The sequence below is a fragment of the Phyllobates terribilis genome, unplaced genomic scaffold (assembly GCF_046119375.1).
Source record: "Phyllobates terribilis strain yellow unplaced genomic scaffold, ASM4611937v1 Scaffold_5__5_contigs__length_657084704, whole genome shotgun sequence".
Taxonomy (NCBI): domain Eukaryota; kingdom Metazoa; phylum Chordata; class Amphibia; order Anura; family Dendrobatidae; genus Phyllobates; species Phyllobates terribilis.
Window position 1 is genome coordinate 438,622,414 of NW_027362765.1, and position 72,089 is coordinate 438,694,502.

A 72,089-nucleotide genomic window follows, 5' to 3' on the forward strand; every position below is an offset into this window, starting at 1 on the left:
ACGCCTCCAGTCAGGAACTGGAGTAACACTTCTGGTGTAAGAAATGCCGCTACTTTCCATGAATTTGACAGGCGGGTGTAGCCTCGTCCCATTTTTCCCCAGCTACTCCCCAGCCACGCCAATTTTGGTGTGAAAATGTGACAAGTTGCAAAATTTTTGCACAATTCCGTTATGCAAAAATTTTGCTAGTATTCAAACTGGTTTTAGTCAGTTTTCTTTCATAAATACTTTGATGTATTGGCTCCATAGGGTACATCTAAGCATGTAGATTATCATGAATTATTAGGAACATACATATTTCTGCTGGCTGATCAGTGTATGATCTGTGACTAAAGTTTACAATTACACTTGACAATGTGGAGCTTTAAACGACTTTGTATCGGTCATTTAATAGCCTGTTTACACAGGCTGATTCCACTTCAGATGTGCACTGACCACTCTGTAATAAGTCATCAGTGTGCATAGGCTGCCGTTATCCTCGACAGCATGAGTCTTGTTTACACAGGACGATGCTCTACTGAGAACAACGATCTTTTTGGCAAACACTTATTTTTGTAGTATGTTTCTACAACTCTCTAGCCTTAGAAACTGAAATACAAATGGAAATGTGGTTTATCAGTATTTTTTTGGACCAGAGGATATTCTTTTATGGTATTTTTGACTTCCTGGAAGACTTCACTTATTGGCAGCCTTAAAATTACATATTTAAAATATATTTGCAGACTGGAACTTAACTTAAGGTAATTCATTGACCAGGAGGTAATTGGAGTGGTTAGTGATAGGTTGAAGGGTTGGGTTCATTTACACTAGCCGATGATGGCCGTTGAACTACCACTAGTGATGAGCGAACGTGCTCGCCACTGCTCGCATCTCACTGCTCGAGATGCTCGGCACTCTGCGAGTATTTCCTGGCTGCTCGGGCGGGAGCTCGGGTCCCCTCCTTGCACGTTTGGCTCTCTTTAGAGAGCCAATGAACATGCAGGGATTGTCTGCCACACACTGTAATGCTGTAGCCATGTTAGTTGTGGCATTACAGTGATTGGCTGGCTGCACAGCGACATCAGGTCTATGCTGAGCTAGGGAGAGATTTGCTTGTTCATTAGTTAGTGTAGGTATACCACAACATCTATATACATCCATCTGAATTAACAGTCCTTCTGAGGACTAATCCAGCTGCATCTATTCAGTGGTAACAGCAGGAGTTAGGCAGGCAGGCAGTGTATGTGGCATACTGCAGTGCATATAGCAAGAAGGTCCATTGAACGTCCTGTTAGTTAGATATTTCTAGAAATAGCCCCAGGTATCAGGGACCAGGGATCATTTTTTTTTATCTTAATCCTGATTATTTTCTTAAAATGCAATCCAGAAAACACAGTTTTCTGCCATTTCTGGCCTCCATTTAATTTTTTTTGCAGTGTGTCAGTGAAGTTATTGACACGAGATAGCTGTGAAAAATAGTAACCTACAGGCCAGCTATTTAAAACTGTGGTTTTCCATCACACTTATCACATATCACTGCGGTTCAAATCCAGCCATCTGTAATGCACGTGGAAAATATTGTCCTCCATTTAAAATGGGCAAGGTGCGTGGCAAGGGATGGGGAAGTGGACGTGATGGTGATGGTGCATGCCGAGGCCGAGGCCATGGGTAAGCTGAAATTGTGCCACAACACACGACCTTCCTGTCCCAATTAATAGGGGACCGCAGAACACCACTATTGAACACAGAGCAGTGTGAAAAGGTTATTGGTTGGATAGCAGATAATGCTTCCAGTCACTTAGCCACCGCCACCACTCTGTCTTCCACGCGGTCAAGTATCAGTAGCCGTGAGTCTGGACTGTATATTCCTCACCCTGATCCTCCTTCCTCCCACCATGCCGAGTGCCCGCAAACAACTGATCCCACACTTGGACACTCCGAAGAGCTGTTCACTTTTCCATTTATAGATTCGGGCCTCTCGCCTGGTTCACTTGAGGTGGGGAAAGAGGAGATAGCATGTAGCAATGCCCAAATATTTGAGCAGCCACGGTCACACGAAGGTGACGGTAGGAAACTGTCCCAAGAGGTGGATGATGATGAGACACAATTGCCAGAAAGTCAGGAGAAGGACCAGGGTGCGGAAGTGGAAGATTATGTGGTGGACGATGAAGTCACTGACCCAACGTGACAAGGTGACATGCAGAGCTAGGACAGCAGCACATAGGGGGAAGGAGGCATAGCACCACAACATGCAAGAACAAGCAGTGTGGTGGCCGCAGACAGAAGGCGGGCAACCATTCCCCATAACATCAACACGAAGGAAGTTGCCAGCACAACTGTTAGGTCTTCCCGAGTCTAGTTTATTAAAGACTCTGTCGATAACCCCAAAAAGGCCATTTGCACCACCTGTCAGGCCAGCATCAGCAGGGGCAGCAAAACTTGCAGCCTGACCACCACCAGCATGATCAGGCACATGGCAGCAAAGCACCCTACTAAGTGGGCCGAACCCCAGGGTCCAGCAACAGTGTCTGCAGGTGACACCACTGCTTGTTCCGCTGTTATAAGTGCACTCCAATCCCATGTCCATGGCGCATGCCAAGATGCCTCCGGCCCTGCACCTGTCATTGAATACTCTCAACTAGCACCATCAGCAAGCACGTCCACGTCCTTGTCCTAGCACAGCGTTCAGTTGTCCCTACCCCAGTCCTTGGAATGCAAGCGCAAATATGCAGCCAACGCCCCAAAGGCCACACTACTAAATACCCACATTTCGCGAATGCTTACGCTCCAAATGTTGCCTTTTAGGTTCGTGGAGACCGAAGCTTTCCGCAACCTGATGGCGGCGGCCGTCCCTCGGTACTCAGTCCCCAGCCGCCACTATTTCTCCCGGTGTGCCGTCCCCGCATTACACAAGCATGTGTCCCACAACATTAGCCGTGACCTCAACAATGCAGTTACTGGGAAAGTCCACCTAACCACGGTCACGTGGACAAGTGCTTGTGGGCAAGGACAGTACATATTGCTGACGGCACACTGGGTTAACATAGTGGAAGTCAGGACCCAGTCGGACCTTGGGACGGAACACGTCCCCCCGACGATTGTGGGCCCTAGGTCAATCAGGGTTGCCCCCATGGTCTAAAGCTCCTGCACCTCAGTCCCCAGCCGCCACTATTTCTCCCGGTGTGCCGTCCCCGCATTACTCAAGCACGTGTCCCACAACATTAGCCGTGCCCTCAACAATGCAGTTACTGGGAAAGTCCACCTAACCACGGTCACGTGGACAAGTGCTTGTGGGCAGGGACGGTACATCTTGCTGACGGCACACTGGGTTATCATAGTGGAAGTCGGGACCCAGTCGGACCTTGGGACGGAACACGTCCCCCCGACGCCGAGGATTGTGGGCCCTAGGTCAATCAGGGTTGCCCCCATGGTCTACAGCTCCTGCACCTCATCCTCCTCAGCCTCCTCCTCCTCTTCAGCCTCCATCTCCGAAATGACCACATCAGTCACAAGCTGGAAGCGCTGCAGCACTGCCTCGGCCAAGCAGCAACAGGCTGTGCTGAAGCTAATATGCTTAGGTGAAAAAACGCACAATGCTGAAGAGTTGTGGACAGCTCTGAAAGAGCAGGCAGATCTGTGGCTCACACCCCTGAACCTACAGCTAGGCATGGTCGTGTGTGACAATGGCCGGAACCTGGTGGCGGCTCTGAGGCGAGGCGAGCTCACACACGTACCATGCCTGGCCCATGTGCTTAACCTCGTGGTTCAGTGGTTTCTCAAATCCTACCCGGAGCTGCCAGATCTGCTTGTTAAACTACGCCGCCTGTGTGCCCATTTTAGAAAGTCAGCTATAGCTTCCGACGCCCTTGCAGTGTTTCAGCAGCGTTTGCAGCTTCCGGCTCACAGACTGGTGTGTGATGTCCCCATGCGTTGCAACTCTACACTGCAGATGTTGGGAAGGATTTGTGAGCAGAAGAGGGCAGTTGTTGAGTACCAGCATCAACAAGGCCGTCGGTATTCAGTTCAGACTCCACACATAAGACCTCAGGAGTGGACATGGATGTCAGACATATGTACCATCCTCCAAAACTTTGGGGACTCCACCAAGTTGGTGAGCGGTGATGACGCCATAATTAGCGTCACCATCCCACTTCTCTGTCTTCTGAAACGCTCTCTGCTCACAATAAAAGATGATGCATTGCAGGCAGAGTACGATGAGATGGAGCAAGGAACCATACAGGGTGATTACACACAGCCAAGCCTCATCTCATCCCAACGTGGATTGGGTGACAATGAGAAAGAGGAAGAGGAGGAGGAGGAAGGACAGAAGCTAGTTTCATGCACTATAGACGGTACTACCTGCACAGCTGTCATACCGTCTGTTTAGCGTGGATGGCCAGAGGACAGAGAGGAGGAGGAGGAGAGCATGGTCAGTCATCCTCTTGTTGAGGCCACGGAAGTCTTGCCTGTTAGTAGTCTGGCACGCATGGCTGGGTTTATGTTACGCTGCCTTTCCCATGACCCTCGCGTTCTCAAAATTTTGGGTGACAGCCATTACTGGTTGGTGACACTTCTAGACCCACACTACAAGGAGAACTTTATATCTCTTATTCCTGAGGCGGACAGGTCTACAAAAATGGGGCTGTACCAGAAGGCCCTTGTTGCGGAACTATTAAAAAAATTCCCATCTGAAAACGCAGGCGGCAGAGGGCACACTTTGTTGGACAACCAAGGAGTACAGGCGAGAGAGATACAACTTCAATCCAAAAGAGGCAGGGGAACACTGTCAAAGTTCTGGGAGAGTTTTCTCAGACCCTCCCATCGGACAGGCCCTGAGGCGCGGAGTACTCTCACAAGGAGTGCAAAGTTTGGGAAGTTGCTGAGGGAGTACCTTGCCAACCGTACCAAAGTCCTCCGTGATTCCGCTGTGCCTTATAATTATTGGATATCCAAGCTGGACACGTGGAATGAACTGGCTCTCTATGCCTTGGAGGTCCTGGCCTGCCCTGCCGCCAGCGTTTTATCAGAGCGGGTTTTTAGTGCCGCTGGTGGAATTATAACTGATAAGCGCATCCGCCTGTCAACTGAAAATGCTGACAGGCTGACTCTTATAAAAATGAACCAGGGCTGGATTGGGCCAGACTTCTCAACACCACCGAATGATAGCAGCGTAACAAATTCCAATCCAGTGTCTTTTCTTGAGAGGTGTATTCCCATTCACCTTTTCACACCCACACATGGGTATACGCTTCCTGATTTTGGTTATTTGCTCTTGTCCTCCTCCTTCTCATCATCCTCCACCACCATATCACCAGGGTGACCGTGGTTCGTGATGTAACACCCACCTAATTTTTTTAAAGGGTTTTTATGATGCCCGTAAAAAAATTTTTTATACACTATGTTCATGTATACCCCCCAGGGGTAAATGTTTGTCAGTCCATACAATTAGTGCATGGGCATTACAAGTATAGGATGCCCGCTCCTTTCTAATGGGAACATTTTTTTATGAGACCCTCCTCCACGTCTCTTCCAAGGGGCATTGAAGTGCTTCCAAATTTTTGGCAGCCCTTGCATTCACTGCATAGGCCAACACTATGGGAGACTCTCTCCTTTCTAATGGGAATTTGTCGTTACTGTGGCCCTGCTCTATGTGTCTTTAAATTCTTAGTGGGGTTTTTCCTAAAATTGTCAGCCGTTGGACTCACTGCATACCCTATAACTGTATAGCAGACTCTCTCCTTTCTAATGGGAACATGTCGTACTTGTTACTGTGGCCCTGCTCCATGTGTCTTTAAATTCTTAGTGGGGTTTTTCCTAAAATTGTCAGCCGTTGGACTCACTGCATACCCTATAACTGTATAGCAGACTCTCTCCTTTCTAATGGGAACATGTCGTACCTTGTTACTGTGGCCCTGCTCTATGCGTCTTTAAATTCTTAGTGAGACCCTCCTCTATGTCTCTTCAAAGGGGTATTGGGTTGCGTCCAAATTTTTGGCAGCCCTTGCAGTCACTGGATACGCAATAACAGTATAGGGGACCCACTTGTTAATAATGGGAACAACAAAGCATAGCCGGCTGATGGCTCTCTAACAATAGCTAGGGCCGACTGCTGGCCTTTTAAGAATGGTAAGGGCCATCTGATGTCCCTATAAAAATAGGCTTTCTGACTTTCAGAGTCCCTCCATCATAAATAAAACAGGAAGTGTCTGATGATGTGTGGCACACCACATTGCCAGCTAAGGTTGTAAAATGTTAAAATGACATTTCCCAGTGAATACATTTGTTTTAAAAAAAAACTTAAAAAAAACAAAACAATAGGATCTTTCTTTAGTATAAAAAACAGTGTCACCAATTTAACAACAATGTAATCACATTGTTCAGCTCATGCACCTCCTCCTCCATCTCCAAAATGACCACATCAGTCACTAGCTGAAAGCACTGCAGCACTGCCTTGGCCAAGCGGCAACAGGCTGTGCTGAAGATAACATGCTTAATGCTTAATTGACAAACCGCCCAGCGCTGCAGAGTTGTTGAAAGCTGTAACACAGCAGCCTGATCTGTGGCTTTCACCTCTGAACATACAACAAGGCATGGATGTGTGTGACAATGGGCGGAACCTGGTGACGGAGAAATGACAGCCGGGGTAGATACAGTTTCCATCTATGCCAGTCCTTTCACCGAGCTAAAGAATATGGCTGTGGTGAAATACAACTCCCACTGAGAAGCTGTTTCAGATTGAAAAACATGGTGCCCACCAGAGGATTTGATTCTGAGGGCTAACCTTTCTCCCTCACTCAAGAGCCCCATAGAAGCTGCAAAGTTAGCGCTATCATGAACTTTCCTGAGGTAGAAGCCAAGGCACACCAGAGGATTCTCTGTTGGGACCGTCCAACCCTGCCGAAAAGCAGTCCTGGCTAAGAAAAGTGTGTGGAAAGGTTCCCGGACACTCTATGGCTGCTTTTTTAATGTGGATCGGCCATGCTTATGTATGTTATTTCTCAAACCGCATTACAGATCAGGCCATTGTCCAACTCTGTATTCAAGAAATTAAATGCGCAAAGAAAGATGTGTGTGTGTCAAAGCACCACCGACAAGGGCGAGTTGATGTTGGACGGGCTGCCATTGCTTCTGCAACAAGCTGCATTACAGGACTTCCTGTGAGAAATGACATGCAGGGTAGATAGGGTTTCCCTCTATGCCAGTCCTTTCACCGAGCTAAATACAACTGTCAGCAAAAAAAAGTTGTGGTCTGGCTCCGTACTGTCCCTGGCCACATTCACTTGTCCACATGTTTGTGGTTAGGCGGTCCTTCCCAGTAAGTTCACTGGGGAGGGCACGGGTAATGTTGTGGGACCCCTGCTTGTGGAAGGCGGAGGCGATACCGGGAAATATAGTGGCGGCTGGGGACCGAGTATGGACACCCGGCCGCCGCCGGCATGAGGTTGTGAAAAGCTTCTGCCTCCATGAGCTTAAAAGGCCATATTTCAAGTGCAAAAAGCTGCCCAGAAATCTGGCAGTTTAGTGTTGCAGCCTGTGGGTGGGTGGATGGCTGGCTGCATACTTGCACTTGCATTCCAAGTAACAGAAAACTAAGCAGATGGTGGCCTCTATCATCATCATGGCCTCACCTCGGCACTATGAACTCTTCTGAAGGAGAAGCCAGGGCCCGCCGGAGGAGTCTCCGGTTCTCTGGTGGGCCCGTCCAACCCTGCCGAAAAACAGCCCTGGCTAAGAAAAGTGTGGGGGAAGGTTCCCAGATACTCTATGGCTGCTTTTTTAATGTGGATCAGCCATGCTTATGACGCGCCCCCTGGGCCGAGTGTACACGCGTGTGGGATACTTGGAGCCGGGTCTCTGGGGGTTGTAGTCTCCGTGGCGGTGACCCGGTCCCGTGACTCAGGGTGGTCAAACCAGTGGCAGTCTTTATAGGGTTTTTGGTGGTTTTAATGTCCGACTACGCCACCCGTGGATTGCGGTCAGGTTGTACCGCCGCTGCGAAGCAGTCCGCTGAGGCTGGTGTGGTGTGCGCAGCTAAAGATGGGATAACTCCCCACGGGAAGAGTATGGCCTCAGGGCAGGGATGTGGATGATGGGAGTGATGGTGCGCGGGCATCCCAGTACTTGTAGTGCTGTATGCGGTGAGAAAGCAGGAACAACTCAGAGTCTTTCAGGGTCTTTACTGATGATATTAAGGCAGACCCTCCCGGGAGTTCTGGCTAGCATAAGGGGCCTGGTCAGTCTGCGAGCAAGTAGGAGTTCCCCTGGCCAGGTGGAGTTGTAGGCCTCCCCGTCTATCTGCACTCTTCCTGGCTACCTTGCTGTAAGCGAGTGGAAGTAGCCCACGTCCCTGAGTATACCGTGTGGTGCTCACCCGTATGGCTGGTGACTTGAGGCCTTCTGATAGCCTCCGCTCCTCGATGGCGGTGCTGGTCCCTTCCTTGTGACTGAGCCTCCGGGCTTCTATGGCCAGAGGACCTGGAATCCCCTGCCGGCTGGTTTCTGCTGCTGGACTTAGAGGTTCCCACAGCCTCGGACTCCGTTGTCCGGTAGTAGTCTCTTCAGCCAGGACAAGCAATGTCTGCTTCCAGTCCCTGGCACTCAGCTCCTGCTCCTACAGAGCTCCTAGCTGTTTCTTGCCCTCTGTCTGGAACTTCACTCCAGGCTCTGTCTCACTAACCCCGCCCCAGATCCAGTTTATATAGGGCAGGTTCCTCCCCTATCTGGCCTGGGACAGGAGGTGTTGCATGTTTAAGGGCTCCTGACCAGGAAACCTCCCACCTGCTCTCAGACGTAATATTTCTATTACTGTGGTAACCAGACCACTTATGCATGTTATTTCTCAAACCGCAATACAGATCAGGCCATTGTCCAACTCTGTATTCAAGAAATTAAATGTGCAAAGAAAGATGTATGTCAAAGACTGGCTCCGTACCGTCCCTGGCCACATTCACCTGTCCATGTGTTTCTGGTTAGGCGGTCCTTCCCAGTAAGTGCACTGGGGAGGGCACGGGTAATGTTGTGGGACCCGTGCTTGTGGAAGGTGGAGGTGATACCGGGAAATATAGTGGCGGCTGGGGACCGAGTATGGACACCTGGGCGCCGCCGGCATGACGTTGTGAAAAGCTTCCGCCTCCACGAGCTTAATAGGCCACATTTCAAGTGCAATCAGCTGTCAAAATTTGGCAGTATAGTATTGCAGCCTGTGGGTGGGTGGGTGGCTGGCTGCCTGCATACTTGCGCTTGCATTCCAAGGAATGGGGTAGGGACAACTGAACGCTGCAGTGGGACAAGGACGTGGACGGTGATTGTTGCAAGTCTGCAATGACAGGTGCATGGCGGGAGGCATCTTCGCATGCGCCAAGGATCACTTATGATGGGTGACCTGGAAGTCAGAGATGCTTCCAGAGGTCTTCCCCATGCTGTTCCCATGTCTTTTCAGCACTGTATGCATGTGTCTGATGATAAGTCACACACCACATGGCCAGATAAGGTTGTAAAATGTTAAAATTAAATTTCCTGGTGAATGCATTTGTCTTGCTTGAAAGCAATGCAAAAGTGCAAAACCGCATCAAAAACGCAACGTGTGAACATAGTCCAAGGTGTGGAGGAGTATTTTTGGTTTTGGTTATTTATTTTGCCTTCTATACAAGTCATTACCCTGGAAAGGATGTTCCTTAACATATTTCCCAGGAAAATCCATTTTGGTTTCGTTTTTGTATGTTTTATTGTGAGTCCATAAAAGTGGCGTAATACTCTGACAACGTTGTTAACAGCAGTGACCTGGGAGTCAGAAATGCTTCCAGGGGTCTTCCCCATGCTGTTCCCATGTCATTTGAGCACCGTTCCCATCGATTTGGGCAATTTTTAGGCCCTCTGCAGACCGCCGGGGGGAGCCGCCTGAAAAATGCTCGAGTTTCCCATAGACTTACATTGGGCTCGTTGCTCGGGTCGAGCACCTGAGTATTCCAATTTGCTCGACCCGAGCAACGAGTACCCGAGCATTTTAGTGCTCGCTCATCACTACTGGAAATTCATCCGAAATTACTCTATAATTGTGAAACCCCTTACTGACATGACTAAGAAGATGTCGGATTTTTCCAAATGGTCGGATGTCTCCCTCCAGGCTTTTTATTCCTTATAGAATCATTTTGCCTCTGCACCTATACTCAGTCAACCCGATGTTTCCCAACCCTTTATTGTGGAGGCTGATGCACCGGATGTCGGGGTTGGGGCTGTGTTGTCTCAGAGTCCGTCCCCTGGTAAATGGCGTCCATGCGCCTTCTTTTCTACAAAATTGTCTTCGGCTGAGAGACATTAGGACGTGGGTAATAGGGAATTTTTGGCGATCAAATTGGCATTCAAAGAGTGGCGATATTGGTTGGAGGTGACTGTCCACCCTCTTACTGTTATTACTGACCATAAGAACTTGTCATATCTCCAGTCAGCTAAACGTCTCAACCCTAGGCAAGCCAGATATAAACATATGGCTGACAGAAAACGCTTGCCAGGTTAGGACCTGAATGTGATTGACTGTGTGGTTGTTGACCAGGTAGAAAAGATTGAAAGTTCCTTCTTGGAAGCTGGGACCTAGATATATTGATCCCTATAAAATAACCGCTGTCATCAACCCAGCAGTGTTTCGTCTTGAACTTCCTCAGGCTTTTAAGGTCCCACAAAGTGTTCCACTGGTCCTTACTCAAGAATTATGTGGAACCTCTTGAGCCCTCACTTCTACCACTGTCCCCAGTAATGGTTGATGGTAATCTGGAGTTCTAGATTTCGAGGATTGTAGATTCTCGTCTCCAACCTCATTCTCTACAATACTTGGTGCACTGGAAGGGTTATGGTCCAGAGGAGAGGATGTGGGTTTCAGCATCAGAGGTGAACGCTCCCAGGTTGGTTCTTTCATTCCATGCCTCTTATCCTGAGAAACCCAGTCCGGAGTGTCCGGAGGCCACTCGTAGAGGAGGGGGTACTGTCACGGGTGTGCCAGAAGCGACAGACAGTCACCCTGCAGCTGGTTGCAGGAGATCTCTACGTTTGGCATTGCAGACACCTTCTTAGAGGCTGTCTCTCTAGGACCCAGCCGCTACCTTCCTCTGGCTAATTAACACCCTGGCCTGGGTGTATAAATACCTGCTGTATCTTGGAGGGAGGTGCCGGAAATACTCACATTACCCTTTGTGAAGGCTCGGAGCAAGTGCATTACTTCATCCTCTCTGGAGCTATGAGGACAGGTGTTCATCTCTCTGAAGTCGACTTAAAGTTAAGCTAACTTCCCTGGTTTGTTCCCTCTTGTTGTCTTTAGTGGTCAGTGGGGATCGACTAACGCTCATCCCCATCCCTTCCCTAGCCAGGGCCCAACGCCAGGGAAAGACAGGGTGAGGTTCACGTGCGGCAATTGGTGAAGATAGAGCCAATACAGGGATGTTAGTGGAGACAGGGTGATATTAGATCTGCCTAGGAGATCTCCACTCCCTCCTTTCCCTACAGTCCGGGCTCCCTTTCCCTCTTCCCTTTGTGTTGCACTAAGTCTTTCCCACACCTTGCGTGACAGGTTAGTATTCTGCAGCTGCTGGACCAGATCCCTGTAAAATGCCTCCTAACTACCGACATCCCCGGTTCCTCTTTTGATTAACCAGCCTTGTGATACATCGTGTATATGTGACTCCATAAAGATGACGTACTGTGAAGCGAATCACTCATTCTGGTTGGTAACAATGTGTGTCATAAAGTGAGGCTATATTAGAGGGTGGTATAATAGACAGTGTGTGTGAATATCAAGATAATTTAGGGCATGACAGTTTCTAGTCTTGGGGTCAGGAGAAAAGAGCATATATCGTTTGTAAATTGTGGTCAGATCAAGTAGGGCTTCTCAAACTGTGTGGGGTCTCATTGCACCACACAGACCAAGATAGTGCCCAAACCTCACCAGACAGACCATGATGATGTCTGGGCCTTACCATCTGTAGGGGAAGTTCATACTGAAATTAATAATCTCTTTTAATTCCTAAATATGAACCCATTATAACATTATCATGAGTACAGAATGAACTAGGCAAGTGGACTACCAATCAGAGTAATTGTGTGATCAGCTAGGCAAGGAGTATTAATAAAATGTAACTTTTGCTTCATGTAATTAAAAAAGCTCATGGCTCGTGGTAACACAACAAACTAATAGACACACAATGGTTTAAAAATGACCATCAATTGTCTGGATAAGGTAACACTGGCAAGTGTTTGCTAATCTTGCAATATCCATCCAGGTGATACATATATTCAATATAGAAAAAGATTAGGAACAATCTCATCTTGTGATCAGGTGGTGTCCTATAGAAATAAATACGGGTCAGATTCCTTATGCCGGATAGAAGAGTTTCTGAATGCCGGATAGAAGAGAGTAGGAGGGGCATTATCATAAAGAAACCACACATTTCCCCACAATTATTCTCCCAGGGACCGAAAGAACTAAATAGATAAATGCCCCGTGGTGCACTTATGGACCATACAATTTGTTGTCCAATTTCTCCTGAGCACGCTGATACCCCATATATGGTGGAAAACTACTGTTTGGGGGAACAGCAGGGCTCGGAACGGATTATTATTATTATTTATTAATATAGCGCCATTTATTCCTTAGCGCTTTACATGTGAGAAAGGGGTATACATAGTGAAAACAATAATCTTGAACAAAACGTGACGGCGATTGGTACAGGAGAGCGGACCCTGCCCGAGAGGTCTCACAGTCTGGTCATGCAGCGGTATGGTAGAGCGAGGGTTACTGCAGGTTGTAAGCTTGTCAGAAGAGGTGGGTCTTCAGGTTCCTTTTGAAGATTTCCACGGTAGGAGAGAGTCTGATATGTTGGGGTAGAGAGTCCCAGAATAGGGGGGATGCACAGGAGAAATCTTGTATGCGATTGCGGGAAGAGGAGATAAGAGGGGAGTAGAGAAGGAGATCTTGTGAGGATCGAAGGTTGCGTGCGGGTATGTACCGGGAGACTAGGTCAGAGATATATGGAGGAGACAGGTTTTGAATGGCTCTGTATGCCATGGTTAGGGTTTTGAACTGGAGTCTCTGGGTAATGGGGAGCCAGTGAAGAGATTGACAGAGCGGAGAGGCCGGGGAATAGCGGGGGGACAGGTGGATTAGTCGGGTAGCGGAGTTTAGGATAGATTGGAGGGGTGCAAGAGTGTTGGAAGGGAGGCCACAGAGCAGGAGGTTGCAGTAGTCGAGGCGGGAAATGACGAGGGCATGCACTAGTGTTTTTGCAGATTCATGGTTGAGGAATGTGCGGATCCGGGAGATATTTTTAAGTTGGAGTCGTCAGGAAGTAGAAAGGGCTTTGATATGTGGTTTGAAGGAGAGGTCAGAGTCCAGGGTTACCCCAAGACAGCAAGCTTGGGGGACTGGGGAGAGTGGACAGCCATTGATGTTGATAGATAGGTCAGACGGGGGGGGGGGCTGAGTGAGAATGTGGAAAAATGATGAATTCTGTTTTATCCATGTTAAGTTTTAGAAATCTAGCAGAGAACAAGGATGAAATAGCGGACAGACATTGTGGGATTTTGGTTAGTAGGGAGGAGATATCGGCTCCAGAGAGTATATCTGTGTGTCATCGGCATAGAGGTGATACTGAAAGCCATGAGACTCTATAAGCTGTCCCAGGCCTAAGGTGTAGATGGAGAAGAGCAGGGGTCCTAGAACTGAACCTTGGGGAACACCGACAGATAGGAGGCGAGATGAGGAGGTGGTGTGTGAGTGGGAGACACTAAATGTCCGGTCTGTTAGGTATGAGGAGATCCAGGATAGGGCCAAATCTGTGATGCCGAGAAATAAGAGAGTCTGTAGTAAGAGGGAATGGTCCACTGTGTCGAAGGCAGAGATGACAGGTTCAGGAGGAGGAGGACAGAATAATGTCGCTTGGATTTGGCAGTTAGTAGGTCGTTGGTGACTTTAGTCAGTGCAGTTTCAGTAGAAAGGTGCGGTCGGAAACCAGATTGTAGGCAGTCGAAGAGGGAGCAGGAGGAGAGGTGGGAGGACAGTTCAGAATGGACGTGCTGTTCCAGTAGTTTTGAGGCATAGGGGAGAAGTGATATGGGCGATAGCTAGTCAGAGAGGAAGGGTCAAGGGAGGGTTTTTTGAGGATGGGTGTGATTGAGGCATGTTTGAAGCATGATAGGAAGATGCCAGTTGTTAGTGACAGGTTGAAAAGGTGGGTTAGGGTTGGGATGAAGATAGTGGTAAGGTTTGGGATGAGGTAGGACTGGATTGGGTCAAGTTTACAGGTGGTGAAGTGTGATTTGGAGAGAAAAGAGGAAAGTTGATCTTCTATAATGGTGGAGAAGGTGGTTTTAGAGAAGGAGGGTTGAGTGGATATGAGGAGGGGCGGTGGGGACTTTAGGCAAACGCTTTGTCTGATGGTGTCAATCTTCGGCTTGAAGAATGAGGCAAAGTCTTCAGCTGAAATAAGAGAAGAAGGTGGTGGCACTGGGGGATGCAGGAGAGAATTGAAAGTGTTGAATAGCTGTTTGGAGTTGTGAGACAGGGAGGATATGAGAGATGAGAAGTATGTTTGTTTTGCTGCAGTGAGTGTGGACTTGAAGGTAGTGAGGGACTGTTTGAATGTGGTGAAGTGCTCGACCTTTTCCATCTACGCTCAGTGACCCTGGAGGCCCGTCACAGTTCTTTAGTTAGGCTGGTGTGCCAGGGTTGCCTGTTGATTGTGCGAGCTTGGGTATGTGTGAGGGGGCGACCGAATTGAGAGCTACAGCTGTTGTTGTGTTGCATAAAGTGGCAGCAACGTCTGCTTCATGTAAGGAACTAATGTCTGTAAGAGGGAGAAGAGATTCAGAGAGTGAGTGTAGGTCAAGGTGTTTAAGATTTCTGTGAGGGTGTGCAAGTTTGTGGAGTGGGGATTGAGGACCTGGAGAGGAGAGAGTGGAGAATGTAAGTAGGTTGTGGTCAGAAAGAGGGAGGGGTGAGTTAGAGAGGTTAGACAACGAGCAGAGGAGGGTGAATATGAGGTGTGTGGCCATCTTTGCGGATGGCTGCGGAAGACCACTGGGTAAGACAGAAGGAGGAAGTGAGGGATAGAAGCTTAAAGGCAGCTGGGAGGGAAATGTCAATGGGGATGTTGAAGTCGCCCATGAGGATAGTGAGGATGTTAGTGGAAAGGAAATGAAGTAGCCAGGTGATGAAGTGGTCAAAGAAGGTGGTGGCTGAGCCTGGGGGACATAAATGACAGCCAGTTGGAGGTTGTAAGGGGAGTAGATGCTCACATAGTGCACCTCAAAAGAGGGGAGAGTAACGGAGGGCAGCAGTGTGATTTGGGTGAAGGAGCAGTTATGTGATAGGAGGAAGCCTACTTCTCCACCATGTTTGCCGCTGGGGCCGGGGGTGTGGAAAAGGTGGAATCCGCCGTACGAAAGTGCCGCAGGAGAGGACGTGTCGGAGGAGGTGAGCCAGGTTTCAGTGATGCCGAGGAAGGAAAGCTTGGTATTGATGAAGAGATCGTGAATGTAGGAAAGTTTGTTGCAGACGGAGCGAGCGTTCCATAGAGCTCATGTGGCACCCAGGGGATGGGGACTACTCGGCGCCCGGGCCTTAGTGCCTGGCCTTGGGGGATGTCGCGGTGGTCGGCTCCCGGGCCCGTACCCTGGGGTCTCTCTTAAAAAAAAGGGGTTAAATGGAAAATGAAAGTTCGTGACGCCACCTGTGGTGTCTGGTGAGGACCACCAGCGCTGCGGCAGTCCACTGAGGCCTGTGTTACGGCAGCTATGATGGGGTAGCTCCCCACAGGTGGAGCTAGGCCTCAGGGCAGCGGTGTTCGGTAAGGTGCACTATATGGCGGTGACCCAGCCGGGTCCAAGGAAAAAAAATGGGAGACACACTCACGTTTGGCTTCAGTACCTTTTTACTGGTGGAGTTGTGGTACCGCCCGGAGCACTGTAGGGTGAGGGGTGCACTGCAGGTCTCTCCCCAGTGAGCAGGTATAGGGCCTCCTGTATCCTTGCCGCTTGTGTAGTTTATGGCCTGTCTGAAACTAGGCCTAACTTAGTCCTTGTGTTGCGCCGGCTGACCTAGTGTTAGGGCCTTTTGCTGAAGAGCACGCTCCTGGTATGGCGGAGCCTCCGTGCCTCCTGGTCCTGTTACGTGTCAGCTCCTGGGCTATCCTGAGACCTGAAGTCTTCCAGGAAAGATCCGGTTGTTTTCCACAGAGGGTATACTGCTCTGCAGACTCGGAGCCGGTGTCCGGTATATTTCTGGGGTGAGCTTATGAAGCTCCTCGGTCCCCGATGCTACTGTTCCACTAGCCTTCGGCCTACTCTGGGCCCTCACTAGGCTATACACACTGGCAGTAAGCTGGCTGCCTCTTCTGCCGCTCTTTAGAGCGTCGGCAACGCTCCTAGCTGTCTCTCTCTGAGCTGCTTGCAGCAGACTCCAAACAACTCCTCTCAGCAGAAACCTGCTGAGTCACTAACCTTCTGTGTCTCAGCAGAGACTCCTGACTGGACTCACTCCTTAGACAACTGACTGAACTCCCCCTCTTCCTGCCTCCACCCTCCTTTATCTATTCACTCAAGGGCTCCCTCTGGTGGTTCTGAGGTAGGGTGGAGGTGTGTGTATGCTCTGAGGGCCTCTTGTGGAGAAAACCTGAAATGCACCCCCCTTTGGTCTGTGACTCCATGCACAGCAGGGCGTCACATTCCCCCCTAGTTAAAGTCAGCACTCCCGGGCTGAAGCACATTTTGTAAACAATAGAAATAACAAGCTTCCCTTTATGGGAGGTTAGAACACTTGAACGTTGCATAACAAAACATGAATAAAAATATATATATACATTGCAAAAGCAGTAGGCAGTGAGCAACCAGAAAGTCCAAGTCTCTTCCGGAGAGGTTGCTCAAAGGGGCACTCCAGGGAGCGCAAATATTTACAAAGAAAATCTTTGGGCTGCACAAAGTCCTCAGCCTCAGAGTTCATATATAAGGAATAAACAGGTTAGGGTTAAAGTGTCCATATCACTTGAATTGTCCATTCAAAGGGAAGAAATATAAGTTACACACATTAATACAATACGTAGTATAATACATAATACCTCAGGGGTAACTATGTACATTCTCAGAAATTGTACTATTTTATTCAATGTACCTAGCAGGGGGTTTACCTCTCGTGCTGCGTACTGATCTGCGTAATGCAGTGGTCTGTGGGGTATCAATGTCTATATCATCAGTTACCCTGTCTGCCCTTCGTGTGGGTAAGTTGTAAAATTGCCTTAACCTCTCTATGGGACTGGCAAGTGTACCATTGGCTGGGCCTTCTTGCTCTGCTCCAGCCGGAGATCCTTCTTGAGCTGGCTCTTCAGCAGCACTTACAGGTCCAACTTGCTGTAGAGAGTTTTCTGGTTGCTGGAAGAAGTGGAGTACTGGGACGATCACCGCTCCTCCTATTTGAGGCCAATCTGCCGGGAAGTCACCTAAGTCAGTATGGATTACTGCTTCTTCAGGTTCCTCCTGGATGATCAGGGGCACTTCTTCTTGGGGTTTTAGCAGATCCGGACACAACTTTAGATGGTCCCGAAATACTGTTGCAGTGGTTCTCCCTCCATCTTTGCTGATCAAACACGTCTTCCTATTGTCAAACCTTGAATTCAACACAGTGTAGGGTTCTCTCTCCCACTGGTCATCAAGCTTGTGGTTCCTCTGCTTCCTTTTCAATACCACTTCTCCTGGTGTGAAGGGTTCTGCTGGTGCACTTCTGTTGTATTGCGCCTCTTGTTTATCCCTCACCCGAGTGAGACTGTCTTCGACACAGGCTTGTACTCTTCTGTACTGCTCCTGTCTGGCTGTGTCCCAGTCCTCAGTAGTCGCATCAGCTTCAGGTTCTACCACACCAAGCTCCAGGTCCATGGGCAACTTCCCAGGTCTTGCCCGCATTAGATATGCCGGAGTGCAATTGGTGGAGCTTACTGGTATGTGATTATACAGATCCACTAAGTCAGGTAGTAGGTCTGGCCACTGGTTTCTCTCTTCTAGTGGTATGGTCTTCAGTAGATCGATGATGATGTTGTTCATCTTTTCACAGAGACGTGTGTGTTTGGGGGTGGTACGGTGTAGTCCTGATCTTTTTACACCCGTACAGATGGCAGAACTCTTTGAACAATTCAGCCTCAAAGGCCGGGCCCTGGTCAGTCAGTACCTGCTCAGGGTATCCATGGGGTCTGCAGAAGTACGCTTGAAACGTCTTGGCTGCTGTCTCTGCTGTCAGGTCTTTGATAGGGGCGACCACCAGGAACCTGGAGTAGTGATCCACCATGGTCAGGGCATAGGAGTATCCTGACCGACTAGGTGACAACTTGACATGGTCCAGGGCCACGATCTCCAAAGGGCGAGTCGTCTTGATGGGTTGCAGAGGTGCCTTCTGGCTGCTGTAGTCTCTTCTTCTGAGGCCACAGGGTCCACAGTCTCTGCACCACCTCTCAATGGAGCTGCGCATCCCCACCCAGTAGAATCGGCACTTCAACAGGGTCTCTAGCTTTTTCCAGTCAAAGTGCCCCGCTTGATCGTGGTAGGCCTCCAACACCATCTGGATGTCCGTCTTGGGGACCACTATCTGTCACACCATCTCGTGGGTTTTGGGATTGACGTACCTCCGGCACAACTTCTCACGGTAGATAAACAGCCGGCTTCTCTCATTCCACAGCTGCTTTGCTTGGAGAGACGCATCCTTCTTCAGGGAGGAACCTTCTTGGGTTATCAGTTCCTTGATACGGCTGACAACCGGGTCGCTGTCCTGGGTCTCTTTCCAGCTGTGGTGAGGCAAGGGGTTTAACGTCTTACCGCGTTGCCTCCTAGAGGCTCGTAGCTCGTGGGTCATCCCATTCCGGTGGAAGGCAGGTAGTTCAACCTCTTCCAGGTCATCCACTTCTTCTTCTGTGTCTGACTGGTGAGGCATCATAGACAGAGCATCGGCGTTGGCGTTCTCGCGGCCCGCACGGTACTTTATGGTGAATTGGTAGTTTGACAGCCGAGCCATCCATAGTTGTTCCATGGCTCCCAGCTTGGCTGTTTCAAGATGAGTTAAGGGGTTATTGTCAGTGTAGGCAGTGAACTTGCTGGAGGCTAGGTAGTGCTTGAACCTTTCTGTAATGGCCCAGACCAAGGCCAGAAACTCCAACTTGAAGCTGCTATAGTTCTCTGGGTTCCTCTCGGTCGGGCGGAGCTTCCTGCTTGCATACGCGATGACTTTCTCCTGGCCATTCTGCTTCTGACTTAGGACAGCTCCCAATCCTTCATTGCTGGCATCAGTATACAGCAGGAACGGTTGGCTGTAGTCAGGGTAGGCTAGGATCTCATCACCTGTCAGGATCTCCTTCATTTCTTGAAATGATTCAGCCTGTTCTTTACCCCAGTGGAACAGGGGATTTCTGCCCTTGGGGGACTGTCCTACCAGGAGGTCTTGCAGAGGTGCTGCTCTCTTGGTGTAATCTTTTACAAACCTCCGGTAGTATCCTATCAGTCCCAGGAACTGACGCACCTCCTTCAGGTTCTTCGGCTCCGGCCATTTCTGGATGGCAGTGACCTTCTCCGGGTCTGGTGCTACCCCTTCCGGACTGACAATGTGTCCCAGGTACTGTACCTTCTTCTTGAGCAGGTGGCACTTGGAGGGCTTCAACTTCATCCCATACTGGGACAGTGACTCAAATACCTCCGCCAGGTGCTTCAAGTGGTCCTCATACGTCTTGGAGTACACAATCACGTCATCCAGGTATAATAACACAGTCTCGAAGTTGCGGTGTCCCAGGCAGCACTCCATCAATCTCTGGAACGTTCCGGGGGCATTGCAGAGTCCAAATGGCATACTGTTGAACTCGCAGAGTCCCATCGGGGTGGTGAAGGCCGTCTTCTCCCGATCCTCCTCAGCCACAGCTACTTGCCAGTACCCACTAGTGAGGTCAAGGGTGGAAAAGTGATTTGCAGACTTCAAGGCAGTCAGGGATTCCTCAATACGTGGTAAAGGGTATGCATCTTTATGTGTAATGCGATTTACTTGACGGTAATCTACGCACATTCTCATGCTTACATCCTTCTTCCTGACTAGAACTAGGGGAGCTGCCCAGGGACTACAACTATCCCTTACTACCCCTGCCTTCTTCATGTCATGCAACATCTCCTTGGCTTTCTGGTAGTGTGCTGGAGGTATAGGCCTGTACCGTTCCTTGATGGGGGGATGGTTGCCTGTGGGGATGTGATGTTGTACCCCCTTAATCCTCCCAAAGTCAAGCGGGTGTTTGCTGAATACCTGCTCGTATTCCTGAACCACCCGGTGTACTCCCTGTTTCTGGTGGGCAGGAGTGGTGTCTGTCCCAACGTGGAGCTGTTGACACCAATCCCCCTCCGGTGTTGTAGGGTCATTATCCTCCACTTGGTCTGGGGAGGTTAAGGACTCCGCCATGTGAATAGAGTTATTATTTACAGTGTAGAGTTTGGCAATAGTGGCATAACGTGGTAATTTAACCTCGTCTTCCCCATAGTTAAGAAGACGGACGGGCACCCTCCCATTGCGTACATCTACTACCCCCCTGGCGGTTAAGAGTGTAGGTCTGTGCTCTGAGCTAAGGGGTTCTACTACCACCTGGTAGCTCTGTCCTTTAAGACCTATTGCTGCTCTACACCAGATAAGCATTTCACTCATTGGGGGAATTACAATGGGTATCGGGTCAGTTACCCGCACGTTACCAATCTCACCGCCGGTCAGCTGCGCTTGCTGCTGGTACGTCAGGGCTCAGATCTCCTTCTGGATCGCTCTCCTCTGCCCTGGTCTGGCAACGTCAGCGAGCTGTTGGAGTAAAAACACAACCTCCTCCAAACAGTTACCAACAATGTTAGTACCTAGTACCATATTCAGTCCATTTTCCTCATTGACAGTCTTCACTACAATGAGTCCCTGGTCCTTTAACTCCACTCTCCCCACTTTTACTGCTACATTCTTAACCCCGAGTAGGTCAAGAGGGAGGCTGTTAGAGGCATATACTGAAAAGTCTGGGTTTGGGGGTTGGAGACTGTCCATGGACCAGTATTTGCTATAAAGGATATCAGGTATGATTGTTACCTGGAATCCGGTGTCCAGCAGGGCAGGTATCGCAATGCCGTCAAGTATGATGGATAGGAAAGGTCTTCCTCCCACGAACCTGCGGTGCCAGTCTGAGGAGCCTGCTGAGTCTATTCCTGGGTGCTGGCCCTCGGACCCAGGGTTTGCTCGTTTAAAGGACACTGGTGCACTGTGTGACCTGCCTTCTGGCTGCGGTGGCAGACGAACTCTTGGTGAGGATGGCACTGGTTGTTGGTCCTTCCTGGGGGTGGCGTTGTCCTCCTCCGGGGTGGCGATGTCCTCCTCCGGGGTGGCGACATCCTCCTTCTCCTCCGGTTCATCCAGGGGACATCCTCAGGGCAGTCGGCTAGCAGGATCTTTCCTTCCGTCTCTGGCTCAGTCCGTAGTTGCAGGGCACTCATCACAGTGGCCAGGTTTTTGGTCAGCTGGCGCACTTCTGAGCGCAGACAGTCCACCTCAGTAGGGGGCGCTGCCTGCACTTTGGCTTCAGCAGCCAGCGGGGAAAAGGTGGGTGCTGCTGGCGTTGGAGTGGCCCCACCCTGGTAACGCTGGATAGACGTATCTGCTGTCTCCAGGGGTTGCAGTCCCTTGATAGCCATGTCCTTAAGGGTGTCGAAGGTAGCATCTGGATGGTCCAAGGACCACCAACGCACAGTCCTGCTCTCCGCTTGGGACCTCAGCCCCCGGACAAATTGTTCTTTTAGCATTTTACTCTCATTGGTTATGCTAATTGGACTAACCTGTTTTAGAGCTCGCAGGGCCACCTGTAAACGGCAGGCATAGTCCCAAACGCTGTCCTCCGGCTTCTGAGAGCATTGGTAGAACCTCATCCGGAGGTCTGCCTCAGTGCGGTCCTCAAAGGCAGTCTGTAACTTTTTGAAAATTGTGGACACTGATTCCTGGTCTGCGGCCAACCAAGTCTCTACTTCTCTCTCCGCAGCACCAGTCAATTGTCCCACAACTACTGCAGCTCTTTGTTTGCCGGTCATAGAATACATGTCCAGGATGCTGCATATTTTGCTCTTGAATCCGGGCAGGGTGTCCGGCTTGCCGTTGTACTGGGGGAGCCACTTTGCTCCAGGCATGTACGGTAAAGTCAATGGTACAATAGGGGCTACAGGCCCTGGTAATGGGGCGGCTGCTCCGTTTTGCATGGCGGCAGTTGCGGGCGCATCATCGGGGCTGTCAGCCTGGTCAGCGACGTCGGGCTGTTGCTGCAACATCTTGGCACCCCCCTAGTGAACCGTGGCCTACCTTTCTTCTGTAGGCCGCAGCTCCGCAGGCGGAGGTCTTCTGATAGGACCTTGCGTCGCTTACGTTCCACGTCAGAGTGTTCGCTTGGGCTTCCTGCCAGGACCTGATGCTGCGTCAGTGCGTGGGGCATGTCCTCGACTTCGCGCGCTTTCAGCGGTTACGCCCTCTAGTTTTCCCGCGGTTACGCCCTTCTTCTCGCATGGCGACCGGAAAGATGGCGACCAATGGCGGGAAACTCCAGAAAATGGTGGGAAAAGCTTCACCACTGTGAGTTTTTTTTACAGTTTCTTAAGGCGCACAGTACCCGGTGGCAATGGGCACAACTCCTTCTGTTGCTGCGGGCAGGCAATCCTGTTCGTGACGCCAGTTAGAGAGATGTGGCACCCAGGGGATGGGGACTACTCGGCGCCCGGGCCTTAATGCCTGGCCTTGGGGGATGTCGCGGTGGTCGGCTCCCGGGCCCGTACCCTGGGGTCTCTCTTAAAAAAAAGGGGTTAAATGGAAAATTAAAGTTTGTGACGCCACCTGTGGTGTCTGGTGAGGACCACCAGTGCTGCTGCAGTCCACTGAAGCCTGTGTTACGGCAGCTATGATGGGGTAGCTCCCAACAGGTGGAGCTAGGCCTCAGGGCAGCGGTGTTCGGTAAGGTGCACTATATGGCGGTGACCCAGCCGGGTCCAAGGAAAAAAAATGGGAGACACACTCACGTTTGGCTTCAGTACCTTTTTACTGGTGGAGTTGCGGTACCGCCCGGAGCACTGTAGGGTGAGGGGTGCACTGCAGGTCTCTCCCCAGTGAGCAGGTATAGGGCCTCCTGTATCCTTGCCGTTTGTGTAGTTTATGGCCTGTCTGAAACTAGGCCTAACTTAGTCCTTGTGTTGCGCCGGCTGACCTGGTGTTAGGGCCTTTTGCTGAAGAGCACGCTCCTGGTATGGCGGAGCCTCCGTGCCTCCTAGTCCTGTTACGTGTCAGCTCCTGGGCTATCCTGAGACCTGAAGTCTTCCAGGAAAGATCCGGTTGTTTTCCACAGAGGGTATACTGCTCTGCAGACTCGGAGCCGATGTCCGGTATATTTCTGGGGTGAGCTTATGAAGCTCCTCGGTCCCCGATGCTACTGTTCCACTAGCCTTCGGCCTACTCTGGGCCCTCACTAGGCTATACACACTGGCAGTAAGCTGGCTGCCTCTTCTGCCGCTCTTTAGAGCGTCGGCAACGCTCCTAGCTGTCTCTCTCTGAGCTGCTTGCAGCAGACTCCAAACAACTCCTCTCAGCAGAAACCTGCTGAGTCACTAACCTTCTGTGTCTCAGCAGAGACTCCTGACTGGACTCACTCCTTAGACAACTGACTGAATTCCCCCTCTTCCTGCCTCCACCCTCCTTTATCTATTCACTCAAGGGCTCCCTCTGGTGGTTCTGAGGTAGGGTGGAGGTGTGTGTATGCTCTGAGGGCCTCTTGTGGAGAAAACCTGAAATGCACCCCCCTTTGGTCTGTGACTCCATGCACAGCAGGGCGTCACACTCATGTTAGAGGGACTGCGGAAGCGGGGGCTGGGCGGATGGGTATAAGGTTAGAAGGGTTGTGAGAGTTTGTGATAGATCGTGGTTAGGAGGTTGAAGTGACTTTGGGGATGTGGTGAGGAGGACCAGGATTTGGGGAGATAACGCCAGCAGTGAGGAGGAGCAGAGAAAGTGTTAGTAGATGGGAGCAGGAGAGAGCTTAAGGTGGCTGTCTGTGTTTTGAGACACAGGATCAAGCACCATTTGACTTTTGGAGTACAAAATTGGCTGGAATAGATAGCAGTTGCCATGTTGCGTTTGTAGGGCCACTGATGTGCATAAACAGTGAAAACCTCCCACAAGTGGCCCCCATTTTGGAAACTACACCCCTCAACGAATTTATTTAGCGGTGTTGTGAGCATCTTGAACCCAAAGATGTTTCAGTGAATTTTAAAACATTGGACCTTGAAAATTAAAAATTATGTTTTTTCTCAAAAAATGTTGTTTTAGCCTCAAATTTTTCATTTTGACAAGGGTAACAGGAGAAAATGGACCACATACAGGGATACCCCCATGTATGCTCAGAAACTCTTGTTTAGGCAAACGGCAGGTGTAGTGAGCATTTTAAACCCACAGGTATTTTACAGAATTGTATAACATTGGGCTGTGAAAATGAAAAGTTACACTTTGTCCTCTAAAATGTTGTTTTAGCACCAAGTTTTTAATTTTCAAAAGGGATAACAGGAGAAAATGGACCACAAAATGTGTTGTGTAATGTTCCCTGCCTACAACAATTCCCCCATATGTGGTAAAAAATGACTTTTTAGACATAGTGAAAAGCTCAGAAGGAGCGCCATATCTGAGTGCAGATTTGCCTGGAATGGTTTGTGGATGCCATGTCACTTTGGCAGAGCCAAAACCACCCATAAATGACCCCATTTTACAAACTACACCCCCCAATGGAATCATCTAGTGGTTCAGTGAGTATATTGACACTACATGTGCCTCACAGAATTTTATACCATTGGGCGGTGAAGAAAGAATAATTACATTTTTACCACTAAAATATTGTTTTAGCCCCAAGTTTTTAATTTTTTTTAAGGGCTAATGGACCTCACAGTTTGTTGTGCAATTTCTCCTGAGTGCACCAATACCATACATGTAAATCGGGAAAAACTTTTCAGGCACAGTGGAAAGCTCAGAAAAGGAGCGCCATAATATAGTGCAGATTTTACTGTTATGGTTTGGGGGTACCATGACCCACTTGAAGAGCCCATGAGGTGTCAGTACAGCAGAATCCCCAGATAAATTACCTAATTTTAAAAACTACACCTCTCAATGAATTCATCTAAGGGTGCAGGGATCATATTGACACCACGGGTGTGTCATAGAATTTTATACCATTGGACAGTAAAGAAAAAATCATTACATTTTTACAGCAAAAATTCTGTTTTAGCCCCAGATTTTAAATTTTCACATGGGGAAAAAAAAACTGGCAAAAAAAAAAATTATCACACAGCATCTGCTGAATATGGCAATACCCCAATAGTGCTTAGCCACACGGTGACACTTGGGAGGGGATGAGCGCTATTTGACTCTTGAAGAACAAATTATCATAGAATAGTTTGTGGACTCCATTTACAGGGCCCCTATGTGCTTGAAGAGCAGAATTTTCCCCTCAAGTGAACCCATTTTGGAAATTACACCCCTTTGGGGATTTATTTACAGGTGCAGTGATAATTTTGACTCCATGGGTGTTTTCCAGAAACATGCAGTAGTGGATGCTGCTGAGTGAACATTGCAAATCTGCCAGTGTAGTGCCCAGAAATTGTAGTGCCCAGTACGTTGTAGTGCCCATATATTGTGCCCAGCTCGTGCTTCTGGAGACAAACACCTGTAAATTAGGCAGGCTCTTATCGCTGCGGACATGCCAAATATGTGGATGCACACTGGGGCTCAGAAGGGAAGAGGGCATTTGGATTTGGGAGTGCACAATTCGCTGGATTTCTTTTGGGGGTCGAGGAGCCATGTCGCTTTTCCTGAGCCTTTGTGCTACCAGTAAAGTGAAAGCCTCGTATATATCCATTAACAGATGACGGACCTGAGTGGGGACTTACTATTTTTGTGGATTGAGTTGAAGCTTTTATTGGGAACATTTTACATAACATTTGGGATCACAATTATCCGGCACTCAACGCTGAGCACTTACATTGGAGCTTCCATCCAAATCTCTGAGTGATATGATTCATATGAAACCCCCAAGGGATCTATTCACTATAATGAGGCAGCAGAGTTACTCTGGACTCAGTCTGGCCTCTGTTCAGCTGTGTCCTTCTTTTCAGAGGTGCACAAAACTGTGGCCGACGGCACTTTTATTTACGCTTAAAAAGACGGACACCTCTGAAAAATGGACCAGACGGCGTCCACAGTGCCTCCGTCTGCCTCATTATAATGCATATTCCGCTGGGGGTTCTGTCTGAATCATGTATTCATGGATTTACACAGAAACCCCGGTGTAAACGCTCAGCCTAGAGCGCAGGGATAAATGTGAGCCGAGACTTACTGCGATCTTTGGGAGTAAAAATGAACAAATCAACAGCAGGTCAAGAATGGTTTTGTCTATTTTTTACGCGGTTCCTCGTGCAGTATAAGTGATTAGATTACCTTATTCTTCGGGTTGGTGTGATTACAGCGATACTAGATTTATATTGATTTTATGTTTGGCATCTGTCACACACTAAAAAACGCGTTTTATTGCAAAAAGTTTTTGCATTGTCATATTCTGAGTGATATAATTTTTCCTTATTTCTGCCGACAGAGTAATGTGAGGGCTTGTTTTTTGCGGGATGAGTTGACATTTTTATTGGTACCATTTTTGGGCACATAACATTTATGATTGCTTTCTATTCCAATTTTTGGGAGGCAGAATGAATAAAATCCAGCTCTTCAGGAATTGTTTTTTGGGGATTTTTTTATGCCGTTCACAGCTTGGTAAAAGTGATAACACAACTTTATTCTTCGGGTCAGTACAATTACAGCAATACCAATATATATCTTTTTTATGTTTTGCCGCTTTTGCACAATAAAAACTATTTTATAGAAAAAAGAATTGTTTTTGCATCTCTTTATTCTGAGAGCTATAACTTTTTTATTTCTCTGCTGATGGACCTGTATTTTTTCAGGAAAAAATGACATTTTCAGCTATACTATCTTTTTTCATTCGACTTTTTGATTGCGTTTTAGTCCACTTTTTGTTTGGTGGTATAATGAAAAAGCATAGTTTTTTGCCATTTTTTTATGGTGTTCACTGAAGGGGTTAACTGGCATGACAGTTTTATAGGTCAGGTCATTCAGAGGCTTGGCGATACCAAATATGTGTACTTTTTTTTTTTACATGTATTTATTTGTGTCATATTATTTTGTGATTGTTAACAAAATGTTTGTATTTCTTTTTTTACTCAGTCCCTCTATGGGACTTTAACTTTTATTACTCTGATCTCTGGTATAATGCATTGCAATGCTTTATACCGGTCAGTGCCTCACTAACAGAAGCCTCTTGGACCATGCTCTGAGCATGGTCTAAACGGGTTGCTGTAGCTGGCTGATCCAGAGGTCATCATGTTCCTCTTGGGTTGCTATGGCAACGATTGGGCCCTTGTGATGACGTTGCGGGGGCGCCGATCGGATGGGAAAGGGAGCCCCCTCCCTCTCCTAGTCTTCTAAATGCTGCGATCAATATCGCTCGTTTCATTTAGGGGATTAAAATGCCCGGGACGGTGCAGGCACTGCTCCTGGTAGTGACAGCTGGGTCTTGGCTTTAACTTAAGCCAAGCTCCTGGCAGAAATCGGGTGGGCGCAGCTCCTGTGCCCTGCACGATCGCTATGACGTACCCATACATCACAAGTCGGTAACCCCTTCCCAACTATGACTTATGGGTACTGTGAAGGATCAGCTCTCGAGTAAATGCAAGTTCACACAGAAATGCAGTCCGCAGGTTCCAAAACAAACTGGTGGTTTATTAAATGTCCATAAACCAGCCAGGAAAACAAAACATAAGGCTATGTGCCCACGTTGCATTTATGAAGCAGAAAATTTCTGCTTCATTTCTGCAAGTCCTCTCCCGGAAAAACGCATGCGGAATTCCGCACGCGTTTATTGCGCATTTTTCGCGCGTTTATCACGCGTTTTCCACATGCGGAATTGCCTTGTGTTTTTTATGCATTGGACAAAGGCAATTCCGCTTGCGGAAATGCAAAATTAAATGACATGCTGCGGATTTTTGAACGCAGCATAAACGCTGCGGAAAAATCCGCAGCATGTGCATAGAACTTGCGGAATCCCATTGGGGACCATGGGGTGCGGGTTAGCAAGCGTTTTACAAGCGTTTCCGCTGCGGAAATTCCGCATCAAAAACGCTTGAAAAACGCTACGTGGGCACACAGCCTAACAGTCTCTTTCTGGCACAAAAATGTATTACAGAACAAAACAACAAAATAACCAAAACGGCCTCAGATGCTTAAACAAAAAGTGCTTTTCTCTGCCTCCAGCAGACTCTGAGCAGCACATGCAAGCCTGCTCACCTTGCACAACACACAGCCAGACTAAGACAGGAGCAGCTGTATTAAATCAAGCCTTCCAAGACCTGGACTGGAGGTAAGTGAGCAGCTGATCCCCCCAGCTCTTTCAGCTGCTCGTAAAAGCCGGCCCTTTAATCCGGGCCCATTAACTACCTCTCAGCACTATGTGTGCTGGAGCCTGCTTCTCTGGGTCCTATATCACCGAAGCTTGGCACCTCAGAGACACATACCTCCCATCCACAACCTGATCAGCTGCAACCTTACATACCCCCCCTGCCCAAAGCCGGGGGGCTTGGCACCTTCTGCAACCATACAATAGACCCTTGATAGGACATCAGCATTCCCATGTTGTTTCCCAGGCCTATGCTCCACCTGGAAACTAAAATCTTGTAGGGATAGGAACCATATAGTTACTCGGGCATTGTTCCCCTTCTGCTCTCGCATCCACCTCAGTGGTGCATGGTCCGACACTAACCTGAACCTTCTACCTAACAGGTATTCCCTCAGAGTGTCCAAAGCCCACTTGATGGGCAAATATTCTTTTTCCACTATGGAGTAGTTCTTCTTACACGTGGGCAGCTTCCGACTGAGGTACATTACAGGGTGTTCTTCTCCGTTAATCTCCTGGGATAAGACTGCTCCCAGCCCTACATCCGATGCATCCGTCTGGACCACAAACTCTTTGGAGAAGTTGAGCGCCACCAAGACTGGCTGTTTACAGAGGACCAGTTTTAATTCTTGGAAGGCTGCTTCAGATTCCGGGGACCACTTAGCCATAGCCGACTTCTTCCCTTTCAGAAGATCCGTCAGCGGGGATGCTATCAGGGCAAAGTTAGGGACAAACCTTTGATAGTAGCACACGATGCCTAGAAATGCCCTGACCTGCTTCTTTGTGAGGGTCTGTGGCCAGTTCAGGATCGACTTGACCTTATTTATTTGTGGTTTTATTTCTCCTCTATAAACCACGTAGCCCAGATACTTGGCTTCCTCCACCCCCATAGCACATTTCTTCAGGTTGATGGTAAAGCCTGCCTTCTCTACCTCCTCATAGGGGCCCTGTCACTTGGCCATGAACTTGCTCTCCACTGTGGGCATTAGCACAAGTACTCGATCTGCTGGGTTGAACTGCCTCAACTTGACTGACCTATTATACACCCGAGACTGTGCCTCTTGTGTCTTGAGGAGGTGCTCTTTCACAATGGGCATCATGTTGGCAATCCTCTCTTGCATCTAGGGAACGTGCTCCACCACGCCCCTATAGGGAGTGGTCTCAGCTTCCCAGGACTCTTTCGCCACATCCAGGAGTCCTCAAAGGTGTCGGCCATAGAGTAGTTCAAATGGGGAGAAGCCTGTGGAAGCTTGGGGAACTTCCCTGATGGAGAACAACAGATAGGGAAGCAGGCAATCCCAGTCTCGGCCATCCTTCTCCACTGCTTTCCTCAACATTGCTTTCAAGGTTTTGTTAAACCTCTCTACTAGTCTGTCCGTCTGGGGATGGCACACTTAGGTTCTCAGTTGTGCAATCTGCAGTGTCTTGCACAATTCCCTCATGACCTTTGACATAAATGGAGTCCCTTGGTCGGTTAGAATTTCCTTACGCAACTCCCTTCTAGAAAACATATGGACCAGCTCCCGAGCTATACGCTTGGCAGAGGAGTTTCATAGTGGTATGGCCTCCGGATACCGTGTAGCATAATCTAATACCACCAGGATACACTGATGCCCTCTGTCGGACTTGACCGGGATCCCCACTAAATCCATCACTATGCGTTCAAAGGGGACTTCAATGACAGGTAGTGGTACTAGGGGACTGCGGAAGTAGGCCACCAGTTAGGTTAGTTGGCATGTGGGACAGGAACGACAAAATCTCAATATTTCTCTGTAGTACCCTGGCCAGTAGAATCTCTGGAGCATCCGTTCCTGTGACTTATCTGCCCCCAGGTGACCACCCAACACATGGGAATGAGTCATGTCTAACACCCTGCATCTATAGGGTCCTGGCACTAGCAACTGCTCTATTACCTCACCCCTTAGCTTGGTTACTCTATACAGCAAATCCCCATTCACAGCAAAATGAGGGAACCGACTGTCGGCCCCCGGCTCCTGAGGCACCCCATTTAACAAAGTAACATTTTCGAACGCCCCTTTAAGTGTTAAGTCCCTGAGTTGGGCAGTTTCAAAATTTCTCTCGGACACCTCCAGCTCAGGGATGTTGGTCTCAGGGGATGCTACCTCATCCTTATCGCCAACAAGCACACACATGGGAGACTCATTCACTACGGTCTGCGGCGAGGTTTCTTTAGGGGCGATCTGGCTGTCGTCCGAGCAACCAGGCATCCCCCCTTTCCTCCACATGTCCCAAAACAACACAAAGTCCCGTCTAATTATTATGGGGTGCAATAAGTCTTTGACGACCCCCATTTCATGAGACGCAGTGCCACAGTCCATGCTTACATTCACCTGGGCCACAGAATAGTTCTTAGCGTCCCCATGGATACACCAGACGCCTACCACCTTTCCAGGGACTAGACGATGAGGAAGTGTGGCACTTATCTGGGTCACCAGACTTCCTGAGTCCAATAGTCCAGTCACTCGTATTCGTTTAAGGACACTGAGAACGCCTCAGGGCCCTCGCCATGTCGAGGGACCACGCTGCAGGCGGGGTAGGCAAAATAGGAGCAACGCCAGCCTATGTTACAGTCCATTGGTTCAGAGTTCGAAGGACACCGGGCGGCTAAATGGCCAGGGGCATGACACCTCCAACAAAGGAATGGGAATGGGACTGGTTACCCGACTGCGATTCAGCAGCCTCCTGGGACTTTGGACGCCCACCCAGTGAGGATTCAGTTCCCTTCTTTTGGGAGCCATCCCCCCTTTGGGAACCCAGAAAGGTGACCTAACCCCGCTTGACCACTGAGGGAACCTTCTACTGTCCGGTACCTCTCCACTAGGCCCACCAGATCGTCCACATTTTGGGGATCTCCCTGGGCAGCCCAGGACTGAATCGGCTTCAGCAGAGACCACTCTCTCGACCATCTGGGCTGGGGAACAAGTTTCTGGCTGCAGCCACTTCTGGACTAAGTGCAGAAGGTCAAACATTTGCGACCGGGGCGGTTTGTCCCTGTGGAAGTCCCAGAGGTGGACTCGTTGTGCCCAGACTGCCAGGGTTACGCCCTGCCACGCCAGGATCTCAGCCTTAAGTGTGCTGTACTCTTTAGAGTCTTGCAGGGCCAAATCAAAGTAAGCCTTCTGTGGCTCCCCGGTCAGATATGGCACTAGAACCTCCGCCCACTGCTCTGGTGGTAGTGTCTCACGGTGCACCACCCTCTCAAACATGGCCAGGAACGCCTCGACGTCATCCCCCGGAGTCATCTTTTGCAACGCCCCTCTCACGGTTTTCCTCACCTGGGTCTCGTTGCTTCAGCCTGGAGGTGGTGCGGCTTCTCTGACACGGACGGCCTCCTCCAGGAGCGTCATCTGTTCCTGCTGCTGTCGCTACCGCTGCTGCTGCATCTGTTGCTGTTGAAGCTGGAACTGTTGTATTAATAGTTTATTCGTCTTCTGTTGAGCTTGCTGCTGATACATATTCGCCTGAACCAGTTGCTTTATCAGCTCCTCCATGCTGCCGAATGAACCTTGCTGGCTGGCAGCCTTCACCCAGGACATGTACGGTTTCCTGTAGCAGCCACACAGCCCCTTGGGATTCGTGCCCGCACTTCTAGCACCAATTTGTGAAGGATCACCTCTCGGGTAGACACAAGTTCACACAGGAATGCAGTCCGCAGGTTCCAAAACAAACTGGTGGTTTATTAAATGCCCATAAACCAGCCAGGAAAGCAAAACATAACAGTCTCTTTCTGGCACAAAAAGGTATAACAAAACAAAACTCAAAATAACCAGTCCATACAGCAAGGCCTCAGCCGTTTAAATAAAGTGCTTTTCTCTGCCTCCAGCAGACTCTGAGCAGCACATGCAAGCCTGCTCACCTTGCACAACACACAGCCAGACTGAGATAGGCGCAGCTGTATTAAATCAAGCCTTCAAAGACCTGGACTGGAGGTAAGTGAGCAGCTGATCCCCCCAGCTCTTTCAGCTGCTCGTAAAAGCTGGCCCTTTAATCCGGGCCCATTAACTACCTCTCAGCACTATGTATGCTGGAGCCTGCTTCTCCGAGTCCTACATCACCGAAGCGTGGCACCTCGGGTACACATACCTCCCATCCACAACCTTATCAGCTGCAACCTTACAGTACGTAAAGGGTCGTGAAGGGATTAAAATTTCCTACTATTCTCCCTTTACTGCAAATCTCTATATTTGTATTTCCTTTCTTTATTTCCGGTGATGCTTTGTTTGAGGTCAGTCTCAAATGGGATTTCACACAAGGATGGCCCTCCAGTCTCTTCCCCACAGCTTCTCCCACCCCCCTGGAACAGGACGTCATCACTGTGCTGCGGTCACTAACCACCGCTACTGTCACCGCTGTCCCCTGATGACACCCGGAATCAATCACAGTGATGGAGGGACAGAGAAGCGATCGCAGTGCCGCAGTTTCTATCACCACTGTCACACATCTATCATCACCGCCTCTTTTACTGAAATGAGACATCATCAGTAGGAATTTTTTTAAACAAAGAAAGTTAAAATAGTGTTTAGGTTTTAAAACTAGATATTTATAAAAGGCATTATATGTATCGGATAACCCCTTTAGAATATCCGATGATGATAAAAGGGTTAAGTTGACAGGAATAAATAGACATAAAACTTTGAAGAAACCATATCAAAGCTATAAATCCAGTGTATACATATTGAGGAGTTAAACATTTCATGTATTTCTTGTTATTTAAGAAATCTGCTTGTACAAGCAGCTGTTGTATTTTCCCTTATTTTGGGATCATATAACATAGCCACTACACCAGTTTTCATTTTCCAGCTGAATTCTTTCATTAATGAATACTTGTTAAATTAACATCATTGCTTATTCTGGTCCATTAGTTAAGTCTTTTAAGCATTTTTGTAATTTGTACCTTGAAACCTTAGAAGCATTTTGCACACAATAGTGACATTCATATTATGTGCTAAGTACGGCTTTTACAGCTCGCAAAGTATGGAACGGATGGTCCGTACTCATTAGTTGTATCTATTTAAGAGATTGGGGTATTCTGAGTAAATGGAAAAAAAAACACATTCTAGTAACTGTTTAAAGAGACAGATTAAAAGCAAAAATCACTTAACGTAAACTGGTTTGCCACATACAGATGCCACTAGAGATCTTGTAACTTTCCAATTCGCCAGTTTCCATAAATATTTCCCAAAACTTTTATTTGCATCGAATCACAAATACTGCAAAGGCTCCAATTGCCTGAAAACACATGTGTAACACCCTGAGGTCTCTTAGGACTGTATCCAACCATTTTCAAACTCTTTAACAAGCTCAGTGATCTCACCATATATGATGTTATCCAGTAGCAAGCAACCATATTTTTATCACTGTCCTTTCAACTTTTGTAGGTAGCTTTGTTTGTCTACCATAGTGTCCAGACCATGGAAAACATAGACCCAAAAGTTTGATTCCTGATTTGATTACCCTCTCCAACCTTGTGAGCAAGTGATAAAAAATAAAACTATAACAGCCTTTTATGTTCCCAAACCTGGGCAGAGACCCAATCCAGCGCAGTGGCCTCCTCGAGGAATTCACACCCATCAATGCACCAAAAATCCTAATTTTAGCAAAAAATTTTGATGGAAATTACTGAAGCCTATAAATTTTAGTTTCACAAAAATGTTCACCTTTTGTTCCCAGCCCAGCTCAGTGGCTTAATGTTGCATAGGGTCCTGTTGGGGCAATTCACCACAGTCAATGCAGAGAAAATACAGATCTTTAGCAAAAATGAGAATGATGTTAAAGAAAATTGCAGTTTAGTCTAAAAAAAATGTTTTGCCTTTTGTGCCAATTCATGTGCAGGTGCCCAATCCTACGTATGGTCTACCAAGGGAATTCACCCCAATTGATGGCCAAAAACTAACGAATTTTTGTTTGAAAAAATTTCTTGCCTTTTGTTCCCAGCTCTTAGCAAAAGGGGAGGGAGGGAGAGGGCAGTCTTGTGCAGGGGTCTCCCGGGGAGTTCTTCATACCAGTTAGTTCCCCTAAGGTACAAATTTTTTGCAAAAAATGAGAAAAATTGTAAAGAAAATTGTAGTCATGAATGGCTGCCCATGAATTTTATATTGAAAAAAAAATTCACCTTTTGTGACTGGTGTTGCTCAGGGACCCAATCCTGCACAAGGTTCTACAACTGGAATTCAGAGCAGTTGATCCCCAAAACATGCTTCTATTCACAAAAAATTTTGATACTCAAAAAAATTGTTCACCTTTTTCCTAGCCCTGCGCAGTGACCCCATATTGCACTCCGCCTCTAAGCCACAGGCGGTTTTATTTACACAAGGTTCTTACCTTCCCATACACATGCAGACATTAATCTCTAAGAGAGGAAATACATTGGTAGGTCCTGGTATCGAGAAACGCCTTCTCGTGGCTACCAGGTACACATGCATTGCCCAATTTATGCGCTGAGATTTTTCAATTATTTCTATTTTCCTGAGCAGTAATGCTATTCAAATTTCATATATTTCATGTGTGCACACTTAGCGCTACAGAGTGCTACTTTATTTGTTAGTTTTACATGGAGATGGCTACTTTTAGTAAGCACCTGTACACACCAGTTTTCTGTTTTGGATGCGCCTGTCTGTTTTTTCGTCCATATTGCACAGCGTCCTGTAGGGGAAATTCATTACAGTCTATGCACAAGCACAAAAAAAGTACAGGTCTTGACCAAAATGAGAATGATGTTAAAGAAGATTGCAATCATAGAAGTCCATGAATTTTTGTTTGAAAAATGTACGCCTTTTGTACACGAAGAAATTGAAGATGTGCACTTTGCAGCAAGCATGTGTTACTTAGCTTGAACTCACGGTAGCGATATTGTTTCTGGCAATGTCGCTCACTAAGTTGTCCAGTTGTAGTTGATGAGGAGCGATACAGCCAGAGAGGTTGTCAGTCCAGCCCAGACTCAGGGAGCTCAGGTTAGTGAGCCCAAGGCGTGCCGACGCCATAAGAGCGGTGAAGAGTAGCGAGGCCTACTGCCAGTGTGAAGCCTAGTGAGGGTCCTGAACGGCCGAAGGCAAGTGGAGTAAGCGAGCTACATAGGGGGCAGAGGAGCTTAGCCAGCTCACCCCAAGACCATATACCAGACACCGGGTCCGTGTCTGCAAGGATCTCTAGGACCAGCAGAAACAACCGGAACCCCTGGCGAACTACATGTCCCAGGAACACCAGAAGCTGACCGTTATCCCAGGGTCAGGAATCACAGAGGCCCAAGAGACCAGGGAGTGTGATCTCCAACAGAAGGCTCTACAACCAGGTCAGCAGGTGCCAGACAGAGACCAAGTTAGGCCTAGCTCCTGGCAGGTCATAAACTTACCAGGAAAAGGCAAGAAACAGGAGGCCCCACACCCGCTCACTGGGGAGAGTCCTGAAATGCACCCTTCACCCTACAGTGCCCTGGATCGTGCCTGAAACACCACCAGTAAAGGTACTGAAGTGAACTGTTGTGAGTGTGCCTATTCTTCTCCTGACCCGGCTGGGTCCCCTCTGTCCTGTATCCCTTTTCCTACGCTGCCCTGAGGCCCCGCTCCACCTGTGGAGAGCCGCACCAACTAAGCTGCCTGACCACCGGCCTCAAAGGACTGTAGCAGCGCTGGTGATCCTCACCAGACACCACGGGTGGCGTCACGAACATTCCCCTTTCCCATACACCTTCCCCCCATTCCTTTCTTTTTAAGAGTGACCCCAGGGTACGGCCCCGGGAGCCGGCCACCGCGGAATCCCCCAAAACTAACAGCAAGGCCCGGGCACCAAGTTGCCCCCATCATCCCCTGGGCGCGTCACTACCACATGAAAGTGACTCGCCCCCTGGGCCGTGGGGCACTCAGATCCGGGCGATAGGGAAACGATGGGGGTAGTGGTGGCAACCCAGTTCCGTGGCTCAGGGTGGTCAGACCAATGGTAGTCTGCTATGTGCTGTTGATAATGTCCGACTACGCCACCCGTGGATTGCGGTTATTATGAACCGCCGCTGCGAGGTAATCCCCTGAGGCTGATGGTGTGTGCAGCTGAGATTGGATAACTCCCCACGGGAAGAGTGTAACCCCAGGGCAGTGCAGTGGATGGTGGGGGTGATGGTGCAGGGAGTCCCAGTACCGGTAGTGCTGGAGGAGCGAGAAAGTACACAGACAACGTACTGCAGTCCAATGTCTTTTACTCACAGTTCATATGCTCCGGGTCACTTCTGTCAGCAATGACCGCCCGAGCCGTGCTGCGTCCACCAGGTGAGGGGCTCGGTCAACTCCCAGGCAGTTCAGAAGTATGGCTCAGGACCCCCTTTTGTCCTTTCTCTGGCCTGCCTCACCAGTGACCCACTTTTGTCCAGCTGCCGCGGATCTGCGCGGGTAAACGTGGATCCCGTTCCCCGCTGTCCTATATGGTGCCTTCCTAGCAGGTTTGATGAGGTGTCGCACCAATAAATGATCACGACCTCCGGTCTTTGGCTGAGGGTTGTTTCTGCTCCACCAACTTGGGATCCGGTACCCTTAATCTGCCTAACCCTTCACCCGGTATTCTCGTGGGTTCTTAGGGTCCCTTCTACCTTCTTGTTTCTGTGCCTTTCCACACTTTGGATACTTCTCTTTCTGTTTCTGTTCCTTGCTGTTCCTTTCTGTTCCTTTCTTCTACTCCGGCCTTCACTCTAGGCCTGTCTCATGGAGCTGGGCCGAGGCTGAGCCACAGCTCCCTGTCACATCTCCACTCTGCTCCTTCTCTGACTGAACTGATCCAGAACTAAGATGGTGCCCACCTTATATACCCTTCCCTAGTGTGGTGAGCTCAGGTGACCAGCAACCAATGAGCTCCTATCTACGCTCAGAAACCAACCCCTATCTGCTCCTACATCACTGGGTATTCCTCCCCCCTCCCCACTCCAGCCAGGGACTTGGTCTGTCGTGCCTGCATTTCTGTCTAATAGGAGCACTGTTGAACTGTCCCTCGGAAATGGGGTGAGTGTGCTGTATGCAGCTAACTGAGCCCTGGTCCATACTCCATCCTTACCTGGGAGTGGAATACCACACCTCTGGCAGAGGTGCAATACCCCTGTAGCGGCCGACCCCTCGGGGCGCTACATTCCCCCCTGGTAAACCACAGCACGTCCTCGGGCTGGAACAGAGCAAAAACAATTAAATACAGGACATGCAAACTTTTTCAAAACTTTTCACATTAGGAAACAGACAACGCAGTTCAATTCCCTTCAGGGGAAACACTTTCTTCACTTGTTACACTATTATAAAACACTTTACTAACACTTCTGGAACTCTTTTGACATATAAACATTATAGAAAACAGTCACAGTACTATTTAGCAGCATATAAAGCTCTCTTTACATAAAACATTTTTGAGCAAAACACATTCTTGGATCCTGGCCATGGTGCAACTTGCGACCAGGTGTGCATTCTTCTTTTAAGTGCTGAAACTTTGGCAAACTTTTAGACGTGAGGGACTCTCTGTCCCGAGATAGACGTTGCAGTCTTGTTATAAAACCAGTAGGGGGCGCTTTAGGAAGCGCAACTATTTACAGAGGATTGGCCGTTCCCAGTCCTCGGCCGGTTAGAAAGGGGGAGTGGCTGCTCTCAGTCCTCAGCCAGGTAGGGGATGTAGGGGGGGTAACGTTCACACAGTCAACAGTTTCACAACAGTTCTTGTACCCTGACGGGTAACTATTTACACATGTACTTTGCTACTCACTAGTAGCGGTGTGCTCCAGATGCTCCTTCCTCCTCCTCATACTGTTCTTCAGACCCGTCCGGGTCCTCTTGGCTTTCCTCATAGCCATAGTGCTGCAGCTCCTCCTCTGTAAGCCGATGGACATGGAGGGCGTATGGTCCTTTTGCGCCCTCGTGTCGGGTTAAGGTGACCACATCACCTGGGTAAAGGTCACGTCCACGGTGTCCCTCGGGTAGATGGCTTTCAACGTCCCTGCGGGTTACAAAGACGTCGCAGACGGTGTCCGGATCTCTTATAAAGCCCCAGCCGTTCTCCATGTGGAACTTGATCACGGTCCCGGTGGCTCGGGGACCGCGGGTGGCCTGGGGGTCTTGACGGGCTTTGCGCTTTTGCTCAGCGCTTCGAGCCTGGAGCCACTCCTCCCTAGCGCGCCTCTCTCGCCGTTCCCGTTCGAAGGTCACCAGCTGCTGTTGACAAGCCTCTAGCCGACGGACCGCGTCCGCCCGGGTCTCCTGAGTGAACCCCATTAAGTTCTCACCGGCGGGGTCCCACTCAAATTGGGTGTCTTCTAGTGGGAGCGGGGTGACCTCCACGGAGCCGGTATCAGAGGCTCGCGTGGGGGCTGGGTCTTCCATGGCTGACCGCTGGTCAGTTCAGCCGGCCACTCCAGCGGCAGTCCATCCGGACCAGTATGATGGGCAAACAGGTCCGCGCCCAGTGGAGGTATAGTGGAGGGACCTGGTTTGGGAGCAGCGCCCGGGGGCACTCGGCCCTGCGACCAGGCCGGGGGTCTTTTGGTTAGATCCCGTGGCGGCCCAGTCCGGGAAGGGGGCGCTGGTTGGGTAATGGCGCCCGGGTTAACTAGGCCTTGCGACCGGGCCGATGACGCTTCCTTCTTTACGGCGCCCGGGGTCAAGAGGCGTGGCGCCGGGCGGGGCTTGGCCGCGGCGCTCGCCGCTTGAGGCCTAGCTGGAAGCAGTCGCGGTGCGGCAACAGGTGCGGTGAGTGGGGCTTCGGGTTCTGTGACGGGAGGCTGGGGCAGGCTTGCAGCTGCTGGGCCTGGGGTGGTAACGTCCCCTGTACTTGCCTCAGTCCTCGTGGCTCCCTCCGCGTCGTCGTCTCCGGCCCTCACTCCTCCTGCACCGTCCTCAGAGGCAGGCAAACTCCGGGGTGTGGGTGAGGCCTGTCGCTGGTGGGTTCCAGCCTGCCGGGCCAGTTCCTCCCTCCACTCGATGAGCGCACCCCACTGCGCCCGGACTATCCTCCGCTCCAGGTCCTCCAGTGCAGCTTGCGCACGCTCCGGATCTCTAGGGAGCTGCGCTAGGACCTCTGCCAGCTGCAGGGTGGTTCAGCCTGCAGCAGGCTCCGGGCCAAAAGGTTGGTGTGGCTGAATGCGTCCATTCCCGGGTGCGGTCTGTCTAGACTGATCCAGACCGCGCCCTGCCCCACAGTTTTCTTCTCTTCCCACCCCCATTGGGGGTGGTCCCGGGGCAACTTGGTGACAATCACTTTCAGGGGCAGCCCCCCCACCTTGATGGACATCTCCACAGCCGCACTCATGGCTGTTGGGGGTGGGCTCCTTCTTTGGCGCCATTCTGGGACCTGGCCCACGCTGGGAGGCGGCCTCCTGTGGTCTTTTGGGGCGCACATTATGGCGCACGTTCTTCTGGGACGGGCGCCATTCTCAAATGGTGAAACAGTCTCTTTTCAGGCGCGCGATACCTGTTTGTGGCGGGCTGGTTACAATCCTGCCGACTACGCCAAAGCTGACTCGCCCCCTGGGCCGTGGGGCACTCAGATCCGGGCGATAGGGAAACGATGGGGGTAGTGGTGGCAACCTGGTTCCGTGGCTCAGGGTGGTCAGACCAATGGTAGTCTGCCATGTGCTGTTGATAATGTCCGAATACGCCACCCGTGGATTGCGGTTATTAAGAACCGCCGCTGCGAGGTAATCCCCTGAGGCTGATGGTGTGTGCAGCTGAGATTGGATAACTCCCCACGGAAAGAGTGTAACCCCAGGGCAGTGCAGTGGATGGTGGGGGTGATGGTGCAGGGAGTCCCAGTACCGGTAGTGCTGGAGGAGCGAGAAAGTACACAGACAACGTACTGCAGTTCAATGTCTTTTACTCACAGTTCATATGCTCCGGGTCACTTCTGTCAGCAATGACCGCCCGAGCCGTGCTGCGTCCACCAGGTGAGGGGCTCGGTCAACTCCCAGGCAGTTCAGAAGTATGGCTCAGGACCCCCTTTTGTCCTTTCTCTGGCCTGCCTCACCAGTGACCCACTTTTGTCCAGCTGCCACGGATCTGCGCAGGTAAACGTGGATCCCCTTCCCCGCTGTCCTATATGGTACCTTCCTAGCAGGTTTGATGAGGTGTCGCACCAATAAATGATCACGACCTCCGGTCTTTGGCTGAGGGTTGTTTCTCCTCCACCAACTTGGGATCCGGTACCCTTAATCTGCCTAACTCTTCACCCGGTATTCTCGTGGGTTCTTAGGGTCCCTTCTGCCTTCTTGTTTCTGAGCCTTTCCACACTTTGGATACTTCTCTTTCTGTTTCTGTTCCTTGCTGTTCCTTTCTGTTCCTTTCTTCTACTCCGGCCTTCACTCTAGGCCTGTCTCATGGAGCTGGGCTGAGGCTGAGCCACAGCTCCCTGTCACATCTCCACTCTGCTCCTTCTCTGACTGAACTGACCCAGAACTAAGATGGTGCCCGCCTTATATACCCTTCCCTAGTGTGTGAGCTCAGGTAACCAGCAACCAATGAGCTCCTATCTACGCTCAGAAACCAACCCCTATCTGCTCCTACATCACTGGGTATTCCTCCCCCCTCCCCACTCCAGCCAGGGACATGGTCTGTCGTGCCTGCATTTCTGTCTAATGGGAGCACCGTTGAACTGTCCCTCGGAAATGGGGTGAGAGTGCTGTATGCAGCTAACTGAGCCCTGGTCCATACTCCATCCTTACCTGGGAGTGGAATACCACACCTCTGGCAGAGGTGCAATACCCCTGTAGCGGCCGAACCCTCGGGGCGCTACAAAAGTACAAAGCAGGGATGGCTTACTTCAGGAAAAAATGGCTATTAGGTATTTTTCCATCAAGGCTGAGCAAAAACCATAATTTTGGAAAAGGCAGTTACAATGCATGTGGTAGGGCAGCAACTGTGAGAAATTTGGACATGTGAGAACCAACTCCCTCGTCCTTTGATGACATCACCTCCTCATCACACTGACCTGCTTCCCAGAACTTGTCTATCACACTATCATCATCCCTGAATTGGCTGACAGTTGTCTCAGGGCGTGAAATGTCCTGAGCTACGTGTTCCATCCAGATTCCCCCTTCTAGATTTGCTTTGACTCCGAGTGCCACTACCACCACAGCTACCACTGCTAATTCCCCTACCTCCACAACCGACAAAGCCACCAGCACAGCTAGGAATTTGAATCGTGTCCTTCATTTCATCCACCCCCATGTCATCCAAGTACAAAAGCGGACTGTTCATCCCATCCAATAAATCAACTGGAACAAGTTGTTGTTATGAAATATCTTCTCTATCTCCCGGAGTTCTGTGGTTTAGGGGACTAAGGGAACTAAGTCTGCAATGTAAAAGATTAACTGATGTGATGGAGGAGGAGAGGACTCTGCAGAACACTGATTCAAACATATTGTGTTACTATCAGAGGTAACATCATCCTTCTGTGACTGAGATGAGTGCTGTGCCATATATTTCATAACATCCTCCACTCCCTTCCCACTAATACCAGTTTGGTAGTACTTGTACTTGTATGGCTCATTTCAGTGGTGATGGTGCTGCTGTTAGGCTGCGTGCCCACTATGCATTTTTCAAGCGTTTTTGCCGCGGAATTTCCGCAGCAAAAATGCTTAAACAACGCTTGATAATACGTGCCCCATAGTCCCCAATGATAATCCGCATGTGCTGTGCACATGCTGCGGAAATTTCCGCTGCGGATTATCATTGCGGAAAAATACGCATGTCCATTCATTTTGAGGACAAGCAGTGTAATTGCCGCCATTGACTTGCATTGGACCACGTGACATCCGCATCACTGCATCTGCACAAGCGGATATCACACTGTTCAATGTGCTGATGGTACCCAGGTCTGGAGAAGATGAGACTCTCCTCAAGAGCCGGGTACCATAGAAACCGTAAAAAAAAGAATTAAAAATAAAAAATAAAGTTTATACTTACCTTCCGATGTCCTCCCGGTGTTTTCTCCCCTCCGTCTGGTCTGCTGTATGGGTCGCGTTGTTGTGAAGGACCTGCCATGACATCATTGAGTCATGTGATCTGTCACATGATTCAATGACGTCACCGCAGGTCCTTCACACCACCGCGAGCCGCCCAAGACACCGGACGCAGCAGAGAAAACACCGGGAGGACATCGGAAGGTGAGTATAATCTTTTTTTTTCTATTTTTTACCATTCTTATTCTTTTTTTTTTTAACTAACTTGGTCACACTACTATAAATCCATGCCGGTTGCATGGATTTATATAGTGTGAACAAGTGGTCAAGCACTTTTCCAAGTGATGCTAAAATCGCTTGGAAAAGCATTTGATAACCCGCATGCAGAAATGCATGCAAAAACGCTTGACAAACGCTTCTACCTGGCGGGAAAAATGCATGTAAAAACCGCATGCGTTTTTCCTGCCAGGGAGAAGCGGAAAAAATATGCAGCATTTCTGCATCATGGGCACTTAGCCTTGCAGTTGTCCCTGCCTGTCAGCAGCTTCTCTGTCTATCACTATCACACTGGTCTGTGCTCTGATGAAAGCATTTTCACTCTGATCAGAGCACAGGCAGGGAAACGTGTTCTACACTGTGTGCAGAATTATTAGGCAAGTTGTATTTTAGAGGATTATTTTTATTATTGATCAACAACTATGTTCTCAATCAACCCAAAAGACTCATAAATATCCAAGCTTAATATTTTTGGAAGTTGGAGTGGTTTTTTTTTTAGATTTGGCTATCTTAGGAGGATATCTGTTTGTGCAGGTAACTATTACTGTGCAGAATTATTAGGCAACTTAATAAAAAACAAATATAATCCCATCTCACTTGTTTATTTTCACCAGGTAAACCAATATCAGTGCACAAAATTTAGAAACAAACATTTCGGACATGCAAAAACAAAAAGCAAAAAAATTAGTAATCAATATAGCCACCTTTCTTTATGATGACACTCAACAGCCTTCCATCCATAGATTCTGTCAGTTGCTTGATCTGTTTTCGATCAACATTGCGTGCAGCAGCCACCACAGCCTCCCAGACACTGTTCCGAGAGGTGTACTGTTTTCCCTCCCTGTAGATCTCACATTTTATGATGGACAACAGGTTCTCTATGGGGTTCAGATCAGGTGAATAAGGGGGCCATGTCATTATTTTTTCCTCTTTTAGACCTTTACTGGCCAGCCACGCTGTGGAGTAGTTGGATGCATGTGATGGAGCATTGTCCTGCATGAAAATCATGTTTTTCTTGAATGATACCAACTTCTTCCTGTACCACTGCTTGAAGAAGTTGTCTTCCAGAAACTGGCAGTAGGTCTGGGAGTTGAGATTCACTCCATCCTCAACCCGAAAAGGTCCCACAAGTTCATCTTTGATGATACCAGCCCATACCAGTACCCCACCTCCACCTTGCTGGCGTCTGAGTCGGAGTGGAGCTCTCTGCCCTTTACTGATCCAGCCTCTGGCCCATCCATCTGGCCCATCAAGAGTCACTCTCATTTTATCAGTCCATAAACCCTTTGAAAAATCAGTCTTAAGATATTTCTTGGCCCATTCTTGACGTTTTATCTTATGTTTCTTGTTCAAAGGTGGTCATTTTTCAGCCTTCCTTACCTTGGCCATGGTCCCTGAGTATCGCACACCTTGTGCTTTTTGATACTCCAGTAACGTTGCAGCTCTGAAATATGGCAAAACTGGTGGCGAATGGCATCTTGGCAGCTTCACGCTTGATTTTCCTCAATTCATGGGCCGTTATTTTGCGCCTCTTTTGGCCAACATGCTTCTTGCGACCCTGTTGGCTATTTGCCATGAAACGCTTGATTTTTCGGTGATTACGCTTCAAAAGTTTGGAAATTTCAAAACTGCTGCATCCTTCTGCAAGACATGTCACAATTTTGGACTTTTCAGAGCCCGTCAAATCTCTCTTCTGACACATTTTTCCAAAGGAAAGGAAGTTGCCTAATAATTAAGCACACCTTATATAGGGTGTTGAAGTCATTAGTCAACACCCCTCCTCATTACAGAGATGCACATCACAAGATTTACTTAATTGGTAGTTGGCTCTCAAGCCTATGCAGCTTGGAGTAGGACAACATGTATAAAAAGTATCATGAGATCAAAATACTCATTTGCCTAATAATTCTGCACACACTGTAATACAGTAGCAGTATGTCTACAATAGAGGTGTGCACTCACTCCACAACAGTAAACATTGTATCTGCACAAAGCAGATACATCACTTCCATGCTGATAGTCGTATTAGCATATAATTTGCATATATTTTTACATATAAAAAGCCCTTTTCTTGTTGATTTTTGAATTACCGTATTTTTCCGGACCATAAGACGCACTTTTTTCCTCCAAAATTTTGGAGGAAAATGGGGGGTGCGTCTTATGGTCCGAATGTTGGGGGTGTGTGTATATTTATGTGTGGTGTGGGGGGAGCGGTATCGGTGGAGGACAGGAGGCAGCAGCCGCCTACTGCAGCCTACACTGTCCCCGCTGCTAAAGAAAATGAATATTCACTCATGGGCGTGGGGAGCTCTGAATATTCATGCTCCTTAATAGCGGTATACAGTGTAGCCGCACTGCGGCTCCGCTGTGTGCCGGCTATGAAGGAGAGTGAAGTCACTGCTCCCCGATCACACAGTCCCGGCGTGGGGAGCAGTGACTTCCGGCAGCTGATCTCTCCTTGTGAGCCGCGCAGTGACGTCATGCGCGGCTCACATGGAGAGATCAGTGCAGGCAGACCGGAGGCAGCGCTGGAGGAGAGAAGAAAGGTGAGTAAGAGTGTTTATTTTTTTTTAATGTGCAGCCTGATGGGGATTAGGGGACCATGCATACTAGGACAGGGATTAGGGGTGCCATGCATACCAGGACAGGGATTAGGGGTGCCATGCATACCAGGATAGGGATGATGGGTGCCATGCATACCAGGACAGGGATTAGGGGTGCCATGCATACCAGGACAGGGGTGAGGGGTGCCATGCATACCAGGACAGGGATGAGGGGTGCCATGCATACCAGGACAGGAATGAGGGGTGCCATGCATACCAGGATAGGGATGATGGGTGCCATGCATACCAGGATAGGGATTAGGGGTGCCAAGCATACCAGGACAGGGATGAGGGGTGCCAAGCATACCTGGACAGGGATTAGGGGTGCCATGCATACCAGGACAGGGATTAGGGGTGCCATGCATACCAGGACAGGGATGAGGGGTGCCATGCATACCAGGACAGGGATGATGGGTGCCATGCATACCAGGACAGGGATGATGGGTGCCATGCATATCAGGATAGGTATGAGGGGTGCCATGCATACCAGGATAAGGATGAAGGGTGCCATGCATACCAGGATGGAGGGATGCCAGGCATACCAGGATGGGGACCACATATAAAAGGAAGGGGGGCGGCATATATACCAGGATGGGGGATATTGTCAGAATTGGGGGACATTATACCTATACCAGTGTCAGTAGAAGACCCCCTCCCCCTTAAAAGTGCATCATGACCACATTTTTTGCTTAAATTTTTATTTTTTTATTTTCCTCCTCTAAAACCTAGGTGCGTCTTATGGTCTGGTGCGTCTTATAGTCCAAAAAATACGGTACTTTTTTATTTAGAATTTAGTTTATTTTTTTACCAGTAATATATTTAAATTTTTACCAGTAAATATTTAAAGAAGACAGGGGTAATGCTTGGTGATAAGTCTTCTTTAAACAGGGGTGTTCTTAAAAAAAAAGTCCCAGTTAAATGTCTAGATTTAAAAAAAAAATTGCTATATTTTAACATAATTTTTCATCAATACACAAAAAGGGCTGAGCCAGAAATGCTAGATATGTAGATGTCCAAGAAGAAAAATATGGCAGCAGGCCACAGTATTAGTGTGGCATGTACGGGGGTAAAAATTTACTGCTAAAAACAGGTGTGCAAGAAAATATTAACCCGTGAAACATACACTTTATGACGTAGACTGTCAGTTAAATGTCTGGATTTTCTTTCTTTTTTTTTTTAATACAATTTTTCCTCCTTTCACCAAAAGGATTGGACGTGAAATGCAAAAACTCAGTACAGCTGCTCATGACAAACACACTTTCTCTGATAGACACGGAGTTTAATTTTTTTTCTTTAAGAAATGTTGTGTTGGCTTGCTGCTTTTTTGTGCATGAAAAATGAAAGAAAAAAGTGTAATTCAAATTCAGAGGGGCAGCTGCCAGCTACATTAAATCACTGTGATCAATTATACTGCCACTGAAACTGGCACCTCTCTTATCTGCCTCTCTATCAAGTGAATATCTATATTACTTGCAAACAACTGTAATCATCTCCAGTGCTGTAGTTGTAAAATACACACTGTCTGGAGTATTTTTCCAATTTTTTAAGTCTTTCTCTCCCTATCTCTATTGCTAAGCTGTGAACTCTGCTCTCTTTCCTCTATCCTGAATTACCCTAAAATGGCTGCTGCATCCCTGATTCAGCTTTTATACAGGCTATGGTAGACTCTTCTGATAGACTGAGCTATGACATTTAATGTGTTAACTGCAAGGCATTAGGGGGAAGGCTGTGTTATCACTCCCGATGTCATGTGAGCTTTCTTTGGCTGATGCAGTGTGTAACGGGTCTGGGAGGCGGAACCTCTGAGCTACTATACAAGGGGGCGGTCCTTGTAAGGGAGCGGGTGGCGACCAGGGAAGACGGGCAGGCAGTCACAGCAGGTGACCGGGACAGTCTCTGAGTGAACGGGCTGGAGGTCACGACAAGTGACCGGGGCAGTCTCTGGATGAACAGGCAGGAGATCACGGCAAGTGACCGTAGTAGTCTCTGGATGAATGGGCAGGAGGTCACGGCAAGTGACCGGGGCAGTGTCTGGATGAACGGGCAGGAGGTCACGGCAAGTGACCGGGGCAGTCTCTGGGTAAAGGGTAGGTACGACCTGTGATGGCAGAGCCTCCAGGTAGGCTAGCAGGCAGATGGTTGATGTGTGCTCCCAGGTGAGCAGCGAGAGTCTCTGGAATGGCAGGTGGTCACAGCACGTGACGGCGGAGCCTCCAGGTAGGCTAACAGGCAGGTAACAGGTGTGCGCTCCCAGGTGAGCGGGCAGGAGTCTCTGGAATGGCAGGTGGTCACAGCACGTGACGGCGGAGCCTCCAGGTAGGCTAGCAGGCAGGTAACAGGTGTGCACTCCCAGGTGAGCGGGCAGGAATCTCTGGAATGGCAGGTGGTCACAGCACGTGACGGCGGAGCCTCCAGGTAGGCTAGCAGGCAGGTAACAGGTGTGCGCTCCCAGGTGAGCGGGCAAGCTGGTCCATAGACAGACTGACAGGAGTTGGAGGGCAGACCGTCGGACCTCAGGCTAGCAGGCAGGTAGCAGAGGAGCGCTCCCAGGTGAGCGGGCAAGCTGGTCCTTAGACAGACTGACAGGAGTCGGTAGGCAGACCGTCGGACCTCAGGCTAGCAGGCACGTAAGCAGAATATCAGGCAGGAATCAGACAGCAAACTGGCAGGAATCTGGCAGGTAACTGGCAACGGGACCTGAGGGCTGAAGCAGAGTAGTGAACAGTGCAACAACATTGCTCGGGCACCTCCATTTTGGAGGAGGTGCCTTATATATGGTGAAGTCCTCCGGCCATTGGCCGGGGACTCCTTAGGACGGCCCCTTTAAGAGGGAGGGAGCGCGCGCGCCCTAAGCACAGTGGCCGGGAAGGAGCGCGCGCTGCCAGCAGAGCGGGAGGAGGACGCCGAGCTCGGAGCAGAGGGGTGAGGGGAACAGCGTCCCTGCCTAGCAGAGGGCAGGGACGCCGGCGCTACAGTACCCCCCCCTTTAGGCCCCCCCTTTTTTAGGCCAGAGAGAAATTTAGCTAGGATGAGAGGGGCATGGATGTTCTCCCGGGGCTCCCACGTTTTCTCTTCAGGACCAAACCCCTTCCAATCTACTAGAAAAAAGGTCTTCCCTCTTACCCTTTTGGTGGCCAGAATGTTCTCTACCTCAAATTCGTTTTCAGCGGAAACCGGAGCAGGAGGCGTACCTGTAGACTTGGAAAAAGAGTTAAGTACCACAGGTTTGAGGAGAGATACATGGAAGGAGTTAGGGATCCGCAAGTTGGCCGGGAGTTTCAATTTATAGGCCACCGGGTTGATCTGACTGATGACCTCCAGAGGACCGATGAACCGAGGCCCTAACTTATAGGAAGGAATCTTGAGCCGGACATACTTGGACGAGAGCCAGACCTTATCCCCTGGACGGAATTGAGGAGGATCCAGACGTTTTTTGTCAGCATGTCTTTTCATACGCTCGGATGACAGAAGGAGTGCGGATCGGGTACTCTCCCATATGGAGGAAAATTTGTTAACAAGAGATTCCGCAGCCGGATTGTCCACCGAGGTGGAGACGGGAAATGGGATCCGAGGATGCTGACCGAAGACTACAAAAAACGGGGATTTGGAGGAAGATTCGCTCTCGTGATTGTTGTAAGAAAATTCGGCCCATGGCAGGAGATCCACCCAGTCTGAATGGTGGGCATTAACGAAGTGCCGGAGGTAACTGGTCAGGTTCTGATTGATCCGCTCCACTTGACCATTAGACTGTGGGTGGTAAGCGGAGGAGAAGTCCAGGGTGACGTCTAGCAGTTTACAAGTGGCTCTCCAGAAGCGTGAAGTGAACTGTACCCCACGATCCGACACGATGTGGAGGGGCAGGCCATGAAGACGGAAGATGTGGCGGATAAAGTCTTTAGCCAGCTCGGGTGCAGACGGGAGGCCTGGCAGGGGAACGAAATGAGCCATCTTGGAAAAGCGGTCAGCGACCACCCAAATGACCGTACAACTGGCAGAGACGGGAAGATCAGTTATAAAGTCCATTGCTATATGCTGCCAGGGGGCAGCAGGTACTGGGAGCGGAAGAAGGCGACCGGCTGGCAGATGTCTCGGAACCTTGTTGCGGGCGCAGGACACACAGGCAGAAACAAAGTCTATTACGTCCTTGTGCAGGGTAGGCCACCAGTAGTGCCGGGTAATAAGCTGGAGGGTCTTTTTCTGACCGGCGTGGCCAGCTAGTTTAGACGAGTGACCCCAGTGTAGGATCTTCTCCCGATCAGGTACTGATACGAACGTCTTACCGGGAGGGAGACGATTTAGACTCACGGGAGCCACCTGCATAACTCTGGCGGGATCGATGATGTGTTTTGGTTCCTCCTCGAGATCAGACACCAGAAAGGATCGGGACAAGGCGTCCGCCTTGATGTTTTTGTCAGCTGGGCGAAAATGAAGAATAAAATCAAAGCGAGCAAAAAACAAGGACCACCGAGCTTGGCGCGGGTTAAGTCTCTGGGCATGCTGGAGGTAAGCCAAGTTCTTGTGGTCAGTGTAAATTATTACCGGGTGAAGAGCCCCTTTGAGCAGGTAACGCCACTCCTCCAATGCCAGCTTGATGGCCAATAACTCTCGATCTCCTATGGAATAGTTGCGCTCAGAAGAGGAGAAGAGTTTGGAGAAGAAGCCACAAGTTACCATTCTCCCGGAAGATGATTTTTGGGTAAGTACCGCTCCGGCTCCAGAGGAGGAGGCGTCAACCTCCAGGAAGAACTGCTTGTTGCCATCTGGGCGATGCAGCACCGGGGCGGAAGAGAAGGCCTGTTTTAAGGAAAGAAAGGCCTCCTCTGCTTCGGGCGGCCACTCTCTGGGATTAGTGCCCTTACGGGTGAGCGCGGAAATTGGGGCAGTCCGGGAAGAGAAGTGCGGAATGAAGAGGCGGTAGTAGTTGGCGAAGCCCAGGAACCGCTGAATGGCCTTCAACCCCTCCGGTCGGGGCCATTTCTCGATGGCAGACAGTTTCTCTGGATCCATTCGAAGACCGGTCTGAGAAATAATGTAGCCCAAAAACGGAAGCGAGGTCTGCTCAAAGAGGCACTTCTCATATTTAGCGAAGAGGTGATTCTGCCTGAGCCTGAGCAGGACCTGACGAACGTCTCTCCAGTGAGTCTGGAGATCCGGAGAGAAGACCAAGATGTCGTCCAGGTACACCACTACGCAGGAGTAGAGAAGGTCGCGGAAGATGTCATTGACCAACTCTTGAAAGACGGCAGGAGCGTTACAGAGACCAAAGGGCATTACCAGATATTCATAGTGGCCGTCCCGGGTGTTGAATGCAGTCTTCCATTCATCCCCTTGACGGATACGGACCAGGTTGTACGCCCCACAGAGGTCCAGTTTGGTGAAGATTCTAGCCCCCCTCAGACGATCAAATAATTCTGGAATGAGCGGAAGGGGGTACTTATTCTTCACCGTGATCTGGTTAAGGCCTCTATAGTCTATACAGGGACGGAGAGAGCCGTCCTTCTTTTTTACGAAAAAGAAGCCTGCTCCCGCCGGGGAGGTAGATTTCCGGATGAATCCCCTGGCCAAATTCTCCTCAATATATTCGGACATCGACCGGGTCTCAGCAGCGGACAATGGGTAAATACGCCCACGGGGAGGCGTAGTACCGGGTAACAGGTCGATAGGACAGTCGTATGGTCTATGAGGGGGTAATGTCTCTGCCTCCTTTTTATTAAAGACATCAGCAAATGACCAATAGGGAATCGGAAGTCCAGGTAGATTAGTTGGGGTAGGAGAAGGACGGGCGGGATGAACAGGAACCAAACAAGTCTTATGACAGTCCTGTCCCCAGCGAAGGACCTCTCCGGTCTGCCAGTCAAGCACGGGCGCATGTCTCTGGAGCCAAGGTAGACCTAGTAAGAGGGCGTGAGAGAGTCCAGGCAGAACATGAAAAGAGATGCTCTCAGAATGCAGCATTCCCACCTGCAGAGTTACGGATTCGGTGATGAGTTGGATGGGACGTGGTAAGAGGCCCCCATCCACAGCAGCGACAGATAATGGTATAGCCAGAGGTTTGGTGGGAATGCGGTATTTTTCTACCAGGGCCTGTGAAATAAGATTCCCGGCCGCTCCAGAGTCAAGTTGGGCTAGTTCGAAATAACGATTCTCCCCGCAGATAATTGAGACTGACAGCAGCAGAGATGGAGAGGATTTATTCTTGTCTAGGTCGACCTCTCTGAGCGAACCTAGACACAGGCGTTTCCCGACCTCTCCGGGCAGGTACGGATCCGGTGCTCCTTACTGCCACAGTAGAAGCAGCTCCCCTCGGCACGGCGTAAGTCCTGACGGGTTTTGACCATCTTGGTCTGGTCGACCTGCATAGGCTCAGGAGAGTGTACCTGGGTAGAAACGGAAGGAGTGACGGATCTCTGAAAAGTAGGAGCTAGACGTGGAAACCTCCTCTCACGGGTGACTTCTTTGGCACGCTCCTGGAACCGTAGGTCAATCCGGGTGGCAAGAGTTATTAGGTCATCGAGAGTGGTAGGAATGTCTCGACCGGCAAGTTCATCTTTAATACGGCCGGACAGACCCTCCCAGAAGACAGATACCAGAGCGTCGTTATCCCAGGCCAGCTCCGAGGCAAGGGTACGGAACCGTATGGCATATTGGCCCACGGTGAGACTTCCCTGACGGAGGCGTAGCAGAGATGATGCGGATGAGGTCTTCCGTCCAGGTTCGTCGAAGACTTTCCGGAAAGCCGTGAGAAAGGCAGGCAAGTCGGACACCAGGGGGTCTCCTCTCTCCCATAGAGGATTTAGCCAGGCCAGGGCCTCCCCGGTGAGATGGGACATGATGAAGGCAATTTTGGCCCGGTCGGAGTTAAACTGGTGGGACAGGAGTTCAAAGTGCAGGGTGCACTGATTTATAAAGCCCCGAGCCTGAGCGGAGTCGCCTCCGAAGCGAGGAGGTGCGGAAAGCCGGGGTCCGGGGTAGGATACCATAGTATTGGTGGGCAGCGGAGCTGCCGGATTGCGAGTCATGGCTCTGGCGGTGGTTGCTGGTGGAGCAGTCAGAGTGTCCAGGCGAGTATTGACATTCCGCAGGTGACCCAGGATGGACTCCTGTTGGGACCTCTGACGGGACAGTTCATGACACAGGTCCGAGAGTGAGGGAGCTTGGGTGCCACCGGGTTCCATGGCCCGAGCAAACTGTAACGGGTCTGGGAGGCGGAACCTCTGAGCTACTATACAAGGGGGCGGTCCTTGTAAGGGAGCGGGTGGCGACCAGGGAAGACGGGCAGGCAGTCACAGCAGGTGACCGGGACAGTCTCTGAGTGAACGGGCTGGAGGTCACGGCAAGTGACCGGGGCAGTCTCTGGATGAACGGGCAGGAGATCACGGCAAGTGACCGGGGCAGTCTCTGGATGAACGGGCAGGAGGTCACGGCAAGTGACCGGGGCAGTCTCTGGATGAACGGGCAGGAGGTCACGGCAAGTGACCGGGGCAGTCTCTGGGTAAAGGGTAGGTACGACCTGTGATGGCAGAGCCTCCAGGTAGGCTAGCAGGCAGATGGTTGATGTGTGCTCCCAGGTGAGCAGCGAGAGTCTCTGGAATGGCAGGTGGTCACAGCACGTGACGGCGGAGCCTCCAGGTAGGCTAGCAGGCAGGTAACAGGTGTGCGCTCCCAGGTGAGCGGGCAGGAGTCTCTGGAATGGCAGGTGGTCACAGCACGTGACGGCAGAGCCTCCAGGTAGGCTAGCAGGCAGGTAACAGGTGTGCGCTCCCAGGTGAGCGGGCAGGAGTCTCTGGAATGGCAGGTGGTCACAGCACGTGACGGCGGAGCCTCCAGGTAGGCTAGCAGGCAGGTAACAGGTGTGCGCTCCCAGGTGAGCGGGGAAGCTGGTCCATAGACAGACTGACAGGAGTTGGAGGGCAGACCGTCGGACCTCAGGCTAGCAGGCAGGTAGCAGAGGAGCGCTCCCAGGTGATCGGGCAAGCTGGTCCTTAGACAGACTGACAGGAGTCGGTAGGCAGACCGTCGGACCTCAGGCTAGCAGGCAGGTAAGCAGAATATCAGGCAGGAATCAGACAGCAAACTGGCAGGAATCTGGCAGGTAACTGGCAACGGGACCTGAGGGCTGAAGCAGAGTAGTGAACAGTGCAACAACATTGCTCGGGCACCTCCATTTTGGAGGAGGTGCCTTATATATGGTGAAGTCCTCCGGCCATTGGCCGGGGACTCTTTAGGACGGCGCGCGCGGCCCCTTTAAGAGGGAGGGAGCGCACGCGCCCTAAGCACAGTGGCCGGGAAGGAGCGCACGCTGCCAGCAGAGCGGGAGGAGGACGCCGGGCTCGGAGCAGAGGGGTGAGGGGAACAGCGTCCCTGCCTAGCAGAGGGCAGGGACGCCGGCGCTACACAGTGTGTAAAATGGTAACAGGATTTTTTTTGGAAATCCTTACAAATAGAAATACAAATTGTTTAAATTAAACAATATCATCAAAACAGACACCATATTCAAAAGTCTCCTGAGGAAGCCAATGCAAAACGCGCGTTGGGGCTGTCAGTGTGGTACCACACAAGGGGTAACAATGGGTAAGAGTGTTTTCTACTTGAGTGAGTGGATGTGAGATTTGTGACCTGTGCTATTATTGCGGCAATTATCGGGTTTATAAAATCTGAAGACTAACTTACTATTTACAGTACTGGTAGCAACTTAGATGATTCTCTTGCATCCTATAATATATAATTAGATAATCATATCATCATATAATGTGAGTAATATGGTTTATATATGCACCTGCACTTTATGTAATTTGGATATTGAGAGGACATCATAGCTCATAGCTTATCAATAGAGATAGAAAAAGAAAGCAATAAAACACTGAATAAACATTACAGATAGTTTATAAAGCACAGCAATGAAGGTTCCATTAGATATGAGAGGATTAATTCACAGAGGATTGAGTTTGAGCTGAATTTCCTGAAATTCATGGTTTCACGCAAATTTGAAACATTTTGAAATTTGATTTGCAAAAAAGACTTGTCCAGCAACATTTCCCACACTGCTGAAGCATCAGAGAGCAGGCAATCATTTTGCGTGGCTGCGTGGGCTTCCCCTTAATGCCCTGCAGTTATGACATCTAACGAATAATACCTTGCACATTGGTGGTCAGTACCTGGGCCCTCCTAGATTAGTGATTCCCAGTGAAGCACAGTCTGTATGGCAGAGTCATTTTTTATCTTCAGAGTCACTGGGTAAGTCTCTCTCTCCTGAAAACGTGTAAGCTCTTATGGTCAGCAGGGTCCTCTCTTTCTCTCCTGTAGGATGTAAGCTCTTATGATCAGCATGGTCCTCTTTCTTTATCACTTTTATAGAGTTTAAGCTCTTATGATCAGTGAGGTCTTCCCTCTCTCCTGTAGAGTATAAGCTCTTACATTCAGTAGAGTCTTCTCTCTCCTATAGAGTTAAAGCCTACAAATATGACACACAATCTAGTGTAAAGTATAATAAGATATAACGTTTATTAGTAGCATTAACATCACAAGGAATTAAAACTCTGGAAAAAATACCCAAAAACAAACACAAGGGTGTCAGCATGCAAATTGGCAATATAATGCTAATAGAGAACTACTACAGTAAATGTTATGAAAAATCATAAACGTACAATATTATGCATGTCAGCAATATTAGAGTAGAAATGACAGGTAGATGAATAAATAAGTAAAGTGCCTAGTGCTATGTCACAATGTATGTTCTTTCCTGATTTTTAATTCCTTGTGATTTTAATGCTATTAATAAACATTATATCTTATTATACTTAGATTATGTGGCATATTTGTAGGCTTTAATGAATTTTTGGTGCTATTGTGAACAGTTAAGCAAGTTGAAGATGAAATGATCTCTATAAGGCCTAAAGTTAAAGATGACACATTTCCTTGGAAATTTAGGCAAAAATATATATACGGTATATTTTTTCATCTTTCACATATAAAAAATTACAAAAAGGAAAATGGGCTGATGCAAATGTTTGGGCACCCTTGGAGATTTGTGTACTCAGATAACTTTGACCAATGTTTCAGACCTTAATTAGCCTGCTAGGGTTATGGCTTGTTCACTATCATCATTAGGAAAGGCCAGGTGATACAGATTTCCCAGCTTTATAGAAACCCAGCCTCCTCTAACCTTGTGCCAAAAAGCAGCAGCCATGGGTCCTTCTAAGCAGCTGCCTAGCACTCTGAAAATGAAAATGGTGGAGGCCCACAAAGCAGGAGAAGGCTATAAGATAGCAAAACATTTTCAAGTTGCCCTTTCCTCAGATTGAAATGTCCTGTGTGTGTGTGTGACGCCTCTTACTCGAAAGTCCTCAGCGGCCGGGGTAAGGATTTCTGACTCACCCATCTCTGGGCCACAGGCGCCCTCCGAAGCCTCCTCTTTCTGGTCTGCTGCTCCTTGGCGGAGGGTTTCATTCTCCCGCCGTTGCTCCTCCTGCCGCCGCGCAGCCGCCTCAATACACCTTCGGGCCAGATTGCTCGGTCCATCGCTGGGAATCAGGGGAACTCCCAAGTGCGGGTATATACTGGCTCTGTCTCCACCGGTGCTGGCAGCCGGGCCAGCCGCAGAAGGCTCTTGCTGAGTTCCCTCCGCGGAGTCCATGACTGCTTCCAGTGGTGGCAATGCTAGGACTGAAATGGCTGCACCTTATTCCTTCTCTTCTTCCTCCTCTTTCAGGGCGGTTCCTGGGCGGCATGTTTACAGGCCCGCCTTCATTCAGCCCATCCGGTTTCACGGGCATTACCCCGCGGACAGTCTCTGATGGAAGGGGCAGTCCACATTTTTGGCGCCATACGGGAGCCCAGCCCACAATGGGAGGTGTTCAAAGACAGTCTTTTCACAGCATTATGGTGCCTGTTCTTCTAAGGCAGGCGCCATTTTAAGTGGAAAACGACAGTTCAAGGTGTAAGGCACACAGTACCCGGTAGCAATGGGCAACTCCATCCTTTGCTGCGGGCACGCAATCCTGCCGACTACGCCAGGTTATGTGACGTCTCTTACTCGAAAGCCCTTTTGTTTACCCTGGGAGATGGGGGACTCGGAGTCGGGTCCTGTGATGGAGAGATGGGGGTGCAGCCGTGGCCCGGACCCGACCCGTGCTCAGGGCCGTCACAGTTAAAAGGATGGTATGGGCTTATCTGGGTTGAGTGGCTGATTTACGACTACGCCACCTGTGGCACCTGGTGAAGGCCACCAGCGCCGCTGCAGTCCGCTGCGGCATGGTGTTATGGCGGCCAAAGTTATTATTACTCCCCACAGGCGGAGCAGGGCCTCAGTGCAGAGGGACAGGATGGATGGGGTAGTAGTAGAGGAGAACGGGCTCCGCGTTGTGCGTTGTGGCGCACAATAAAAAGTCCGGAGGCCATAGGGGTGAACTTCCAAGGCTTTACTCACTTTAGAGTTGGCAGAAGGAAGGCGACTCCCTGCTCCCCGCGGAGTCCTGCGGTCACCAGTGACGGGGGTCCGACAACCTCCGAGTAAGTCCAGCGTTCCATCGGGACCCTACACCAGAGTGTTCCTGAACTACAGACCGAATCCTTTCCTGTCCGTGTGTGTGCGAATAGGCCGGGTCTCCCTCTGAGCTCCTCTCAGAACAAGGGCACGGGTGGCAGCTCCGCTCCGTCCGATACCCGATGGGATCCTCAGGGCCTACTGGGCTTTCCCAACCAGGACATGGAGTAACAAGGTCGGGGGTCGGTACCCCTCTTGCAGCCGGACTCCCTCTGAATATATCAGGTGGCGAGGACAGGTGGCGTACACCGCTCCGTCTGCATCCTCCCCGGGATCCATTTGCTATGGAGCCACACTCTTAAGCTCCAGGCCTTCTTGGTTCTGGTCCTTGGCCGGGTTGAGACATTCCTGGTCTACAACCTGCCCCTCGTCCCAAGGCCGGGGTACGAGGGCTGCGTCTCCATCCGATGCAAGCCCACAGAGGATCTGCGCTCCGGGAGGGAGGTCACAGTGCCAAGACTTGACTACCGCTGTCAGTCAAAGAACGATCAGAGAACAGACAAAGAACAAAGAACCTGGACCAAAGATGGCTTTGAATTAAATATGAAATTTAAAGTGTCACTAACTTGTGAGTCCTCCACCCTCACCCACTAACTGGTTCCCCTAACTCTTGGTTCCCCAGTCTCCCTGTAACCAGGAGGGCAGCACCTAGTGCATACTAGCCCCCTCTGATGGAGAAATGTGGTGTTGGATGCAAGGTTGGGTCACGACTATCACACTGTTCTTACCTCAGAGGAGGAACACTACACTCCATTAGAGAAGTGCAGCATCCCTGTTGCGGTCGAACCCTCAGGGGCGCCACATGTGCGTCAGGAATAGCACAATTTCAGGCCATTATATGACTTTCATTCTGTATTTTTAACAATTTTTCCCTCTGCAAGCTGTATCTCTTAAATTGCAATTTACGCTGAGCTAGTGGTAGGAGACTAGCTGTTATGATGGTTCCCGTACACAGCTCAGCACACAGAGAGGGATTGCTGCTCTTTGTGTACCAAAATAGGAATAGACAGAAGTAATACAGGCATTCTACAGCAGTACTGAGCTGCTGGATTTGACTCAGGTTTTGGGTTTGAGGTAAATGGCTTGTTAGAAAGCTCAGCAGGATTTTTCTGTGTCTCCCTTTGTCTGTTTCCTCATTTTCTCTCCTCTCCATAAAGTCTCCATTATAAGGTTACATTCAAGAGAAATGGACCGATTTTTTTTAAGTGTCATTCTAGTTGCATCGGATTTTTTTCTCATCTGTTTTTTAACTGAAGCAATAAGATTGAACTTTTATTCATTGACTCTTAACAATAGATCAGTTAAAACGTGGATGGAAAACTGAAGTACAAAGTCTGGCTTTTGTGTTTCATTCATTTTACACGGATCCACATAGACTTTAATGGTAAATTTTGATCCACAAAATGGATGAGAACAGGACACGCTCTGAGTCTCATGGATCGGACTCAGGGATCCATCTTTAAAGAGATTGTCCACTACTGTTAACAATGCCCCCATCGGTTTAAATGGTGGAAGCAAGTGTTTTTGTAAATACCTTCTGTGGTTATTCTTGCCTGTGAGTGGTGCCATCGCTGACCGCGCACTAGGCATGATATAACCCTGGCTGCAGCCTGCTCCGACATCCGCTGATGTCAAGTCAAGTTCCGGCTACAGCCAGGCATGACCCAGTGACGCGCTCCCCCTGATTGATGGGCTGTGGGTGGGGCTTCACAACACGTCACAGCCCAGCATCCACCGCGCGCTTTCCCAGTGATAGGAGAGGAGAGGGAAAGTGCGCGGTGGATGCTGAGCTGTGGTGAAACCCTACTCACAGCCCATCAATCAGGGGGGAGCGCATCACTGGGCCACGCCCGGCTGCAGCCAGAACTTGACGTGATATCAGCGGATGTCGGAGTCGGCAGTAGCCGGGGGTCACGTGATGCCTAGTGAGTGGCCAGTGATAGTGCCACTCACAGGCAAGAATGACCACAGAAGATATTTACAAAAACACTTGTTTCCACAGTTTAAATTGATGGGGGCATTGTTAATAGTAGTGGACAACCTCTTTAAAGCTGATGGGTGTATGGATCAATGAAATTCTATGGGTCAGTGTGCTGTCCGAGAAAAAAACCCACTGCGCTTGAAGGTGTTACACGGTTATGTGAATGTAGCCTAATTGCCATGGCTCCATTGTAAACTAATACTAATGGGAACAGATTTTTAGAAATTAAAGGGGTTCTCGATGACAATAACATTGATGACCTTTCCAAAGTGAAAGAACTGTGCTGCTCCTCTGAATGTGACATCCGATTCATTGCCTACATAAGTAAAAGGACTCTTCCAATTGAGTGACTGTGCCCGGCCGGTACTGTGGCTCATTCCATTCTGTTGTAGTAAGTACAAAAGCTATGAATGCCAGGGTGACTTCATTATGTTGATAGACGGGGTTGTTGAAGGTTATTTCCCACTGAGCAACTGATGATGATCTATTTTAAGAATTGGCACCTATATTATAGTCCTGAGGAACCTTTTTCAAGGGGTTGTCCAAGATGAACAAAAAAACTGGCCATTAGGGTGAAATGCCATAAAATATAGCATTTTAGCCTTTTGACCCATTTTTAGTTAGAACCAACAAACAGCCTTGCCAACTTGACTTATTTTTTTCTGGACAGCTTATAAAAAAATCACAGACAGACTATTAGAACTCTCCTGTTAGTTTTTTTTCTATTTTGGTCATGTGACCTGCTGCCTATTTATTCCAGCTCCGCCCTTCTGGCTTTGCTGGACTTCAGTGTTATTTGACTCTCTATCTAGCCAGGTGCTTTTGTACCTATATCTCTAGTTTGTTTGCTCCTTTGGACCTCTGAGTACTTTTTGTCTGTTTGTCTTTTTGCTCCGCTACAACATCTGCTAGGAGGTGTCCAATTTTGTCCCAGTCCTTAGTTCTTTTAGGGACCCCTCCCTTTATTCTATAGGTCTGCGTTCAGACTAGCTGAGGACGAAGGCGGGTCTGTTCACAAGGAACAGGTCGCCCGCTGCAACGTAGGGAATCAGCTTAGTCTTATTGTAGGGACAGATCCCCTTTCTTTCCTTAGTTCTTGTAGCAGATCATAACACAGACAATATGTTTATGGACACATTGGAAAACTATCATAAATAATTATGGTTACAAGTGATACGTCTTATTTTTTATGTATTTGACGGCCTTTGGCTCGATCTCAAGCCGTGGCGACTTGATGGACGAACGCTCTGTAGGAAGATAGGGAGATCTGCAAGCCTAGATAGGTCCACCAGGGTCTTCTCTGCCATAATCTTGATATTTTCAAGCCATCAGGTTGCTGGTCTTCCTCTTTGTCTTGTTCCTTCTACTCTTCCGACCATGATGTCCTTCTCCAGTGATTGTTCTCTTTGTATGATGTGTCCAAAGTAGACAAGTCGTAGCTTAGTGATCCTTGCTTTGGGTGACTTGTCTGGCTTGATTTCTTCCAAAATTAGTTTGTTCTTTTTGCCGTATTGATAACATCCTTCTCCAGCACCACATTTCGACGGCATCTATTCTTATTCTGTCTTGTTTCTTTATTGTCAAGGTTTCGCGTTCGTATGTTACCACAGAAAACACCAAACTTTGTATGAGCCATGTCTTCATTGCCAGTGAAATGGTCCTCGATTTGAAAACCTTATCCTGTAATTGTGCTGCAGCAGGAGCCTCCCCCACCGTTCTTTCTGCAGAGGAAAAAAAAAGCTGCTAAACCCCATCCTTCAGGCGTTTCCTAATGGAAAATGGTTCAGCAGGAGATCAACTCTTGTGTTTTTTGGCGGATTACCACAAGACTATTTTAGGAACATGCAGAACAGACAAAATGTAATTAGGATCATTTATATTTTACTTTTTTGTTCATTTTTGTATTGCCATAACAAAATGATATTTAGATCTATGTCTACAGCCCATAATTCTGATGAGAAGACATCTGTAAACTGCAAAATGATGAAAATTACAGCCAAAATAATATGTATAAGTTTCTTCAGCTTCAAAAAAATCATGGACTCCTCAAATTTTTTTTTACAAACAGGGCGAAAAAGTGCCCTATATTTACGGACTTTCCTGGAATTTCTGGACAGTTCGCAACCCTGCCAACAAATCCTTTAAGCCCTTATACATATCACAATGCTCTACAAAATCATATAACAATACTTCTCACCTCTTCCTTCGTTTCTAATCCGATAATCACCAAAGGACATTTAATCCAAAAGCAGAGGATGATAAATTACCCGTCAGCGAGCAGACAAGTTTTCCTTTGCAATAGGAAAGACTCGAGCACCCATAAACAAAAAATAGTTGCACGCGAGGAAAATGCAGTGCAAGATTTGGAGAGACAATTCCCAGATGTGAACTGAATTGCTTGTACTTTGTAAATGAAGAACATAATTAACATTAAATTAAGGTAATACAAATGAACACAACACAAAGCTTGACAACACGAGTGTTTGGGGAGACAGCTGAGATGTGATTCATATTTTTAATTTACTGTACAAATAGACTGGCAATCCAGGCACACAGGACTTCAAAGTCGAGGAAAAGGGTTTTTTTTGTTGTTGTTTTTTTCACATTGTTGTTTTGCTGTGCTTAAGTACACAATGACTATTAAACTCAACTGTCCATATAATAGGACATCCACTACATGAGTGAATTCCGAGAGGCAGCTTGCTGTAGCCATAAATTGTTTAATGCTGTCTGCTGGTACACAACCTTGGGGATACATCAAAGGCAATTCTTTTATGTAAATACCCTTTCATCAGAGATTTAAGGGCAACTGTTGACATTGCTCCCTCCAGCATCTGACAAGTGCTTATCTTGTGTGAACCAAACCAGTGATATTTGGGTATTAGAAGAACAGCCAGCTCTGAGGCTAAACGTTCTAATGTGTTGCATGAAATGACGTATTTCATGCCAGGTTTGCTGAAGGGCTCGGGAATTGTCCTGTGACTTTTTGATGATCTGATCAAGGCCTTGAGGCTTACGTTATTATTTTACAATTCCTTGCATGATCTTAGGACAGTTTGGCTGATTCAGGACTAACAAATTGAATTTAGATACCATCTCAGGCTGAGTTTCTAAAAAGATGTACATAAGAGCCCTAAGGTACAACACTTATAAAAGGGAATACGCATATAGGAGTTACTGGATATAGTCGAAAAAAGGAAAGATCCCAGAGGGCTAACATTTCCCTGATTTCCTGTCTGTAATTTGATTGAATACAAAGAACACAATGAACAAAGGCATTAGACTGCATTTATAGAGGTAAGTGCTTCATTCATTTTTAAAAACATAATTAACAATCCAAGTTTTGATAAAGACTGTAGGCTGCCAAGTTCCTTTTCTGAACCTCTTTCTACTTCCATATGCCCACCTTCGTGCTGCTTATAATCTGTGCTGCTCTGGGGTTGGGCTCTGGACAGAATCAGTCTCCTTCTCCCTCTGGCAGCTGGCAATAACCCTTTCTTACTTTCTTGTAGAAGTAGTCTTCTTAGGTACACTGCCAAACTTCCTTAGAGGCTCCGTTGCTTTATTTACAGAAAGCTTTTTCTAATGTCTGCTCTGTAGTGAACAGAGGATTAATATGAGGAGAACTTGACCATGGAGAGCATGACTGAGGATGTGTTCCGCTTGCATTCAGCTCTTTAAGTGGACATGCACAGTGCTATACACCTAAAGCAACGTGTGGTACATTGCTATGTAAGTAACGGTCATAATTAGAGTTGGATGAAAATAGAAGAAAAAGGAAAGCGCTCTTTGTTCAGGTCAGCAGGGTTAGACAAATCACAGGGAGTAGTGTTGCTCACCTGGAGGAATTGTGCGGCTCCAGGCACAACTCTAGGGAATGGCAGAAACAGCTCTCCAGTAGCTGCAGCTCCGCTTACTGAATCCAGACTGATCAAAGATTAAAAAATTGGAAATGGGTAAAGTAAAAAAATATTATTTATCAAAATGCTACATATTTCTGAGCTGATTAACTTCCTTCATCAGGCTCGACGCGGTGTTTTGGGCTATCGGCCCTCGTCACTGCAAAGTATGAGAACCACATGAATTGAGCAAAATGGCATTTCTCCAAATCATCGTGAACCATAGAGGGTTGGCAAAAGGTCAAAAAAAAAAAAAAGCTAATACTCCCATCACGGCTCACCTCCCCGGCCACCATTGCTGCTCACTCTGCCCCATACCGTACTCAGCACCTCTCTTACTGGTGCAAAACCCCAGGCATATTCATGATGAGGCCGGAACTTTTGGCCTCAATTACACATGAACGTCCCTGTGCATGTGCCGGGATGTCTCAGGTCTAGTCACAGCCGGAAGTTCCGGCCTAGAGTGCACGCAGTTAGGTCACGGCGTATGTCGTGATGTCACAACGTATGGCACGACCTTAGGATGTGCGCTTCCGGCCACAATGTCTCTGTATATGCCGATTGTAAATTCATGGCAAAATAGTGATGTCACAATGTGCACCGCCACCTTACCACACACACTTTGGGCCGGGACTTCCATCCGTGACTAGGCCGAACACATCCCAGTGAGGTTTCAGCATGTGGCAGTGGAAAGAAGAAGCACTAAGGAGAGTACGGGGGAAAGTAAGCAGCTGAGGTGAGCGTTGAGGTGAGTGTTAGTTGTGTTATTTTTTATTTTCTACATCTTATGTTTATTATGACACCAGAGCATAATGAGGTGAAATGAATTTGTAGAGAATTAGGCTACGTGCACACGTTGAGTATTTGGTGAGTTTTTTACCTCAATATTTGTAAACCTAAACCAGGAGTGGGTAAAAAATGCACAGGAGGGTGCATGTGTTTCTGTTATACTTTTCCTCTGATCGTTCAACTACTGATTTTGTCTTACAAATACTGAGGTAAAAAAATTCACCAGATACTCAATGTGTGCACGTGGCATAAATCAGCATAAAAACTAAAAAATCTGCGGAATTTGGCAAATTTGAATTGAGTCAGATCTGCTCATCTCTAGTCATAATTCTTCTGTAGACCAGTTTTCCCCAGCTTGTAAATAGAAAACATTGTATAGATTATAAAAAACGTAACAGATCAATATATTACTTGGATATCCTTTAACTTAAAGGGGTTACCTAGTATTCAAAAACTCATGGCTTATCCTTAAAGAGGATCTTTCACTAAATTTTTCATGTTGAGTTGGACATATGACAAAGTGGCTGCAGAGCAGAATTTTTTTTATTTTTTATTTAAGTTTGCCTCTCTATTGCTGAGATATTAGCAATCAAATATTTGGTACCTAATTAGTTAACTTTTGTTAAGTCCAAGTAGGCTTTTTTGGCATAACAACTCATATAGATTGCAACTCATTACTCCCCTTAGCGCCTCTTCTTTCCACCGCCACATGCTGAAACCTTACTGAGATGTGTTCAACCTAGTCACGGATGGAAATCCCAACCGAAAACAACGCATTGAAACAGCTACTCCTCCACTTCTCCCCTCTGCAAATCACTTCACTGGCTCCCATTTCCCCAGCGTATCCAATTCAAACTACTAACACTGACCTACAAAGCCATCCATAACCTCTCTCCAGCATACATCCCTGAACCAATCGCCCGATATTTTCCCTCACATAATCTCCGGTCCTCCCAAGACCTCCTTCTCTCCTCCACACTTATTCGTCCCTCACCCAGTCGCCTCCAAGACTTCTCCCGAATATCCCCCATCCGCTGGAATTCTGTGCCCCAAAACGTCCGATTATCCACCACATTTGGATCCTTCAGACAGAACCTGAAAACCCATCCCTTCAAGAAAGCTTACAATCTGTAATGACCACACTGCCGCATCACCGCCACCAGAATTGCTGCAACCCCCCCAACCTACTGTCTCCTTCGACATTATCCTGTAGAATGTAAGCTCGCAAGGGCAGGGTTCTCTCCCCTTTGTACCCGTCTGTCATTGTTAGTTTGTTTACTGTAACTGATATCTGTATTTTTTTTATGTAACCCCTTCTCATGTACAGCACCATGGATGCAATGGTGCTATATAAATAAATAATAATAATATAGGGAGAAGTACACGCCCCCAGTGAAAAGTATCTAATAAAGCCCACTTGGACATAACAATAGTACCAAATACTTTATTTGCTAATATCTCTACATTGAAGAGGCGAAATAAAAAAAGAAACAAATATGTTTTATTCTGCTCTTCAGCCAATTGATGAAAGATCCTTTTTAAGGGTTCACATTCTAAATAATTTTCAACAAAAATGTTCCACCATCTGTGGCAGAATGTCTGCAAGTCCTTTATTTAGCCAAGTGCTATGCAAAAATGTTACAAATTCTTCAGAGCTCCTGCTCCTGGTTCTGATAGTTCTCTCTGTGCAGATAGCAGCAGGGAGGGGAGAAGGTTGTACACAGATCTCTACAGTATGGAGAGGAGAGTCTCATGGAAGGCAGAGAATCCAGTCTATTGAAAAGCTAGAGGCACGTACGGGATAGAAGTTGAGCTGATATAGATGTTAATGAGGACGGCAGCAACCTGGATACACACAGACCTCATATCCAGCCTATATTAATTGGAGAGACACTCCCACAAGAGAAAGATCTTGTATTTGGATTAGACTGTAAACTGCATATCAATGATCTGAAAATGAATGAAGGAATGTAGATTGCTTACTGAATTTCCTTAACTAAAAATAATCAGCAACATATATAAAAATATTTTTTCCCCATGTGACAGGTGTCCATAGGCTTTAAAAGCTATTGAATATATTAGGAGTTTCTCCAATAAAGCAAACGGGAGCTGAGCTGCAATACTTCAGAATGGCAAATAGAAAGTGTAGAGAGCTGTGGGGTCTCACTTCCATACACTATGAACTTCAGGTGGCCACACGAACCGTTATCAGCTAATTGATGGGGATGCAGAGTGTTGGACCATCAGTGATGTTATATTGATGTTCTATCCTAAGAGAGCAGTGAGATGGCGGTAAAAATCGGACAGAGATTGGAACGCAGTACATGGACCTGCCGGTGGCTCTCCTGACCCAAGCATGACAGCTTCATGTATTTCTATGCAGCTGTCATGCTTGAGTTGGGAGAGCCGCTGGCCAGTATGTGCACTGTGTTCCGATCTCACTCCGATTTATACGCCCTAAGGTTGGGTCTCCAATATCTCAGTCCTGGACAACCTCTTTTAACTGCATTAAATAAAGCACCAACATAACAGGTGCAAAGTGTAAAAATCTATATAGTAAAACTAGCATTTACATTAGCAATTTTCTTGCAAAGCCAACACTGAGGAACTGTTTTTAGCAGATGATGAATTAGCAGAAATTTCCAACTACTGGATCTAGTTTAAATGGAGTCTTGCTGCGTTAGCATCTACGCATATATTTACCCATTATTTAACGAGATTCCTCTAAAGCTCATTCCAACACAAAGTGGACAAAAAGGCATTAAGTGCTGCATACAGTGTAATGTTCAGTGATTAACAGGTCCTCGTGGGGCGGAAATCTTCGCTTTCAAACTTCTAAATGTGCTATGGTCAAAAAACGATATCCATAGGAAAACAATACGGAATGTGATTTACCATCTGCTGGAAACAATATTCAGCGTGGCCTATATACTATAAATCTCACAGATACACGTGATATAAAAATATATATCACACTCAAAGGGAAAGAATTGCTGCATGATAAACTTCCCAATCACTTCAGTGAGAAATAACTATTATAATGTAATTTATTTGTTAAGATTCGTATTATTCTGAGCAGCTTTAAATAGGAGAGAGAGATTTGTTTCATAAGTTTAAATAGAGCAAAGCTCGGCATTTTATTCTGCTCCACGTGCTTTGCCAACGCAACAGAAGTGTAATTTAGCTTTGGATATTATGGAAGTCTCTGTGCTGTAAAACAGCGGGGTACTCAGTGCCTCATTAATAAAGAATAAACTTGGAATCTATTTACAATACACTTTTTAGTTATTTACACTCGGTTGTATCTATGTAATATACTATTACAATAGTCTGCAGAAGAGGAGGAAGGCAAAATACCCATGTAATGGAGATTAGGGTAAATTGTAGGACAGAAAACTACTTTTATTATCTAAATGCAAACTATGCTCTTTTCTTTTTACAGAGTGTTCTGAATTAAACAGTTTGCAAACTGCGCTATATTAAATCGCAGGGTAATTAAGGTTTTTTATCATGGGAAGCAATCATTAGAAAATCCAAGATTAATAAGAACTGGGACTAGAACTACCAGCATGCAATGTTGCTGAGTAAATTAAAGAGATTGTCCACTACCTTAACATTGATGGACTATTCTTAGGATAGGTAATCAATGTCTGATTGGTGATGGTGGGATACTCGGCACTCCCACCGATCAGCTTTTCTCAGTGTCGGTGGTGGCCGGAATTGACAGTTATGGAGCTGCACAGCACAGCTCCGTCTACTGTATAGTGGCCGCGGCCAGGTATCGCACATCCACTTTCTTTTCTAATCAATTGGGGGCAGATGTAAGCACTATGCCCAGCAGTGGGCGGTATACAGTGGATGGAGCAGCGCTGTGCAGCTCTGCAGCTGAGCAGTTCCGGCCGAAACCAAGAACAGCTGATCGGTGGGGGAGCGACACCTGGCTAGGTGTCACACCCCGAGCGATCAGACATTGATAACCTAAGGATAGGCCATCAGTGTTAAAGTAGTGGACAACCTCTTTAATGTACATTCTCAGTCCATAATTATGTGCCATTATACATGTATATGGATAGAGGATGTCAGGAATTCCACCCACACACAGTCAGGACGACACCGGGGAGTTCACACAATATCTCACCGTGCCGTCACGCTGTCAGTATTTCGTCCGGAGTCGCGAGCACGCGATCCAGACTACTCTCTATGTAGGTAGCGGTAAGTGACCAGTGAGCGTAAGGCGTAACACCCTGGGTTCCACAGCCTGGAATCCTTGTTTAACACCCTCCGTACGGTCACTATCAGCTTCACGATAGCCCAATTATTAATATTCTCTGCCACCACCGGCCGAGTTTAAAATATCATACAGGCCTGGCCGGACGCATGCGTTTTGGTAGCGTATATGGCTTCGGGGAAGGGAACGATTATAGAACAAAAGAAACAGAACTATTAAATTTTATATTTAATCCAAAAGGGAGGCAGTGTTTAGGAAAAAATATATACATAAGGATGTTACAAGGGAGACATTAAAATACATACGCAGTTACATAAAATAAACAGGGTAAAAAAAAAGAAGAAACTTACACTATACGATCGTGAAGATTATTCAATATAGTTGGAGGAGGGGCTCTCCAGATTATGCTGTTATTGAACAGGACCCGTTGCTTATAATTCTTATTCCCCCCTGGCAATGAGTGCTCCTGTCTTCTCCATAGATTCTTTAATACCTAAGGGGAGATCTGGCCACACGCCCCTTGTGGTGACATCATGTGGGCCGGTCTCCAGCCTGTACATTTTTATTAGAAACGCAAACTTCTGTGATAACTCATTGCTCGTTGATCACAGAAGCTTGCAAACTACGCCATTTTTTCCCTTATGATTTTATCTTTATTTTGATATCACACTTCACATAGCTGCAGTCTGCTATTCTGGTGTTTTTGCGCTACAGCTCCCTGATTTTGGTTACAGCCCTGGAAAACTACCTACACGCTGATTTGGTCACTACTAGTGTTGATCGAGCACTAAAATGCTCGGGTGCTCGAAGCTCGGGCCAAGCTCGCCATGATACTCGGGTGCTCGACCCGAGCAACGAGCCCAATGTTAGTCTATGGGAGACCCGAGCATTTTTGCGGTGGCACCCCCGGCAGTCTTTTAAAAGCCTAACAAGTGCCCAAAACGATAGTGACAGTGCTCAAATGACATGGGGACAGCATGGGGATCGCCCCAGAAAGCATTTCTGACCCCCAGGTCACTGCTGTCAACAACGTGGTCAGAGGTATTAAGCCACTTTTACGGGCTCACAATAAAACGTTCAAAAACGAAACTGAAACTTTTTTCCTGTGAAATATGTTAAGGAATTTATTTTCCAGGGTAAAGACTTGTGTATAAGGTAAAATAAATAACCAAAAACAAAAATACTCCTCCACACCTTGGGCTATGTTCACAAGTAGCATTTTTTATGCGTTTTTGCACTTTTGTATTGCTTTCAACTGTGACAAATGCATTCACCGGGAAATGTAATTTTAACATTTTACAACCTTATCTGGCCATGTGCTGTGTGACACATGCATAAAGTGCTGAAAAGACATGGGAACAGCATGGGGAAGACCCCTGGAAGCATCTCTGACACCCAGGTCACTGTCTAAAAGGGTGCCCATCATAAGTGATCCTTGCCGCATCAGAAGATGCAGACTTGCAACTATCCCCGTGCAAGTTCTAGTCCCAGGGCAGTGTTCAATTGTACCTCCCCCATTCCTTGCAATACAAGCGCAAGTATGCAGCCTGACACCCACCCACCCTCAGGCTGCAATACTATACTGCTTGCTTGCACTTGAAATGGGGCCTTTTAGGCATGTGGAGGCGGAATCTGGCCACCACGTCATGGTTGCGTTGGCGGCCTGGAATCCATACTCAGTCCCCAGCCGCCCGGCGGCCGGGTGTCCATGCTCGGTCCCCAGCGCCCCGCAGCCAGGTGTCCACACACGGTTCCCAGCCGGGTGTCCATAAACGGTCCCCAGCCGCCCCTATTTCTCCTTGGAACATCCCCCACACACTTGTCTTAGCCCGGCCTGCTTTAGGGCAGCATTGGACGAGCCCACCAGAGAACCAGACTCCTCCGGTGGGCCCTGGCTTCTCCATCAGGGGAGTTGAGAGTGCCAAGGTGAGGAGCATGATGATGATGATAGAAGTTAGCATCTGCTATGTTTTCTTTTAATGCAAGTGTAAGTGTGCAGCCTGCCACCCACCCACCCCCAGACTGCAATGCCATACTGCTAGCTTGCACTTGAAATGGGGCCTTTTAGTTTGGAGGAGGCCGAAGCTGGCCACTACCTCATGGCTGCTTCGGCAGCGAGGTATCCATACTCAGTCCCCAGCCGCCCCTATTTGTCCTGGTGTGCTTTATACATAAGATTAAGCGAGTATACCAAAACATTACCTGTGCCCTCCCCAGTGCATTTAGTGGGAAGGAGAGCCTATTCCGCTGTAGTGTGTGCATGCCAAACCCCTGTTCATGGTACATGCGAAGATGCCTCCCACCCTGCACCTGTCGTTGCAGACTTGCAACTATCCCCGTTCAAGTCCTTGTCCCAGGGCAGTGTTCAATTGTACCTCTCCCATTCCTTGCAATGCAAGCGCAAGTATGCAGCCTGCCACCCACCCACCCCCAGGCTGCAATACCATACTGTTTGCTTGCTTGCACTTTAAATTGGCCCTTTTAGGCATGTGGAGGCGGAATCTGGCCACCACGCCATGGCTGCGTTGGCGGCCTGGTATCCATACTCAGTCCCCAGCCGCCCAGTGGCCGGATGTCCCCGCTTGCTCCCCAGCCTCCAGAGGGCGGCCGGGTGTCCATACTCGGTCCCCAGCCACCCCTATTTGTCCCGGTAACCTTTCCCACACTTTTCTTAGCCTGGCCTGCTTTAGCGCAACATTGGCCGAGCCCACCAGACAACCAGATTCCTCCGGTGGGCCCTGGCTTCTCCATCAGGGGAGTTGAGAGTGCCAAGGTAAGGAGCATGATGAGGATGATAGAAGTTAGCATCTGCTTTGTTTTGTTGGAATGCAAGTGACGCGCCCCTGGGCCTGCTGTGTCGCGCAGCGTCTCGCGCACGGGGGCTTACCCGGAACCGGATCAGATGAGGGTTGTAGTCTCCGAGTGGCGGGGACCCGGTCCGTGCCCAGGGAGTCAAACTCAGTGTGTGGCAGTCTTGATAGATGTTATTTGAGTGTCGACTACGCCACCCGTTGATTTGCAGCTATGGAGCTGCCGCTGCAGGGCAGACCGCTGAGGCCGGTGTAGAATTGTGCAGCGTGATAGTATAACCCCCAACGGGAGGGGCATGGCCTCAGGGCAGCCGACGTGGAAGATGGGGGTAGCAGGAACCACTCAGAGACGGTGCGGTGTAATTCAGGGTCTTTACTGGTAACAACGATAGACCCTCCCGGAGTACTTGCTAGCGAACGGGGCCTGGTCAGTCCTTGAGCAGATGGGATCTCCCCTGGCCAGGCGGAGTTGTAGGCCTCCCAAACTGACTGTACTCTTCTGGCTACCTTGCTAGAAGCGGATATAAGTAGCCCACGTCCCTGAGTGTACCGTGTGCTGCTCACCCGTATGGCCGGTGACTCGGGGCCTTCTAATGGCTTCCGCTCCACGATGGCGGTGCTGGTCCCACGCGTGTGACCGTGCCTTCGGGTTTCTGGGCCTGAGGACCTGAAATCCCCTGCCGGTCGGCTTCTGCTGCTGGGTAAGAGTTAGTCCCCACAGCCTCGGACGCCGGGTCCGGTAAGAAAGCTTCTCAGTCAGGGCGAGCTCTGCAGCTGCCAGCCCCTGACTCGTAGTAGTATTGCTCCCACTGAGCTTCTGCTGTTTCTTCCTATGACTGTTTCTCGTCTCTACTTCTTCTCTACTTCCTAACCCTGCCTCAGCCCTAGGTTTATCTAGGGGAAGTTCTTCCCCTCCCAAGACTGGGCAGGAGGTGTGGCATGCACAGGATCCCTGACCAAAGGACCTCCCACCTGCTCTCAGACATAACATTACATTACTGTGGAAAACCAGACCCCTGGGGTGCCACATTCCCCCCTAGTGAAATTTAGTACTCCGGGACAAAACATTTTTTTTTTTTTTTGAAAAACATAACAAGATATAACAATAACAATAAAGAAACACATAAAGGTGGTCACGGCATGTCCGTAACCGGGTGCAGTCTTTGAAGAAAGCAAGGTGTCCATTTCACCAAAACAGGGAGACGTAACCAGGTAGGGGTTTGTCCTGCCCCGAGTCCTTAACAGTCTTTAGTCCGTCCTGGGTTACGCTCCAACTATGTACAAGGATTCCCGGTAAATCCACCAAGGACTCCTACAAATAACTAGAAACACAAAATTATACACAAGCAACAATACACAGGTAAACATAAATAAAACAATTTATACACTTCAAATCCTCCAACGTGCGGGTAACTGGCCCCTAGTGGCCCTAGTGGACCTACGGAGCTGACTGCCTAGCCCTGAACTACAGGGTGTAGGAGCTGTCAAGGGTAAACTGGGCAGCTGTC